Source organism: Chrysemys picta, chromosome 20, assembly GCF_011386835.1.
Source record: "Chrysemys picta bellii isolate R12L10 chromosome 20, ASM1138683v2, whole genome shotgun sequence".
In the NCBI taxonomy this organism is placed as follows: domain Eukaryota; kingdom Metazoa; phylum Chordata; order Testudines; family Emydidae; genus Chrysemys; species Chrysemys picta.
This window is the reverse complement of record NC_088810.1, coordinates 21,313,083-21,374,285: the sequence shown is the minus strand read 5'-3', so window position 1 is coordinate 21,374,285 and position 61,203 is coordinate 21,313,083. Positions and strand designations below refer to the sequence as shown.

The 61,203-nt window shown below is 56.9% G+C and overlaps 2 protein-coding genes across 3 annotated transcripts; one reads left to right on the top strand and one right to left on the bottom strand.

The window, feature by feature from the left end:
- Nucleotides 1-4,231: 4,231 nt before the first annotated feature.
- CRABP2 (cellular retinoic acid binding protein 2) lies at nucleotides 4,232-26,361 on the top strand. Its single transcript, XM_065574306.1, has 5 exons — nucleotides 4,232-4,617; nucleotides 19,486-19,664; nucleotides 21,398-21,514; nucleotides 22,218-23,094; nucleotides 24,378-26,361. Exons 1-4 carry the CDS (start codon nucleotides 4,548-4,550, stop codon nucleotides 22,266-22,268), a joined length of 417 nt encoding a protein of 138 aa, XP_065430378.1. The 5' UTR covers nucleotides 4,232-4,547; the 3' UTR covers nucleotides 22,269-23,094; nucleotides 24,378-26,361.
- A 22,947-nt stretch (nucleotides 26,362-49,308) lies between these two features.
- Nucleotides 49,309-60,861, bottom strand: LOC101947471 (dnaJ homolog subfamily A member 1). Of its 2 annotated transcripts, none has more exons than XM_005310945.4 (8): nucleotides 60,741-60,861; nucleotides 56,172-56,320; nucleotides 55,901-56,090; nucleotides 54,250-54,354; nucleotides 53,250-53,477; nucleotides 52,893-53,123; nucleotides 51,583-51,683; nucleotides 49,309-50,758 (listed from the first exon to the last, which is right to left on the bottom strand). In XM_005310945.4, exons 2-8 carry the CDS (start codon nucleotides 56,301-56,303, stop codon nucleotides 50,531-50,533), a joined length of 1,215 nt encoding a protein of 404 aa, XP_005311002.1. In that variant the 5' UTR covers nucleotides 56,304-56,320; nucleotides 60,741-60,861; the 3' UTR covers nucleotides 49,309-50,530. The 2 variants fall into 2 exon arrangements, with proteins under 2 accessions (XP_005311002.1, XP_065430575.1); XM_065574503.1 differs by having other exon boundaries at nucleotides 60,745-60,806.
- Between the last annotated feature and the right edge of the window lie 342 nt (nucleotides 60,862-61,203).

Genomic DNA, 61,203 nt, shown 5'->3' with positions numbered 1-61,203 from the left:
GGTGGGAGAGGACAGCACCTAAGGTCACACAGCAGTGCATGGGCAGAGGTGGGATTAGGTCTCACCTCTGCTGACACCCAGCCCCGTGCGTGAGCCACTGGGCCCCACTGCTCCTGGCTGTCACGGGTGACGGAAGAGCGGTGGAATATGTTGAAAGCGGTGCTATTTTCCCCTTCGAGCTGCTCCAGCCAGAGGCGCGAGAGCCCATCAAAGCGCTGTCTTTGCAGGTGACACCAAAAGCAGACGGCCCAAAACCCAGCTCCCTGCCGGCTTAAAAGGAGGCTGACGTGGACTCCCCCTCACGCACCTGAGATCCAGCCGGCGGCAAATGCCCTCTGCTTCCCCTAAACCGTGTCCTGGGGCTGGGGCAGGAGATTAAGCTTTTACAAACTTGAGGAGAGCTGCAGAGAGCGGTTGCTGAGAGAACAAGAACTGGAGAAAAAGCGAGAATAACCCGAGTGGATGATCTCACCACCTGAGAGACACTGGATACTCTCGCCAGAGGGAGGAAATCGCCTTTACTTCCATTTTATTTCAGAAACAATCTGAATTCTTGGGACCTGATTCCCATTTACACACCACGGGCCCTTCACGCCGGCCGTGGGTGGGTTTTCCTTTGTGCCAAATGAGACTGCTCGGAAATCAGGCTCTGATCAACTTAATTGTGTGGATTCCCTGCTCCTAGTGTCACTGCTTTCTTATTATTTATAGCACCGATGAGCCCCAGTCACAGGCCTGGACTCCAGGGTGCTAGGCGCTGTACAAACACGGAACAAAACAATGATCCCTGCTTCCAATCTGAGTATAAGATGGAAGTATAAAGTCTGTCTTTTGTTCTGTCTGTACAGCTCCTAGCGCCATGGGGTCGTGGGCCATACAAAAAGCCAATGGCGGGCATGTTAGCTCTGCCCTAGTTTAGAGCAGAGGTTCTCACAACAAATTTTTTGGTAGCCTCTGACAATTTTTTCCTGAAATACTTAATCAACTTTAGGAAAAACAAATAAATAAATATGCGCATATACATGTCCAAATCATTCTCATTTATTTAAGTAGATTTTTTTTTTGGCAGACTCAACAATCAGAAGAATGTACAGTTGGCTCTATTCCGTACTGGATTTAAACAGAAACACAAATAAGGTGTTTTACAGGTTTTGCTCTTTTTTTTTTTTTTTTTTTTTAAGACTTGCTAGCTAGTAAATCTGCTACTGCGAAAAGTGATCTTTGTATATTTGTTAATTATCACTTTTCAGAGCAGATTTACTCAGCCCCTGCAAGCTCGGGGACAAATTAAGCCCTAGAGGGGGAGGTGGGTAGGGAGGTGGAGAGGACCAGCGGTAATGGGGGGTGAGCCCGGGGCTGGAGCCTGAAGCCCTGTGGATGGAGCCCGCTGCCACATGGCCAGAGCCTGCCGCCCACCACCCATGGCTGAAGCCCGAAGCCCAAGCCCCACCACCCCCGGGAAGGTGGGGAATCTACACAGGTTCCTTGCTTCTGTGTTGTTTGTGGCTCCAGAAGGGAGCAGGGACTTGCCACTGCTGGTGGCCCAGGGGGAGGGGCAGCTGCTTCCCCCCCCCCATCACCACCCAGGAGGCTGTGGCCGCAAGAATTGCCCCGGGTGGCCGCATGCGGCCACAGTGGCCGCATTTGAGAAACACTGGTTTCGATTCAGAAGCCCTGCTGTTTCAAAGATGCTCCACTCATGAGATACAGCTGGGGGTAGGCCAGGACGCCGTATTTCGTCTTGCAGTGGCAGCCAGCTAAGCTCAGGGCCCCATTGTGCCGGGCATGGCACGGACACATAGACTTCGCAGCCTCTTGGTCCCCTTTTCCAGATGGGAATACTGAGGCCGAGAGAGACGAGGAAATTAACAGCAGCTCTAGGAACAGGAAGGCGGATCTCCCGAGGCCCCAGGGTCAGCGCTGTCACTCACATGCCTGCCCCTCTCCTTTCAGAGCCCAACTTGTTACAGTGGCTTGGATGGAAAATCAATAACTCAATCCTAGAGACAAGCAAGCCCTGGCCGTTCAATCTGGTGGGGCTTTTCCTTCAGAGGTGGAGTGCGCGGATCTGTTCTGGGGGATGTTATCACCACCTGCCTTGCTCTCAATCCAGCAGAGGGATCTTTTGTTTATTTCAAGATATGCAGCCCCCTGACCCCCTAATCTCGACACTGTCCCTTTAAGAATCCGCCATCCCCAGTCCTCACTCCTTGCTCCTCGGTTTCCACCCCGCCCTGCTCAACATGCTTCTGCCCTAGGACTATTCTGTTCACGGCCACTAGGCGGAGCTATTGTTTCACTAGAGGTCCTAACCTCCCCCCTTTCCCACCCCAAGTCTGGTCTTAAAGAAAAACTCATCTCCCCCCTCAGGGTCTGTCTACACAGCCCAGGGCGCTGACCCCGAAGCCCCGCTTCTGTCTGGTCTAAACCCGGTCATTGTGCAGAGTGGACGCAGCTCAAGCCACGGACCCGAGTCAGACGCAGGTGTGTGCAGGGCAGTCTGGACGCCTGAGCACTGCCATGAGACCTGGCTCCAGCAATTGCAAGCCCGGGTTTACGAGGCAGTGTGGACGCTCAAGCACGGGCTTGGAAATACTTGGAAACACGGTAACTGGAGCTGGGAAGGGCTTATTCCATTGTAGCCTGTCCCCTTACCGGGGGGGGGCGTTGCTTTATATTTGACGGTAGTGCCTACAGGCCCCAGCTGACTCCCACAGTGCAAGGCGCTGTACGTACCTACAGCAGAGATCAGTGCCTGCCCTGGAGAGTCTAAAGTCTCAAAAGGCAGAAGATTACTGTCCCATTTACAGCTGGGGAACAGAGAGAGAGTTTAAGTGACTTGTCCAAGGTCACCCAAGCTGGCTGTAGCAGAGAATTGAACCCCTAATCTGCTGAGTGCCAGATAAGGACCTGCTCACAAAGCCGCCCTCCCCCTCTACCAGAGGAAGCTGAATGCTGGTTTCATTAAAGCCATCCAGTGGTTTCACTGGGGAGAGATGGTTTTGCCCCAGCGCTGCCAGTATGTATCAGCTAGCCCGGGCCAGAACTAGGGTATTGGTTGTGATGGGCCTGAACCAAACCCCAGATCCTCATGTCATGGCATTTGGAATCCAAGCCTGTATCTTTGTAATTGTCAGAGCCCAAACTCCTGGGACACAAACCCCCTGGGACGCTGGGGAGTTTTGGAACCTGGAGCTGGGTGTTGCGACTGGAGTCCAGCTTCCATATTGATTTTTGCGTGGGTGGGGAGGAGATTTGGTTTGGGCCCAAACACTCCCCCAGATCTTTGGGAGGGGGGCTGCGATGTGGCTCTGTCACAACCTCTCCGGGTTCAGAGCCTCGCTAAGATCAGCCGAGGATTTGATCCAATTCAGTAGCTGAGCAGTCAGAGAGTTAAGAAGGAAACGTGTGTTGCTGGGAGTCACGACCCCTACGGTCTAGTCCCAGCTCTGCCACTGATCTGCTGGGTGGCCTTGGGCATGTCACTTCCCAGTCCCCTCCTTGTGCCTCAGTTTCCTTATTGATAAAATGATTCTGTGGATGAGAAGTGCTAGATCAGAGCTAGGTATTGGCATTAACGCATCTAATCCTGCCCCCCTGGTCTGTCCTGATCGGTATGCTTCCTAAGGGCCAGATGCTGCTGTCAATTAGAGCGATGTAAATCTGGACTAGCTCTCGACAACAGTGGAGTTACTGCGGATTTACACCAGTGAGAACGCAAATGCGTTCCCGTCCCACCGTTGCCAGAGGAGCGCCCAGTCACCGGGCCGGCGTCGCCCCATCTTTCCACGGATTTCAATCCAGCCGTCCCCCCTCAGCGGCGTGTGCCGCGGCGACGATCCGAATCTAGGTGGAAATAGCCTCGTACTACTGAAAGGAGCGGCGGGCCCGGAGGAGATGAGATGACCCAGGCTGGGTGGGACGGGGCGCATGGCCCAGGCCAGAGTCAGGCTTTATTATTAGTGTGGGGCTGTGAAAATGGAGTGGACAGAGTGAGTCTGGATTGCTTCCTAACTGGGCAGGCAGGGAGCTCTGCCAATAAGCCAGCTGCCCTGCTGTTTAAAGCGACACCTACCCTGATTTTCCTTTTGCAAGGGGTGTGTGGGGGTGGGGGGGGGATCAGGAGCTCCCCCCCAGACAGGTGAGCCTGGAGACATGTTTCTCTCCTCCCAGAGGCCGGGGGGAGGGACTAGACAGGGAGGCTGAGCAGTAACATGACACATAAAGGGATGGGGGAGAAAGCGCTGGAGAGCAGAGGGAGAAAGGAGGCTCCTGTGTGGGGCAGGGACGCAGGCACCGGAGCTCCCAGGCTTGTGGGAAGCCTCATTAGGAGACAGAGAAAGAAGGGGGGGGGTGTCAATCAGCCAAGGGTGGGGGGAAGGGGCGCGAGCTCCTTTCTAAGGCTAGGGGAGAGCAGAGGGGTTCGGAGGTGACCAGCCAGTGCAAAAGCTTTGCCCCCTCCCATCATCCCCCCCCCCTCCAGCTAGGAGCTGCCCGGTGCATTTCTCTCTTCCCCACCCGGCTGCTTTGCCCCCTCCCGCTTCGAGATGCCCAATTTCTCCGGGAACTGGAAGATGAAGCACTCGGAGAACTTCGAGGAGCTGCTGAAAGCGTTGGGTGAGTCAGTGGGAGCTCTGCCCCCCCCGGATCCCTGAGCACTGAGGCCAGCCCGAGCCGGGGGGGGGGGGAATAGCAGATGACTCAGGGTGAGACAAGCCAGCTGCTCGACATGAACCCGGCATCACCCCGTGGGGCAGGGAGCGCTGGCTCCGTGGAGAGCATCCATCCCCGGGCTCTCGGAGGGGTGCAGGAAACTGACCCTCCGGGGCCGCCTTCTGATCTCACTCACGCGTGCCTAAATCCGGAGTCACTCCACTCCCGGCTGCTTCGGTTGGCCTCAGTGGAGCTGCTCTGGGTGTACCTGAGACCGGGGGTAAATCTCCTGGACGGAATTGCTCTGGGTGGACACCAGGAGTCACGGGGTATTGCTCTGGAGTTACACCAGAGATAGCGGAGTAACTCCGCTGAGTACATGTGCTCTGGGTTTACACGGGCGAACCGGAGATCAGGATCCGGCCCTACGGTGGAAGCGAAGGGAGCCTGGCGCTGGATTAGACCGAACCTCAGGGGTGACTGGGAGCTACAATGGGCCTGATTCTCCTGGCAAACTGGTGTAAGTCAGGAGTAGCCCTTGAAAAACCACTGGGGAGTGAGTGGAGAATTGGCCCAGTGGCTAATGTAGCGGGGACTAAACTGTCTGATGGGGGCAGGGAGTTTTTTTCCTTCTCTTCCCCTCCTTTTTCCTGGTTCTGTTCTTTAGCCTCCCTTGCCAGTGCCCTTCTCAACCCAAGCCCCCTCTCCTGTCGGATCTACCAGGGAGCAGCAGGAGACAGTCAGGTTAGGACTGGCCTTGTTGCAGATCATCCAGCTGAAGCATCTGGGAATCAAACCGCAATTCTCCCCATGGGAGGTAGAGCCTAGTGCTACCTTCTGGCCGTTTGCTGCCACGCATGGGTGCAGGGTGCTCTGCCCAGCGCCCGGGGAAGGGTCTGTCCGGCCTCAGCTCTGATCCCCAGCCGGCTCCCCCTCCCCTGTGCACCCCGCCAGTGCTGGGGGCAGGGCGGGGAGGAAGATGGGACTTTCCAGCCAGCCCCACATATCTGCAGAGGAAGTGAGTAAACGCTGAGCCTGCGAGGGAGTGACGCACTCTCGGATGGGCTCGTGAGGGACTCAGCCTGTGACTTCGGGAGCGTTTGGCTCTGTGCCTCAGTTTCCCCATCTAACAACACTGCTCCCTAGAGGGGGTTGTGAGGCAAAACGAATCGGTGCTTCAATTCTGCAGAAAGGGGTGTGGTAAAAAAAAAAAACTTGGGATGCTGCAGGGAGGGGGTGATTGGGTGGCCTGGTCTGGATCCAGCGTTCAGGGGGGTGCTGGGATCTGGGATCCTGGCACGGCTCATTAGCCCCCTTGTTATATCTGTGAAGTTTCAGTTGGGGTCACAACTGCTTCTCCCCTCTAAAGTCTAGGGGCTCCAAGGGGATGGTGAGGGGGGGGGAGTGGGCTGCTCCCATTGCATGCCCCCTGCCACCATAGACAATACCCTGCCTGCTTGTTGGTTGTTAGAGACTCAGAGACTTTAAGGTCAGAAGGGACCATCATGATCATCTAGTCTGACCTCCTGCCCATCACAGGCCACAGACCCTCACCCGTCCTCTCCTGTAACAGAGGGATTGTAGGGACTGTGTGTGTGATCGGGGACACCGTGCCGTGGGAGACAGGTAGGGAGAGCACCTGTAACAAACAAGCAGGAGCCAATGTGAAAACCCCTTTAGATAACGATCTATAATCCGCCCCCCATGCTGAAAAAGGGTTCCTGATAAATTAGAGACGTGGTCAGACCAGCCTAAATTACTAACAAGGCTCAGCCCTTCTAATCACAGATCTCCCCGGGCTTTACAAAGACACCTTAGTATGGCTATCCCCATTTTACAGATGGGGGAAACTGAGGCACGGATGGGGGGGCTTGCCTAAGAGTCACACAGCTCATCAGCAGCCAAGTTGGGAAGAAAACGCAGACCTCCTGCCGTCTGCTCACTGCACCATGCTTTCCTCACAGAGCCAGGAGCAGAACCTAGGAGTCCTGACACCCAGACCCTTGTTTGAACTGCTGCTCCATGCTATTTTCCCTCCATCCATGCTTAATTTGTGCAGGGGCTGAGCCCGACACCTCTGGGCCTGGCAGTTCACAGCCCTGGCACCTCTGGGCTGGGCAGTTCACAGCCCTGGCACCTCTGGGCTGGGCAGTTCAGAGCCCGGCACCGCTGGGCTTGTTGCATCAGTTATGAATGTAAAAAAATTCCTTGCATCCCGGCCCCCCTTCTATTACAATTAAGCCCTGCCCTGCGCCTCTGACCTTTCCCCAAAGCCCCTGTGTGCTCTTTAGCTCTGGGGCGGCTGGGGCCGGTCACCCCCTGTCGATTGCAGAAAGCTCTGGTCTTTCTCTGACCACCAAACCTGAGCAATGTTCGGGCGGCCCAGGCTGCTCGCTGGGGTGTGTTGAGATACGGGCTGTAGCTCTTGGCACCGGCTCGGGCCTTCGCTGTTGGATGCCGTTTGGGAACCCGCCTGTGTCCCGGCAGAGTTGCTGTGGACTGTGTTATGACTAACCTTTCACAACCAGCACGAGCCTCCCCCGTGGCGATCTCGCCTGCCCCGGTCGAGGCGCTGGCGCTGCACAGAGAGGGCTTGGGGCTCGTCCTCCTCCCTCCCGGCTTTTTCTTGCAAACGACGTGGAAACCACAACAGGGCTGGCCGGGCCTTGGTGGAAGGGCCCCGGTGGGGACGCCTTGTTAGCTCCCCAGGAGCTGTGCGGAGAGCTCCGGGGTGGCTGCTGGGGGCGGTCCCTTTGGGTATGTCTACACAGCGAAGAACAACTCGTGGCTGGCCCAAGCAAACCGTCTCCGCTGGAGCTTGAGTTCTTGGACCCTCCCAGCTCGCAGGGTCCTGGGCCCCGCGCCCCAACCCCAGCCCAGATGTGAAACAGCCCCACCGCCCGAGTCAGCTGGCACGGGCCAGCCGCGGGTGCCTCGTTCCTGTGTAGACAGACCCTCTGTTTGCTTGGCAGTGAAGGGTCTAGGCCAGGGGTGGGCAAACGTTTTGGGCTGAGGGCCACATCTGGGTATGGAAATTGTATGGCGGGCCGTGAATGCTCAGAAAATTGGGGTGCGGGGGGACGGTGAGGGCTCCGGCTGGGGGGGCGGGCTCTGGGGATGAGGGGTTGGGCTGCAGGAGGGTGCTCTGGGCTGGGACCAAGGGGTTCGGAGGGCAGGAGGGGGATCAGGGCTGGGGCAGGGGGTTGGGGCATGGGAGGGGGTTGGGGTGCAGGCTCCGGGCGGTGCAGAAGCAGCGGCATGTTCCCTTTCCGGCTCCTACATGGAGGCATGGCCAGGCAACTCTGCATGCTGCCCTGTCCACAGGCGCCGCCTCTGCAGATCTCATTGGCTGTGGTTCTCGGCCAATGGGAGCTCTGGGCGCGGCACTTGGGGTGGGGGCAGCATGCAGAGTCCCTTGGCTGCCCCTACGTGTAGGAGCCAGAGGGGGGACATGCCACTGCTTTCAGGAGCTGTGCGGAGTCATGGTACGCACGGAGGTGGGCAAGCCCCGGACCCTGCTCCCCGACTGGCGCGCCGGAGCGGGACAAGCCCTGGATCCCGCTCCACGGCAGATGCTCGAGGGCCAGATTAAAACATCTGAAGGGCCGGATGTGGCCCCTGGGCCGTAGTTTGCCAACCCCTGGTCTAAGCAGATTGGCCTAGAAGATAGCACACTGGGCTGGTGTTTAGGAGACCTGATTTCTAGTCATGCCTCCGTAAGTGGCCTGGTGGGTGACCTCGGGCAAATCATGTCTCCTCTCCATGCCTCAGTTTCCCCCTCTATAAAATGGGGCTAATGATGCTTATCTCCTTTGCAAAGTGGTTGGTGAGCTGTGGCTGAAACGTGCGAGTGGATGGTAAGGAGTTCTTACGTGGCTGTGCTAACAGCTTCCCAGTAGATCTTTGCTCTTTGAAAAGCCCCTTCTACGAGGCAACGGCTGGTCACGTGAGAGGGGGCCCCGGTGTCTTCGCTTTGTCGGCCACGCTAAAGGTGCCGCTGCTGCTGGTGGGGTCGGCTGTGGTTGTTGGACCCAGGAGTTCTGGAACTAAAAGGTGTGAGATTCTACTGGTGGCACTAAACGTCTGTTAGCTGAAAACCTGCATCAGAGCGCTAGGCATAAACCTGTCCAGGTGATCCAGCCACTGGTGACCAAGGAGCACGGCACATTAGCATGGGTGATACAACGCATCCCACCCCGGGTACTTACCCGTACGTCTCTTCTCCACTGCACTCAAAGGGTGTGACTCACCTGGGTCAGCTGAGGTGGGCTCATGGCGCTTGGGCTGAGGGCTGTAATACCGCAGTGTAGGCATCCGGGGTCTGGCTGGAGCCTGGGCTCTGAGACCCTGGGCGGGGAAACCGAGCGTCTACACTGCAGTTTTGAGCCCCACAGCCCGAGCCCCGTGGGGGGCACATGCAAGCTAATTGCTTGTGCAAGGTGTGGGGGTGGGAGTAGGTGGGGGGCAGGAAGAGGATTCTTAAAGAGACAGGCCCCCCTTCCTCCAAAAAAATCTGTGCTGGGGGTGGCTGTGATCCAGGGTGCTGCAACCGGGCAGGAGATGCCAAGATGTGCGTGAAGCCAGCCCGGCTTAGGGGGTCCCCCCAGAAGGAAACAATTAGTGAGGAAAGCCTGGGGTGTGGGGGGGATGTTGTAGGGCAGGGGCATCTGGGCTCCTGATGTCACCTGGGAATTTAAAGTTGGGGAAACCCCTTGCTCCAGGGCCAGTGAGGTCTCAAGCGCCTTCCACCGGGATCAGGCCCCTCGAAGGTGAAATGGCCCCGGGGTGTAAGAAAATGCCTTTCGGGTCAGATTTCCTAGCGCTAAGCGTTCAGGAGCTTCTACTGGGGAACAATGGAGAATACTCCCCTTCCCCGCATTGGAGAACAAGGAAAAAATCCCCTCCTCCTCCCTCCCTCCACTACTGGAGAACAATGGAGAGACCCCCTCCCCCCACCGAGGACAAAGGAAAATGCTCTCCCCCCTCACTATTGAGAACAATGGGAGCTGCTGGGTTCTGGGAAGTCAGTGACCAGCTTGGCTCGATTCCTCCCAAACCCTCACCAGGCAGTGGGGCGAAACACCCCCCCTTTGCCAGCGCTCGCTTGCTCTCCCCTCCGCTTGACCCTTTCCGAGTGAAACGAGAAGCGAGTGGAGCAGAATATTTTCCAGGTTAGAGGATATGTAACAAATACTTCAGTATAATTATCACTTACTTATGTTTCACTTGGTTTCCCCCCCCCCCAACCCCCCTTCCCTGTCTCCGAATCAGCGACGCTGGAACTCACAGGCGCTGGAGAAACCTTAGCAGAAATATAAATCTGCCAGCTGATGGAGTAAATCTTGGGCTTTCCCACAAAAGCAACAGGGGTCCCGACTTTTATCAGGCATGGGATTTCACTGGCATCTTAGCAGCATTAAGCTAAGTTGATCTCTCCTGGCACTTACTGGTTTGTGGGGGGAATGGCCGGCTATAAAGGGGAAGGGACACTCAAGATAATGAGCCATGAAATTTAAAGATCGGACTTGCTTCCCCAGGCTCGTGCTGTTTTACCTTTTGCATTTGGCTAAGTTTAGGTAGTTGAACTTGGTTAGTTGGTTTCCTCCTTCCTTTGTTTCTAGTCGCTTTCGCTTCCTAAAGTAGTAAAACACTGTTGTGTGAGGGTCTCTGAGGCAGCCGGGGGAATGTGTAAATGTAGCTAACTGTGGGATTTATTAGGATCGTTACTTGTAATACACGAGGTCAAGATTTTGAAAAGTCACAATTGCTTGGATCTCGGTGCCCAGTTGGGGGGGAAGAGGGGCGCTAAAGCACCCGGGCCAACCCCGAGAGTTTGAAAATCATGAGGCAGGACTCCAAAACTAGTGAGATTGCCAGAAACATTCGTGAGATTTTTAAAACTGATAATCTTTGCTTTCTGGTGTCTGAGCTTTTAGGGTAATGTTCACTTTCCTTTTTCAAGCTTCTTTCTGTACGCATGAGGGCGAGAACCTTTTTAAAAAATGAAAGCTGAGGTCTTCCCATGACTCCAGGAGCTGGGGCTTTAAGCAGAACACCTATGGTTGTGCTGCTCATGATAAAAACCACAAGGGTTGGTCACGCTGCTGAAGAGACCTGATCTCCCTCCCCCACCCCCACACATGCAGAGTGAGCAGTTCTTGCTGCAAATCATTTAACTGGGATCTCACATCTGGCTTTGAATTCACCCAGAAGTGTAGGCAGCTCACCCCCACCGACTTGTAACTTGTTCAGTCCAGCTGCAGAGCAGAATAGAAAACCTCTAATTATTGAGGGAGACCAGTCCCTGGCTGAGCTGAACTGTCTCAGAGAGGCACATAGGAATGACCAGATTGGGCCAAACCAGTGCATCCATCTAGCCCAGCACCGGCAGCTGCAAAGAAAACTCTGCTGGACATCCCTGGGATAACCTACCCACAGAGAAACTTCCCTCCCTGATGCCTGAGGATGGATATCCAAAGGTTCCTCTTTTAAATCCTCCCCATTATAACTCGGGATGTTGTCATTATCCATATACGCACCCAGTCCTCTTCTGAATACTGCTCAGCCATTGGCCTCGGCAGTACGTTGTGGCAATGAGTTCCACAGGCACGAGCGTGGGTCATGTGGCATTGCCGAGAGGCACATGGATTGTCTGGTTTCTGCCCCCTGGAAATGGTGGGGGCGCGGACACAAACCAAACATCTAGGGAGCTACAGCTCAGAAGCCAGCCCTGAATTTCCTTGCTCCAGGGAGAGAGGCTGGCACCCTTACCCCGAGCCCCTAACCCGGTGCCCCAGCACAATAGTGGAATGCAATGGGAACAATGACCTATGCACGAGGTTTGGGCAGCTTCCAGGGCATTGCATTGCTCAGAGACAGGCCCGTATTGTGAGGAGATGGGAATGCCGAAAAATGGGGGGGGGATCTATTCTTCCGGCAGCGCTCACGCCTTGACTCCTGGGGCGTCAGACTAGGAGAAGAAACATCCAAGAATTTGAACTGTGGCCTTGTGCACCCAAAGGTCAGCCCTGCTTCTGCGCCGAGCGCTCTCTGACTAGCCGGGGAACAATGCAGCTGTTCCCGTGAGCCAGGGCTCCTGTTCCGTGCAACCCGGATCTTTGCAGGCCCCCGAGCGGGATTCCGGGCAGCGGTAGCATGACCGTGGTTGGAGCAAACCAGACAATAACGGGGCCAGCAACGGGGCTGGGATTTGCAGCTCCGTTGCGTCCCGGGGCGGCTCAGCGAGGCGCTGCGAAGACGTTGGCTCGGTCTGTAGCTGAGTGCAGACGGAGCAATAACCACTCGGGGTGGATGGAGTCCGGCAGCAGCAGGGAGAATGACGTCCCGCGGCAAGCGAGCGCCAACGAGAAAATGGCGGGGGGCAGATTTTTAGGGGCTGCGCTGTTGCCTCTGCGTCGTGACTTTGGCTTCCTTCTCCAAGACTCAAGCAGGCGGTGCATCGGTCAGCTGGGGGCAAAGCTGCCCACTCCACCCTCCAGCAGCCTCCGTTTGCAAGAATGACCCACGCTCCACGGGCTAGATTTTACATGAGGAGTCCCCCGATGTCTCTGGGCCACAGAATCTCACGCAGGCTGGAGCTGACCAGCTGGGGGCCTGGGGGAAAGCCACTGAATTGCTCACTTCCCCCAGCTGTAACATGCAGCTAATCAACCTCCCCCCGGCCCGGGGCTGTCTTGTCAGAGGGTGAGCTCTCTGGGGCAGGGATCGGCTGTTGCTCTGTTGGTGCAGCCATGGCATAATGGAGCCCTGGTTACGGGCAGATATGTCACCACGATAAACCCATCACCTCCCTGCTTTGGTCCTGCTTTGAGCAGGGGGTTGGACTAGATATCTCCTGAGGTCCCTTCCAACCCTGATCTTCTATGATTCTATGCTTCTCCCCCTCTGCTTCCCGTATCACTGACCGTCTCTTCCCCTGCAAGATCAGAGGGACATTAGGCCCATCTCTCGGGGATGGTCAGCAGACAGCTCAGGCTGACCAGTCAGTATATAGCAGCTCATGTCTTTGCAGTGATAAAGGCTGGTCTTGTGGTGGAAGGCCCTGGCCCGGGGCTCAGGAGACCTGGGTTCTGTTCTCAGCTCTGCCCTAGATTCCCTGTGCGACCCTCAGCAAGTCACTGTATTCTGATGTGCCTCAGTTTCCCTCATCTGTAAAATGAGAATAAGCCTTCTCTTACTCTGGTTTCTCTTCAGAGCGGTGTGGTGTAGTGGAGAGGGCTGGGGCTCAGGAGGGTGGGATTCTGTTCCCTTCTCTGTGACCAGCCTGCTGGGTGATGCTGGGTGGGCCACTTTGGCCCTGTGGGCCTCAGTTTCCCCAGCTGTAAAATGGAGCTAATGACACTGACTTCCCTTGTCAAGCGCTATGAGATCTATGGATGGAAAGCTTTATAGACGAGCTAGGGGGAGTTGTGCGTGTTGTTATTTTGTCTTTGGTGCAGGGGCTGTCTCTTGCAGTGTGTCTGTGCAGCGCCCGGCACCATGGGGCTCGGACCTTGACCGAGGCCTCTTAGGCACGACTCTACTAGCAATAATAAAGAGTTTACCCAGCCCTAGCATGGAGCATCTTGCTGGCTGGATTGCTGGGATCCGTGTCTCCGGGACGCCCCCTCCCTTATTTTTCCTTATTCAGCAAATTTATCCCTTGAACAGCCAAGCCCTGAGAGCAAATAATGGGGAGGAATTTAAACCGCCGGTGCTGCTTTGCAGCTGGGGTTATTCTATCTCCGCAGCACGAGGCTCTGTCATGGAAAGTCAGGGCTCCGATCCTGCCCTAAGAAGCCTCACAACCGGGGAATAATGAGCAGATTGGCAACAGCCTGTCGCTGCCATGTGTACCCAGCGGTCTTATACGGCATACGGCTTCCTTCCCGGGGCGTGTCTACCCCCGACTTGGGCAGTGCAGCGGTGGGTGTACGGGAGTAGCCTGCTTGTGCTGAGAGGGGAACTAAGTACCTAGATTTAGCGTAACCTTTCTGAGAGGCAGGGTGAAGAGTGGGTTCTGTTCCGACCTACCCATTTTCCTGTGGATCTGACCGTTCTGGAGATGATCCAACACCCTCCTTTGCCTGTCTAATGTCTTTGTCACCCAAGAGAAATTCTCTTTCCAGCCATAACAAGCTTTTATCCATGGATCTCACAGCGGTTTCCTAGCATTAAACTTCCCAGCGGCCTGGGGAGGTTCCTAGCATCGTTACTGCTGCTCTACAGCTGGCAGAGGGGAAATCGAGGCACGGAGAGGGAAAAGGGACTCACCCAAGGCCATGCAATGAGTCAGTGGCAGAGATGGGATTAGCACTCAGAGCTCTGGCCCCAGCTGATGGTTTCGCTCCTCATTTGACGCCAACTGTTCCTTGCTCCCCACACCCCCTTAGCCACAGCTAGCAATGCAGGGGTCAAAGTAACACAGAGGATATTCTAGGCTGCTCACAAGACCTTCCGTCTACCGCAGCCCGGGGGTCGGTGGCACTGTTCTGATTTACACCGGCTGGGGTTCTGTCTCTATCTTGCCCACGCTCACCCCTGGCCCAAGAAGCAGGGGGAGGGACAATCGCCCTCTTTAACCCCTCAAGCATCAGCATCATCTGTCTTCTCCAGCAGTGTCACATGGTTCCTGTGTCTCATGCTCCCCCCTCCCTCCCCCAAACTATTCGTGACTCAGCATCCGGAGCAGACTGTCGGATCAGACCCTCTCTCCCCCCACGCCTGGTGACAAAGGACCAGCTGCCAGCCAGCCAGGGGCAAGGGGCAATCTATCCCAAGGCTGGTGCTGCATTCTCCAGCGGGTTGCCCCAGCCCAAAGAGAAAGGCAGCCTCTTGGAGGCGTCTGGAGTGGGGCCAGCTCCCGGAGCAGGGGCGCCGGTGTGGGCGGTGCGCATCTTGCACTCGGAGAAGCTGGATCTAGTCCTGTCATCGGCTGCAGGCTGTGTGTGTACAGGGGGAGATTCTACATTCCCGAGCCCGCCCGCCCCCATCCCATTCTCCATCTGGGGTCAGGAGTCCAGGGGACCAGGGGGAAGTCTAGGGACCTAGCTGGGGTCCTCTTCGGTGCATCTGTTAAGTGGGTTTTGTGCTGGTGGGAGCCCCCATGTTGGCAGCTCTGGAGTCCTCGGTTACTCACTGTAATAAGGGGGGCAAAGGCAGAAACTGCATGGCTTTTCCCCAGCTCCCAGGTCCCAGCTCTGCGGAGCCCCCATCCATCTGCCGAGGCAGCTAACAAGGGGATGGTACCATTCTTAGCAGGCCCAGGGACACTTGAGGAACCGAGCTGAGACCCAGCAAACTTGCTTCATGTAGGTCACTAGTTCTCCATCTCTTCTGTACCTACCCCCCCGCCCCATCTAGCTGGCATCCCCCTTCTCCTTAGCCATGGGGGAAGAGCAGGCGGGTTGTGACCCCCTGACACCATGTGTTCTGCCCCCCAGGGGCTGAGATCCCCTGACCCAGGCTGCAATCCCACACGTTCATGTCACATGGCCCACAGGGCTGAGACCCAGCGAACTCGCTTCATGTAGCCCCCCGGAGGCAGGATGTGAGAGGACGCCCGTGATGTTCTAGGGAGCGCCTTAACTCCTAGCACCGAGACGCGAACCGGAGCGTCTCTGATCCCGTCTGCGCTGCATGGGCATCCCCACGGTGCGGCCCAATGCATGCACTGGGCTCAAGGCAAGATCCGGGACCGATTCTCCAGGGGACAGCCTCTGTCCTGGTGACCCGAAGTCCTGGTCAGGCTAGAGGGGGCTGTTCCCCAGAGGTTACAACAGTGTCCGTCTCTTAGATCTCCAGACGCAGCGAGCCTGGTTCTCAATCAGAATCACACCCCTCTGGCGGCGTCCGGGAGCTGCAAAGCAGGTGATACCTTGAGACTCCCCTCTGCACTGGGGGTCTGCCCCGCTTGTGTGGCGCTTGTGCAAAGGCCTTGCAGCCCCCTGGGTTCAGGGGCTAGTTCTCAGCCTTTGGCATGGTTTCTATGCTCAGGAGAGGCCCCAGGGCTGGAAGAGCAGGGAGGGATGCGGGCCAGAATTGAGGGGCATCGGCAGAGCTGTAGGGGGGGAGCCCAAGACTGGAAGAGCAGGGTGGGGGTTGAGAGTCACAATGGAGGGACACGTAGATGCAGACTACGGTGATGGAAGGGGTTTTCCTGCCTCCCCGAGTGATGGTAGCTAAGTTGACAGAAGCATTCTTCTATTGACCTCGCTGTGTCTACACTAGGGGTTACGTAGGTCGACCTAAGTTTTGAGTGTAGATCAGGCCTGAGTCTCACGTTATCACAGGACTCCAGGGGCTGGGGATTTAAGAAGAGCTACAACTATCCGGAGACTTGGCAATGCCATAACACAGGTCACAGAATCTCAGCCAGTGTCTGCCCCATAGCCCTATCTGCTGCGGGGAATTCAAGTGGATTAACCAAAGGTGTACATTTAAACCAGATTAAGCCCCGCTGTAGACACTCTTATTCAGAATAAAAGCAGCCTTAATTTGGGTTAGTTTAATTCACTTCCAAAGCGCAGAATTATCCTGGACTAAAATCACATTTATTCTGGACTAGGAGGTCTATTCCGGTCCATTTCCCTGTGCAGACAAGCCCTGGACATGCAAAGAGGCTGTTGCGTTGGGGAAGGAGCACTGAGGCCCCTTTGCTGTACTCTGTTGACTTCACTTATACCCATTTTAAGGCCCCTTTAGCTGGTTTAAGAGGCCTTGGTGTAACCAAGAATCAGGCCCTTATTTTTGTAGGGTGCCCAGGGTTAGAGACCTGTTTTATACAAGGTGCTGAGCCCCTTCAGCTCAATGTACATCACAAAATCGGGCCCTGGGTGTCTCGGGCTCAGCCCTCAAGGTAAGAGGATGCTTCTGAAAATCTGGGCCTTGACCGCTCTCTGCCTCAGTTTCCCCCATCTGTAAAATGGGGGTGGTTCTATTTCCCTACCTCGCAGGGCTTAAAGGGTTCATGTAATCATGTCTGGAAAGTGCTTTGAAGATGGAAAAGTGCTCGGGTTTTCGTCCTGGACGTTAGTCTGAGTTCTGGGGCGTGGCTTCATTGTACACGAGCCCAGAGGCGCTAGGGGGCGCTGTGCAGCAGGGAGGCGGGTGGGTGACTCAGTAGGGGGCACTCTTCCCTATGTCTCAGTGCTGACCCCAACTCCCCGCTTGATGCTAGGGGGCGCTGGGCTACTACAGGTTCCATGGTGCAGATGAGATGTAAAACAAGACCCTTAGTGCTTCTGGCTACTCGGTATCCAATAGCCCTTTTCACAAATTCCAGTCGTGGTGGCTGTACCGGCTTCCCTAACATTACCCCTGGAGTTTTGTTGAGGTGGAATATTTTCCTTCACTTCCACTGAATTGCTGTGAAGCATAGCGTTGCTGTGAGCTGCCAGAGTGTTGACATGGCCCACCCCAGAAGTGGCTGCATTTCCGTGCGGGTTGAGTGCATGCTGTTAAATAGCTGCCATGTTCCACCCCAGACATGGCCCCAGCGCACCGGCGAGTGAAGCAATCCAAGTATATCCATTACCCCGAGATCATGCAGGATAAAAGATGAACTGTTACATGCCAGAATTGTTATTTTTATGACCTAACATCATGAAGCAATTTTTACAAGAAGAGTAACCTTACCACGCCCTTAATGAAATCACAGCAATCTCTGTTTGCATCAAGTAATCAATGAGCCCCAAAATAAAATAAAGTAAAAATTGGCAGCCTCTAGAACTTGGAACAACTTCAGGTTTCAAAAGAGCCTTTTCAGAAACAATAAAACATTCCCAGAGGGAGAGATCATTACTTCCCTTCTTCCCCTCTGAGAGTCACTTAACCTCTCTGGGCTGGGTTCACGCTGATGTAGAATCCCAGCTGTTAGAAGGGCTGGGAGGATTTAGGGTCGGATGGCTTGGCTTGACCCAGATGTAACAGCCACACGCCCTAGCTCTTATCATCCAGTAGATTCAAAGCATTTCACAAAGGAGGTCAGTTTCATTATCCCCCTTTTACACCTGGGGAAACTGAGGCATGGAGCGGAGCAGGGACGCACTCAGTGACGGAGCCAGGAACAGAGCCCAAGTCTGCTGTTTCTCAGGCCAGTGCGCTACCCACTAGGCCATGCTGCATCCCCTGTGTGAATTAGCAGTGACTCCATTGATGTGGATGGTGTTTACATGGATGAAGGGTAGGCATGGCCTTAGGTCAGGGGTGGGCAAACTTTTTGGCCCGAGGGCCACATCGGGGTGCGAAACTGTATGGAGGGCCGGGTAGAGAAGGCTGTGCCTCCCCAAACGGCCTGGCCCCCGCCCCCTGACTGCCCCCCTCAGAACCACCGACCCATCCAACCCCCCCGATCCTTGTCCCCTTACCGCCCCCTCCTGGGACCCCATACCCCAAACCGGCCCCCCCCAGGACCTCACCCCCTATCCAACCCTCCTGCTCCCTGTCCCGACTGCCCTGACCCCTATCCACACCCCCGCCCCCTGACAGGCCCCCCGGGACCCCACACCTATCCAACTCCCCCTGTTCCCCATCCCCTGACTGCCCCAACCCCTATCCACACCCCTGCCCCCTGACAGGCCCCCCCGGGACTCCCACATCTATCCAACCGCCCCGTGCTCCTTGTCCCTTGACTGCCCCCCCGGGATCCCCTGTCCCTTATCCAACCCCCTTGCTCCCGACCCCCTGCCCCCTTACCATGCAGCTCAGAGCAGCAGGAGCTCACAGCCCCACTGCCCGGCCGGAGCCAGCCGTGCTGCCCGCACGGTGTGTGGCTGCAGGGGAGGGGGGACAGCAGGGGAGGGGCCGGGGGCTAATCTCCCCGACCAGGAGTTCAAGGGCCGGGCAGGACGGTCCTGCGGGCCAGATGTGGCCCACCTCTGCCTTAGCTTCTGTTTTAGGAATGGCTAATAGAAGTTTGAATCACTGGCTAGTGGATTGTTAGGCAAACAAAGAGAACCCCAGCACCGATCCGTTACTAACCCCTCGATCTGCAGCACAGTCCCGGGCTACCGCACATGTTTCCCCGGCGTCCTGCAAGCTGCAGAGAGGAGCTGCCTGGTTTCCCACTGCCAGCTCTGCCCGGCGGGCTAACAAAGCCCTCATTCTCCCACGGTGCAGGGTGTCCCCAGAGGAAGGTGACATCTCTCTGTCTAGGACTAGATCCCCCTTGTTGTCTTTGTCAGACCGGGAGTCTTCTCACGTTTCCCCCTCTCCAGCTCTTGTGCAGATTAAGTAACATGGCGGCAAGAATTCTGTCTCCCACCACATTTCCACACCCCCCCCCCCCATCCCATGCCACCTTTCCTCAGATTTCTACTGTCACACAACTGCTGTTGTGTATGTTGCCATTGTCCCCTATTGGAGAGAACTGGGACTGATCAACATTGTCTCATAAACCCTCTACTGCTACTGGGGATTCTCCTTTAGTGCAGGTGTCTCAGGAGCATTTGAGTTCTGTCCCCACTTGCTATTTGCATTACAGTTGCTCCTAGAAGCCCCAAGTGAGACCATCATGCCAGGGGCTGCACAGACAAAGACGGCTCCTGCCCCAAGGAGTTCAGTCTTAACAAACAAGGAAGAATTATGAGTCTTATTTTTACAGATGGGGGAAACTGAGGCACGGAGCAAGTTGCTCAGCGTTAGTTGGTGGCAGAGGTGGGAACTGAACACTCATGTCCTGAGTCCCAGTCCAGTGCTTTGACCCCCTAGCCCAACTTATCTCTGCTATGCCTGAAAGATGTGAAGCTGGGAGCCCCCCCTTGGTGGGCCGGCCTGTCCAACTTTCCTGGTAAGGCCCTGGACAAGGGGGGCCTGACGCCGTCTTGTTTGCAGGCGTCAACGTGATGCTGAGGAAGATCGCGGTGGCCGCGGCTTCCAAGCCGGCCGTGGAGATCAAGCAAGACGGCGAGACCTTCTATATCAAGACCTCCACCACGGTGCGCACCACCGAGATCAACTTCAAGATCGGGGAAGAGTTCGAGGAGCAGACCGTGGACGGGCGCCCCTGCAAGGTAGGGGGAGCTGCTCTGGGCAGCAGGGGCTGCATGGCCCCTGCTTTTTGGAGCTAAGTCCCCTTTATTTTATCTGGGGGTGGGGGGAAAGCAGAGAGACCCCTGGACAGCTCAGGCCTTGGCTGAGGGGCTGATCCTACCCCTATGGAAGTCCCTGGCGAGACCCCCATGAGTCCAGTGGGGCGCCCAGCTGCCACTGCTTTGCTCCTGCTAATGGGGAGGGGATAAATAGTCCCTTGGGTGTCCTCTTGGTGGCGTAGGAATACCCGTGGGAAGTGATGAGTCACAAGATGGCGTCCCAGAAGTCAGGGAAGCTCAGGCCTGAGCCTGTAGCATGAGGGTCAAGTTCTTCGCCGGGGCCCAGCTTGTGTTGCTTCTGTTAATGGGGTGCGGTGAAATAGTCCCTCTGGTAACTGTGCTGATGGGGCAGGGATACCTCGTGGGGAGTGCTGAGTCATAAGAGGGCATCCCACCTCCTCAGAAGAGGGCTGAGCCTGTCCCATAAGGGCCATGTCCTCTACAACCGCTCAGCCTTCGCCTCTGCTAACGAGGAGGGGTAAAATAGTCCCTCGGAGAGCCGTGGCGGTGGCGTAGGGATCTCCGGTTAGGAGTGACACGTCACAAGATGGTGTCCCGGCGGAGGATAAAAGCGCCGCCCGGGAGCGTGATGGGTCACGAGCTGGCGCTGTAGAAGCCCCAGCGTAAGCCCCACGAGGCCTCCTTGTGCCACGTCCCGTGATCCTCCTGGCTCCCGTCTCCAGGCGGCGGAGCCGCTAAGATATATCTGAGCAAACTTCCCTCCTTAATCAATATGGGGGAGACCCTTCTGAGCCTGGCCGATTCCTGTTGATATTCACCTCCTCCCGCTTGTCGTACGCAAAGACCCTGCCAGGACAAATACGACAGGGGTTTCCCCATTGTGTCCCAGCTTGGCTTCTTTCTTGGGGACGCTGAGGCTTGCTGGGTGGCTGCCCCGTCTCTGGCTGGGAGGTCCGGGCAGGTTTTCATCACATAACCCCCCACGCAGTCATGGGGGAGCTCTACCTGCTCTTGGTGTATGCCCCTGATCAAAGTGTCTTAAAGGGGCAGCTTACTCAGTGTGACACATACACAACCCTGAACTCCAAGTCATGCTGTGTGACACCCCTCGGGTCCCGGTCTCCAACTCGCTGCGACACACACACACACACACACACACACACACACACACACACACACACACACCAAGGGTCAGACACACACCCATATCTGGACTCTGACTCACAATGTGTGACACACACACATAGACACAATCTGGATTGCAGTCACTTGGTGTGACCCCCCCCACACGGACTAAGTGTCACACAGACAGACACACACATCTGGACTCCGACTCACTAGGTGTGACACACACCCACTGGATTGCAGTCGCTCGCTGTGACACACACACGCACTCCTGCCTCTGCAGCTAGCAGCCTGTTCCCTCCCCCTGAAGGGGCGAGGGCTCCTTTCTTCCTCGCCATCCCATCCCATCCCGCCCCCCAGCGCCCCTCCGGGTGACGGATGAGCCCACACAACTGTCAGGCTGCACTAGAGTGTGGATCAAATTGCCAGCTTCTCTCTTGTCGAGGGCTGGGCCTGCCTAGTGCGTGATGGATGAGCCTTGTCTGCCGCTGGGCTAGTAGGGGCATGGCGGGGGCTTTGTGATTTAAAATGCGGTTGCATTGATCTTCTCCTTCCTTTCTTCCTTCCAGAGCCTGGCCAAATGGGAAAGTGAGAACAAAATGGTCTGCGAACAAAGGTTGCTGAAGGGGGAAGGGCCCAAGACCGGCTGGTCCCGGGAAATGACCAACGATGGAGAACTCATTCTGGTAGGCTGGCCTCTGCAGGCAAAGGGTTAAACGCCCCCCCCCCCACCCGTTGCTGTGAACCCCCTTTGCTTTCTGGCACAGGGTGGTTAAGCGCCAGCTGCGAATGCAAGAGTTGCCCGGGGAGTGAATGCCCCTGTCTACACTACAGCTGCAACAGTGTTTTGTAACCAGCTTGTGACGCTCTCCTCTGAGCGGTGGCCATCTGGGTCACCTGTGTTTGTGGGTCGGCTGCCTGACTGGTGCATTCTGGGACAGCCTGGGCAGCGCTCCCATAGTGCCTCAGGAGAGCATGCCCAGGGCACTTGCATGGCCTGAAGCAATGCATTCTGGGAAGAAGGAGGCCCAACCCCAACTGGTTGTACTGGGCGAGGATCCTGCCTACACTGTGCTGAACTGGCCAGGGCTTTCCAACAACTCCCCGCCCAGAGATTCCATCCCAGGGGGTCACGCTGAGCCCAGTGCATGCTGGGACAGGACTTTGGAAGAGGGGCAGGGCCTGACTCCAGTGCCTTGCACCTTGTGCAGTGGTTTACACCCGCACCCCCCCAGCCGGCACGGGTGCAAATGGCTGCCCGAGGTGCAGGGTGTGTGTGCTGGGGGAAGGGGCTTACATTGCAGTGTAGACGTACCCTCAGTGACCGAGCCCTGAGCAGTCGTCTCTGGGGTCTGCTCCCTTTGTTCATTTCCCCTCTTGCTGTTCCAGACCATGACAGCCGACGACGTGGTCTGCACACGGATCTACGTCAGGGAGTGAGACGCCCCGCTGAGCAGCGGAGGGTACTCCTGGCACCGCCCCCTTCCCGCTTGCCAATTGCAGCCTCTCCGCCGACCTTCAGTAACCACTCCGCCGGACTCCAGAGTATCCCGTTTACATGATGCAGGCCAGCGGCACCGCTCCACTTCATATTCCACTATCAGCCAGTCTCCTCCCCTCTCCGCCCGCTCCTCCCACAGCCTCTCTTTGCCCATGCAGCCCACAGAGCAATGTGAACTCCTCCCAGCCCCTCGTCCAAGTGGGTGACACAGAGGGTCACCATGTATCCACCCCCACCTCGGCTAGAGGTGACGCTAACGAAGCTGTCACTCCCAGCCACAGGGGGTTTGCCTGATTTGCGCCAGGATGGGGAAGGGGCCCTCTCTCAGCCAGTTCACGGTGGGCCCTGGAGAATGCTCACCTTGGAGATGACCCTGAGCCAAACCCCGCTTTCCATCAGCCTCGGTGGGCTTTGGATCAGGCCCATGTCCTGAGCAAACCTGGCGGTGGCTTGAAGTCGCGGGAATCGGGATGTGAATTAGCAGCCCAGGACTTAATGGGCTGAGGGTTCTGCTTTGCCACTTCCGGCCGATTTTTGTGCCCCGGGAGTATGAGCCGGGTTAAGACAATGAGGGCCACTCCGCACTGATTTAGCCACCAGCTGCCGAAATGCTTGGCAGTTCTGAGACACATCTGCATTTCCAGGTGCTGTCTCCCCAAGGCCTGATTCTGGGTTATTCCATTCCTGCACGTGGAGCCAGGATGTGGGGGAATGGGTTAAGGTGGCTTTGCCCTCCGCGTATTCTGGTGCTGTGCCCAGCCCACGGTGTACATAGGGTGACCAGATGTCCCAATTTTATCGGGACTGTCCCGATATTGGCTTGTTTGTCCCGCGTCCCGACCGATGTGCGGTCGGGACACTGGACAAACAAGCAATTTTGTCGTTGTGGAGGGAATCTTGCCCCCCGCGCCCCGGCTCCGTCCCCTCCTTCCCGCATTGGCTCCCTCCCCAAATCCCCGCCCTGGCCCCACCTCTTCCCCAACCACGGGGAATTCCTCCTCCCTCCCAGGCTTGCAGCATGGCGGCGCAAGCCTGGGAGGGAGGGTGGCGCTTCCTGGAGCTGGTGAGTCAGCTCCGGCACCGGGCGGGCAAGGGGGCTGCTCCCCCAGGAGGGAAACGAGGGGGCTCCTGCCCAGGCCGCTGCACAGTCGAGGAGAGCGGCTGGTGCTGGGGGAACACGGAGCAGAGACCAAGCAGCGGTTACAGGATGGTTTGGCTGCTGCCGCCATCCAGGGGATTGAGCGAGCTCTGGAAAAGTGCTGGGGCTGGGCAGGAAAGTGCCTCTGCCGGCCCAGGGCCCTCGGATCTCGCAGCCCCGGGAACCCGCTCCCCTGGTGTAGTGATGCTGCAGGAGGGAACCGCATTAACATTGTGATTAGCCCTGTGCTCTCTGCTCCAGCCTGGACCTGCTCCGGGGGCAGAGCTCGGAGTCAGGTAGCAAATGGGAGGGAAACTGCTCAGACCGGCTTCACCGGGACCATGAAGCAGCCCTTTTCCGCACCCACACGTTCGTGCTCTGGACCAGTCCCTGGGAGGACCCCTTCGGTGTGCCAGGCTCACTTAGGGTCACCAGGGCAAGCCCCTTGGCTTCACCGCCGCCTTCAGGGCCCGGGGCTGGGAGCGCAATGCGGAGGCTGCTCCAGCCCTGCAGCCCGCGGGGCAGTGTGGTGGGTCGGAGGCGGACACGCTCCTGCCGGGAGGGGCCGGGCCCGGCTACCTGGTTCGCCCCCTGCCCGGGTCCCCGAGCTCCCCGCGGCTGGAGAGGGGCTGTCCGGGGCTGCGGGGCCGAGTGTCCCAGCCCTGGCGGGGTGGAGCGGAGCAGCCCCTGCTGCGGGGCCAGGGCAACGGAGCCCGGGAACGGCTGGGCAGGGAGCTGCAGGAGGGGCCCGGAGCGCGGCTCGGCTGGGGGGTGCTCCGGGCGTTTTTGTTTTTTTTCCCCTCTCTGCCGCCGGCTTTTTTCTTCTCTGCCCCCCTCCCCCGCGGCCTTTTTTTTCTCCCCCCCCCCCCCCGCGTCCCGATATTTAATCTGTGGCATCTGGTCACCCTAGGTGTACATTAGTCTTCATTGTCCTCTGCCCCCATGGCCTCCCGAACGTAGGGAGTACCTGTAGTGCACTGCACGCTGGCAACGCCCCCAATTTCCTCTTTTCTGGGAGCAGGGCTGGTGGAGAGCCCCAGCTCCACATCGGCCAGGGAGGCCCACTGACAGTTGTACTGGTTTAACTAGAGGCGTGAATTTAAACCGGCACAAACCCATTAGTGCATGCTTTTAAACCGGAATAAGAGCATCCACACGCAGGGGTTTGCCCTGGTTAAAGTGAACTGGTTTTAAAACCGATTTCAGTTCAACTGGTGCAACTTTCGTGGGACAAACAGCTTAGCAGCAGTGCACTGAGGAGATCAGATTCCCTTCTAGAGTGGGGCTGAAGCTACTTATAGGGCAGAACCCAAAGGCACCTGGGTTGTACTTGAACTGTGGGCAGATGGAGCGCTGATTCTCATCCCCACCCCTTTATTTGCCCTCTCTCTGGATGGAATTTACCCCTGTGCGCAAAGCCTATGTGTAACCACCCTGATGCCGCACAATGCTTTGTCCTCCCGTAATAGGAAAAGCCCACCCCAAAGGCTCAGGTATCCCAGTCCCGGGTTCAGTTCCCACACTTGACCAGATTAGGGTGATCAATACCAGGAGCTGCATGGGACGTTTTTTTTTTCCATGTGAAAAATATCAACAGACACAACATTTCAGGTTTTCATTAAAAAAAAGAATCATTTTTTCAATAAAACCTCAAATGTTTGAACCATTTTTTTTCACAAACATTTCCATTGCATTGAAAAGCCCTTACCCACGGCGGATGGGGAATGGCCCGATGGGCACATTTCAGGGATCTCTTGTGGTTTATATGCATCACCAAAACACCATTCAAAACGGAGCGTCAGGGAGTGAATTGGTGCATTGCCTTTGAGCTGGCCTTGTCTTCAGAGGTACATTAAACCGGGGGGCAGTGATTTTAGCTTGCCTCTGCTTTGGGCACAAGAAGGGTTGGGTTTTTTTTTTTTTTGGTTGTGGTCAAGAAATGGCCTTTTTTCATGGGCAATTTGAGTGAAAAATCATTCATTTAAATTCCCCCCCCCGTGTTACAGTGGAATCCCTAATTGATGAACTAATTTGAGACAGAGGAGTCCATAAAATTGAAAAGTTCATAAAATCGAGCCTCTCCAAATGACGTCCTGTCCGTACGACGTGTAAATTACAGGGTGGTACAATGCACCAGGAGCTTAAGGAGGCCTGAAAAAAGTGTATGTGGGCCGGGGGGTCTATCACAACCTGAGAGCAGCAGCTTTGGTAAGACAGTGCTTAAAGTGCACTCCTTCCGTGACCCTGCTCCATTACAAAACGAATTTGGGCCGGGTTTACGCCCCCTGGAGACCCCCTCCGCTTCAAGCGCCGCCGTTGTTGCTTTCTTCTTGTCCTGCAGACCAACTGCAAAGTGATTCCCGGTGCATTGAAGGTATCGGAATGGGAAGGGACTTGTTCTTCATTGACTTGGTTCATATAAGTGGTCCCTTGGAGGGCTGGGCTTCGTAAAGTCAACATTTTGCCACCTTGCATGTGACTTACTGCATAGGCTTGCGCACAGGGGTAATTCACCCCCCTCCGAGACACCTTCCCCCTCCCCCATCGCATCCCTCTGGACAACAAGAGTTTCAAGGTGAAAAGTGGAAAGTGCTTTTTAAAAACAAACAAACAACCACCTGGGATTTTTATTTTATACAGAATATTTTTTCATATTCCCGTAGGAAGAAGCTGTAACCTAGTTGAGCTGCGTTCCTCTTCCCGTGTAGGGCCCTGTGCTTTCTCTCCCCTCTCTCAGTAGTTGCAACTTTTTCTGAGTATTTATTTGTTAATATTTTATTAAAAAGGAAACCGTGAACAAGCCCGTCTCCTGCGGGTCTGCGCAGCATTGCAGCTTGCCTGGAACACAATGTCCTTCCGACCCAACTCTCTCTAATAAACGGTTGATGAACGTATGCCTTGTCCTGGTCGTTCCTGGAAATCGCTGGGGGTGAAAATCACCAGCTCCGCGAGAGCCTTGATTCCTCTTTCCACAGTCCTGGCAGCATCACGTATGGGGATAAGTTGCTGCTAGTGGGGTGGTGTAAAAGGTGCCAAGTGGGGGAGGAATAGCTCAGTGGTTTGAGCATTGGCCTGCTAAACCTAAGGTTGTGAGTTCAATCCTTGAGGGGGCCATTTAGGGATCTGGGGCAAAAATCAGTACTTGGTCCTGCTAGTGAAGGCAGGGGGCTGGACTCGATGACCTTTCAGGGTCCCTTCCAGTTCTATGAGATAGGTATATCTCCGTATATTAAGCTGAACAAAGCCTGGAGTCTTGTGGAAGTAGATAGCCCAGAATGGGCTGGCCACTCCCAAGGGCTCAGAGGTTCCATCCCCTGCCGAAGCCTGAGCGAGTTTGGATCCCCTGCTCTGGATTCAGGCCCAACTCAGGTGTGAACTGGAATGGTTGCTCCTGTGATGATGCAGAGTTTGATGCTACTGCAGGGCCAGCGGCTCCTGCTCGAAATAATGGGGTGGCATTAAAGGAAGGGAAAGTGTGGGGTGGAGGAGAGCAAGACGCGATGACAGCACTGAAGCTTGGGCACTTTAGATCTAGATGGGACGATGCACCTGCGAACATGTTGCAGCAGGCAGTCCTGTGCTCAGTTGTGTGGGACAAGCAATGTGGGGTGGGGGGGTTCCTCTTCCCCCTCCCATCTCCATTTGCCATCCTCTTCTGAGAGGAAGGGGGGGCCTTGTGACCTAGGGCCACACGCTGCCCATGTGAGTCACTTAATCAGTTCCGCATGTGAGAGATGGGGATAATATAATCCTTTCTTTGTGGTTTTCCTGCTTGAGCCCATGAGTTATTTGGGGACTGGACTTTGTACAGCCCCTAGCACGCCGGGGTCCTGCTCTCAGGAGGGGCACTGGTGGAACCCCAGTAATAACAATCCCTTTGCCCAGTGCCCTGTTCTAGAGCCGTTTCCCAGCCTGGTTTGAAATGTCCTGAGGGGGCGGTGGGGTAGGAGGCTCCTTCAATCTCGTTCTTTCCCCTTCCCCCGGCCCCATTTACTCCCCGATTCCTGGAACGGGCACGGCCAGGACCCCCGGCTGTAAAATCGCTTCCTTTGATTCTAATTACAACATGAGCTCTTCCAGCCCGGCCGACGCAAAGTGTAACAACAATCAAAGACCACGCAGGGGCCCAGAGGGTGCCGAAAAGCCCCAGCTAATACCAGCCCTGCCAACCGCCCGGGGAAAAGACACAAATGCGGCATTGTTAGCCCGAGACCAACTAGATTCCTGCTCGCTTCCCATCCAGGCTGCATGTCCGTGGAGGATCTGATTCGATCCTCCCTGGTTGTTCCTCTTCTTTTATTAGCTTGCTGGACTCAGCTTGGCCTCTCGAATCGGACTACGGCATCCGGCTGGAGAATCGCCTCACCCCGCCACGGTCCGCGTCTGAAGGAGGCTGCGGCGCCAGCCCTGACCCCCTAGCAGATCGGGCTCCCTGGAATGCTGCCAGTCTTTCTTTGCCCCATTGGCTGGCAGTGGGCCAGATCCTCCGCTGCTGTGGATGGAGCAAGGCCGATTTACACCCGGGGAGGATCCAGGCCTTTCTTCTGCCCTTCTGCATGTTGGATCAGTGTATTCTAAGGCAGAATTTGGCAGGTGTGAGTACCCCTTTAAGAGCAGGGCATGATGGGAGCCCCTGCAGGGGTATAAAACAGAGCACTGAGGCCTCGCGCTCACTCTGGTGGTGCCTGTGATGAAGGGGAATGTAACGCCCGTATCTTGGATATTGAACCAGGTCCTTCAAAGCCTCAGTATCTTGAGGCAAAGAGCTAAGTGATGGCAAATCCTATGGATTGAGGAGGGGGGGATTCTAAATTTGGGGATACTCTCTGCTTTTTGGACAGAGATCCTCCGTCTGGCTGTGAATTCTGTAAAGTTTGTGCCATGTGTCTAGAGTGCCTGACGTATCTTAGTGAATCAGCTGGGTGCAGAGAATTTGGGGACAGCCCCCATAGCTGCCCTGAGCAGCGGTTTGAGTTTAAGGGGGATTTTTCCAAGCCCATGTCACACAGGAGCTGAGACTTCTTGGAAACCGGAGTGCCTCCAAATGGGGCCATCAGTGTAGAGACTGGGGCAGGATTCTCCTGTCCTCTCCCCAGTGCTGCTGGGGTGCTCAGCGCTGGGCTTTTGCTTTGTCCTGTTCAGAGGCCAGCTGCAGCGGCCACAGCTGGGTCTGGGTTTGGATTCCAAAGCGCCGAGGCCCTGCTGCGGTGGCCAACCCTCCAGGATTGCCCGGGAGGCTCCAAGAATTAAAAATTAATCTTTAATGAAAGATGATGTCATGTGATGAAACCTCCAGGAATATGTCCAACCAAACTTGGCAACTCTCTCCCTCCCTTCTTCCCCGAAGCCTTCCAGGTCTTCAGGCTTGTGGGTTTCAGGCCCAATCAGGTGAAACCATAATGCGACCTCCCTCTCCAGATCAGCGTGGGGAGTGGGGGGAGGGGTGTACCCCCCCCTTCAAAGCTCCCAAGGCATCATCTTCCTGACCCTCCAGTCTCTCTCCCGCGACGGCTTTGTCAGGGGGTTGCCCTTTGCTCTCGCAGGGGCCCGTTCCACATTTACGCTCTTCCATTCGGGAGCGGCCCCTGAAATAATTAAACCATTTGTCACGGTGGGAATCGCTTTCCTTTTTGAAAGGCCGGTGGCCTGCCTGTGCCTCCTCCCCACCTCCACCCGCCCTGCCAGGGCCGGTGCACAGCCTGTAAAACCTCCGGCGTGGGCTTTCGTTGCCCCAGTGCCCTAGGGGATTGCATTCCATTTTTCCTTGCTGTGGGAATTCCCGGCACACTGAGGCACTGAAAGGTTGCAGAATCCAAGCTCTGGAGGGCTGACTCTGAATAACATCTGCAGAGCCGAGCGGGGAAGCACAGGTCTCTGCCAGACACAGGAGATCAAGCCCGGTGCGGGCGAGGTCATGCCGCAAGGAGGACGCCATTTTGAAGAGCGCCTCACCCCCCTCCAGCAACTGGGCATGCATCGTGCGAGGCCAGGTCATGTTGCTGGTGGGGACGGAGCAGCACGCTCTTCAAAATGGCACCCTCCAGGCGTGATGCCGGACACGGGCCGAACCATAGAAAAACCGGATGAGCGGCCGGCCTGCTCAAGAATTCCTGTTGGACTGTCGTCCCCTCTGCCAAGCAGCAGCCGGTCTATGGGGCGGGCGGCCTTGCATCTTCGTTTCTTGTTGGAGAAGTTAATGAGGCAAAATTTGGGGATCTGCTTAGTGAAACTTGCTTGTTCAGACTTTATAGCCTAGCCCTGGAAGAGAGGTGGTTGCAAACGGCACTCGGGCAATCCCTTCTTTGAGAAAACTCACCCCAGGGAGCAACTCTGCACCCCAAAACTGACTCTAATTAGAGCGATTAAGGCAGAGCGCAAACTCCCTTGCTACATGGAAGAACTGCCCCTAGAAGAAACAGCATCACAGAATTAACCCCAATGCAGCGTTTCTCCGAAGACTAAAAACTTGCTCGCACACCTGCCAAGAAAATGAACTTATAAGACGACGTGAAACAGCGCCATCTGGTGACCCCCCCCCATAACAAATACTTATCACAGCTCTGCCCTGGGGTTCTCTGTTTCCAGGGCTAATAGAACCAAAATAGTGGATCCAGTCACCCTCTTCCTCCACATGCTGCGGAAGCTTTCTTGATAGAAACAGTGCGATTTCAGGCCCATTTCAAGTAAAGGCTTTGTAGGTTTATGTTGGGGGATATGGGGAGGCGAGGGCTCTGTGTGTTCTGTGGCTTGGTGATTCTGCCTTAATAAAATGTCCTTAGCTCAGAGCAGGGCGGGAATGGCCATGCATAATTGCATCAGTCTTCATGTTGTCTTTGCACAGAGGCATGTTTAGTTAGATCAAAGCCAGATTATGCCGGAGAAACTGGATGAGAACAAAGAACCAGCCCTTTAAAGATTACATCAGGGAGGTTCTCCGGGCTCCCAGGGTGTGTGCCAGATGCACTTTCCCTGAAAATAAAGCCTACAGATGATTTCCTGACTGCCATTGTCCTGACATGAGGAGGGAATAGGTGCAAGGACTGGAAGCCAGAACACCTGGGTTCTTTCCCCAGGTCTGGGAGGGTAGAGTTGTCTAGTAGTTAGAGCAGTGGGGACTGGGAGTCAGGATATCTGGTTTTTATTTTGTCCCCCCCCCGATCTGGGTCAGGAGCATGATCTAAATATTTGTTAGACCGGGCAGCCTGAGGAATCAGGAGGATGGACGTGGTCTATTCCCAGGTCTGGAAGGGGAGTATGGTCTACTGGTTGGCGAGTAGGTACTATTTCTATTTGAAGGCTGGACAGCTGGACGCAAACAAGACTCCCCTCCTGTTTCTTCTGGGGGCTTCTGGGCAAGGGTGCTGGAACCTTTGTAGACGTGTGGGGGGCCAAGGCCAAAGCATCTTCTCCCTCTCCGCGGTTGGCTGCTCTGGCGATGAGACTGCTGCCCTCTCTTCTGGCACCACACCAGCCCCTGGCGGGCGGAAGGTGTAATTGCAACGCCTCCCCGACAGAATCTATTATTCTGTGGGGGAACAAAAATCTCTGGGGACATGAATTCTGCGCTTATGTTTCTTTTGTTAAAAAGGGGAGGGGGGCATCGCCCCCTGGTTCCGGCGCTGGTGCTTCTGGGTAACGGAGAATGCACTGAGCAGGGGCCCCAAAGGCTTATGAGTAACAGACAATGTGGCACTGGGTCTGGGCAGGAGCAGGTGGGTTTCTGTTGCAAGGAACACAGTGCATGTGCACAGGGCGTAAATTAGCGGCCATATGCATCTCTGAGGGATGGCCAGACCTCGGACGCCTATGTTTGCAGGGCCCATGCAATGCAGAAAAGCACCGCCAACCCCTGCCCAAGTCGGGTTTCTCTGCTAACGCGGGTGCGTCGCTGCACCGTGCACTGTAATTTTGCCGTCAGCCTTGGCACTGAGATCACTGCAGTCTGGTACACAAAAGAGAATTCCTCCTCCTGGGTCGTTGATTGTGTTAATACCGGCTGGGAGCTGAACCATTTGCAAGCCTCCTTGGGAAGGGACGGTTGTCAGAATGCATTTCTCTGACACACAGCGCGGGGACAGCCTGTGACGCACGCGCTGCCCGGATCAGAAACTTTTTGCAAGCCCGTCTGTCTTTGTCGCGCCGGTTGGGGCCGTTGGGAATAGACTCAAGACCAAGGGTATCGAAAGCAGCTAGAAGAGATGGTCTTGTTGTGGTTAAGGCATGGAGAGCTACCTTCAGATCAGGGGCCGTTATAAAGAAGACCGTGATCAGTTCTCCATGCCCACTAAAGGGAGAACAAGAAGCAATGGTGTTCGTCTGCAGCAGGGGCGATTTCAGTTAGTTGTTCAAGGAAAAACTTTCTAACTGTAGCTCTGGAAGAGGCATCCAGGGAGGTGTGTGGAATCCCAATCAGTGGAGGTTTTTAAGAACAGAGTTGGACAAACACCCCTCGGTTCACTTGGCCCTGCCTCCGTTTCTGTGATTCTAAGCAACAGCTTCCCATGCTCCCACCCGGCCCGGGCCTCTCGTCCCTCTGGGTGGGGCAGCACCTCCCTTTATGGCGACAAAGGATTTTTCACATGGGGTGAACTGGGCCTTTCGGTGAATCTGAATCTAATCTCCCTCCGGTGACCTTCGAGCCGCAGCAGCCTGGGGAGACAGTCCTGCTCTCCCGGCCCTAAGAGAAGGAGGGAGAAAGGGGCAACAGGGCCCCTCCACGCCCCCTTGCATCCCTCCCAGACAAAGCCGGGCCGCGTTCTCTCCCGCCTTGATGGGAATGGTTTTCAGCAGCCCCCTTTCTCCCAGGCGCCTGTGTCAGAGGACCTGCCCCCTTTTGCCCCCGGCCTGGTCCATCATGGCTTTGTGTGACGCCGTTTTAATTAACTTTCTCTCTGAAATGGATTGATTGCTGTGTCCCATGTGGCAGGAGGGAGGCTGTAATGTGGATCCACCATCAGGCAGTTCTCCCGCCTGTATATTCTCTGCGGGAAGTTGCTGGATGCAACCCCTCTCTCTCTCTAACCCCTAGCGCCTTCCCCATCTTCCTCTAGGCTCTCCCTCGCCTGAGGCATGGGGAGGGACGGACACCATTTAAAGGGGGGCCCAGTCGTTTTGGACCCACATGGCTCCGCTTTCAACACATATAGTCTGTGGGTCCCCGTCCCAGTCCCTGCTGGAAGTGATTCAATCCAGAGCGTCTCTCTCAGCCCGGCTCCTCGCCCGCTCAGGAACTAGCTAACATCCTAGGGCTCTGAATCTCTCCCCTGTCTCCTCTCTCGTCATTAACCTGGGGAAAGCGCTGCCCTCCTGCAGGAAGCGCAAATCGGCTTTAAATAAGCCCCGTCTGGAATGGCGCTTGCGAGGGCAGGGGGAATGACTCTGTAAACATCCATCCCCAAATCGCAACCCACTCCTCCTTCATGAGCTGTTCACCTCTCTGCTTAAAGAGATGGAGTCCCTGGTGGGTGCTGTTTGGCCAATAAGGTTGGCCTAAGAACTAAAGCCACCCCTTGGTACCTAGGAGACGGCACCTGCTGAGCAACGGCTGACACCTCTGTTTGCTCCTGGGAAAGGAAACTAGTTGCACCACTTAGCAGGGAGTTAACTAATGTAGCCCTGCAGTCACCCCCCTCCCCGCATGGTATAGCTGGGGACTATCCTCATTTTACAGAGGGGGGAAACTGAGGCACAGAGCGATGCTACAATTTGCGCCCATGGGCACCCAGCAAGGCCGAGCCAGGAATAGACCACAGGAGTCCTGACGCCCAGCCCCTTGCTCTAAACATGTAGGCTACATTTCTTCCCAAACTTGAGATTGGAACCCAGGTGTCCTGACTGGCTAACCGCTGTTCTAACCACTAGCCCCAGCTATCTGATAGAGTCAACGTTAAGGACGGGCAAACCAGTTGGGGTGAAATAAGGATTCCACCCTCCCTCCCCCGGACCCTCCAATCAAACTCACCCCGAACTAGTTCTGAGTTATCAGGAGCACGAATGGTTAATTCGTGAAATGTCTCCCCTTCGCTTTCAGAGGAGAAGGCCCTGGCGTTGTGGATGCCTGGCCCGACTCTGCCAATTGCTAGAGGGATTTGATGCTATGGGGGGCACCCAGTGAGTGCGGAGTTTGTTGGATCTGAACCTAAATGCTTTGAAGGGTGAGGAAGGGTTTGTGAGTCAGACGCAGCGCTAGAAATCAGGACTCCTGGGTTCCCTTCGCAGCTCTGCGCCGTGTCACGATGAAAATTTCACTCCGAGAACGCCTGCAACTCCTCTGTCAAGGTGCTTGCTGGAACGGAGCCCCGGCGGATCACTGAGAGCCTGTGTTTAGGATGCAGGATGCCTGGGTCCCTTCTCCAACTCTGCATTGCGACGTTAACGACATGCCCCCAAACCTGCCTTTGTTAGAACCAGATCACTACGGTCACAGGGCTATGGGTGAGCACCTGTGACCTGGACGCCTGGGTTCGCTGTGGAGTCCTTCCCTGGCTCTGTTCTGCTTTGCTGTCTTTGGGCTCGTGAAAAGGGGCAGACGGTGTCCAGGAGAATAATGCCCCTAGTATGTGTCCATTGCGAAGCTGGGCTTTGCCCCAGTTCGGCAGCGTGGCAAAACACCTGGGCGCGGAACTTGGGCGCAAGTCGCTCGCGCCCTCAGGTCGGCACGCCGAGGTGGGTTAATGACAGGCTAACGTAGCCGGGCGGTGGGTGGACGGGGAAGAAGGGGGCCTCGTCAGGCAGGCTCCGAGAGGGTTGCTGGGGAATTTGATCTGCAAAGGGCCCCCCGGTCTTGTGGCTTGTGCGCTCGCTCTGGGAATGTTCACGCATGGCAGGACCCAGGGAATTTCCAACCTGTGAGCGGGGGATGAGCCGGGCTGGCGACAGGGGTGGGCGAGCTGTAGCCAGAGCAAGCCCAGGGTTGCAAAAAACTGTGGATGCATCGGTCCCCAGCCTGACAAGGGGCACAATACACAGAATGTGTGCAACACACACGCTGCACCCAGGCACAGTACACACCACCCAGTGAGAGAGACGCAACCACACATGTAGACAATAAGGCTGGACAGACCGATTGCACAAAAATAAAGACACACACGTGTATATATATATATATATATATATATATACACAGCCACAACATGCACACCCAGACTCATACAACGAAATACACAGCACGTCTCACACACATACTCATGCTGTCCCGTTCCCTTCCAACATTCCCCCGATTAAAGCCGCACACACAGTCGAATGCACAAGGGGGGTTACACCGTGCAGCCACACACATCCCAACATACACCCGGGTACAAAACTCCCACCCAAATAACTATGCACCAGACACAAGCCCTCCACGTGGGCAATCCGTCCCACCTGCAGCTGTGACACCCACCCGCGCAGCAAACAGCAAGGAAAGATGCGCACGTAGGCACCGTCCTAGACGCCACCGGGCCTGATTCTGCTCCCACTCACCCGGCCTTTTGCCCTGGCCTGGCTCCATTGCCTCCAATGGACCCGTTCCCTCTTGACCTCCGGGTGACTGAGATCAGAGTCAAGGCCCCATTCCCGTGCGTAGCTGGGCGGTGGTGCTGGCTGCAGGAAAAACAGATTGGCAGCCAGGCAGGTCAGCCAAGGGTCTGTGGCGGCTCCCAGCGCCCACGGCCAGTCAACGCGAGGTTGGGGGTGGGAGATCTGTGAGGAGACGGCATGGACCAGATCCTCAGCTGGTGTGAATCCACCTAGCTCAGAGCCAGACCCGCAGCCGGTGTCAATCTACGTCACTCCGTTGACCCGATCCCCAGCAGGGGTTGCTCCACTGAAGTTGGGAGAGCCCTGTCGCTATACACACCTGACCCAATGTCCCTATCTGTTTGACAGGGAAGCCCAAACCCACCCGCCTCAGGACCAGAACTTGGGTTTGGAGCTGGTTCTCGTGTGGTCCTTGGTCCCGGTGCACGGCGCGTGGAAAACCCCACCGGGTTGGGGTTCCTTTGCACTGGGGTAGGGGACAGCATGAGGGGCAGGGTGACACGACGTGGGTCCAGGCTCTCCCCCCAGGGTGTGTGAGCTCTTCTCTCCTTGGGTCCAGACTAGCTTGTTTCTCCCTCCGAGCAGCTCTGCCCAGATTTGCTCTGCAAAGGGCCGTTGTGATCGACGCTCAGGACACAGTCAAATGTGAGCATGGCCCTTCGTGCCGCTTTAGCTGGGCTCATGCTGGCTGTTCCGCTCCCCTCTACCCCCGTGTAGTGTGATCCTGGCTGGGATTTCCCTGCAGAGACGGGAATGTGTATTTTATCCCCAGGAGCTGTTAGCCCGTCTCTAGCCGTCCCCCCAGCTGGCACAACGGAAGGCGAATGACTCAAGGTTCTGTAACTGGGCAGACCGGCACGAGGAACAGAAGGGATCTGGGTTCCTAGCACCTTCATGCCATGGTGCCTTCTACCCACGTTCACTCATTAGCTGGTTGCTGCTGGACTCGTTTGCCTGCTTGTGCCTTGACCTCGAGTGGAGCAACCAAGAGCCGGTAACGCCAGCTAGGAGTGGCAGGGAAAGGGGTGCCGGGAATGTGTGGTGCAATACTAGATCCGGGAAGCATCGGGCTTGGTGTTGTGAAACAGCACCGTGAAAAAACAAGTCCAGTCCTTTAGCAAGGCCAGCGAGGCGGCAGGTTGGCACCCACTGGTTGTTGTGGGGCTCCTGTTGCAGTGGGAGCTGGGCTGAGACCCGCTGCACTCATTTAATTTCGGTCACCCAAGATCATGCCGTGTTCTGGTCACACAGGGGCTGAACTGGATTTGAACCCAGGGAAAGGCTCTGACACCCACTCCCACCTCCTCCCGGCCCAGCCCCTCGCCAGATCAGGGTGTCAAGTCAAGGCCGGGCCATGCTGGTACAGGACGTTCCCTTGCTTCTGTGGGATAAAGAGGGCCTATCTGTGTGGAGACCCCACATCCCCGTCCTCTGCATGCCAGTTGCTCTGCAGAGCCTGTGTGTACACACACACACACACACACACACACACACACACACACACACACACACACACACACACACACACACACACACACACACACACACACACACACACAGAGGGAGCTGCCTGTCTGACAGCATCCGCCCGGGCCGGCTCGCTGGGCAGTTAAATGGGGAAAGTGTCTCATGGCTTGTGACCTGACAGGCTGTGGAGAGAGGCATTTGTGACATTCGCTCCATTTAGAGAAGGAGACATTTCCCCGCAACGCAGCTTTCCCCTTCCAGAGACACCAGCCTGTGTTGCTAAACGACACGAGAGAGAGAGAGAGATGGCAAACCGAAAATTCTAGCCTAGGCTTCCTAGGAGTGTGGTAGGAGGGCTAGGTTGGTGTGAATTGTGTCTTTCTCGCTCTCCTTTCCACCCACAGTCTCATCTCTCTCCCGCTCTGGAGAAATTTTTCGTTCAAAACACTTTTTCAATGAAAAATGTTTTTTTCATCAGCATGGACATTTGTGGGGACATGTTCCTTTTTGGCCAAAGTCCTTGGGTTTTTGGGGAGATTGGAAAAATGTCTTGTTTTGATTCCTGCCAAGAATACAGAGCCCAGACAAATTGCTGCCCCAATCTGAAAATGTTCTGGGTTTGGAAGACGCCTTTCATTTCCCATGCGCCGAAACCCAACAATGTCTGGAGCTTTGGTTTCGCACCAGAAACCTGGAAACTTTGGAAGAACGTTTTTAATGGAAATTAACAGATGTATTGGAGCATAAGCTTTCGTGGGTCTGATGAAGTGGGTATTCACCCATGAAAGCTTTTGCTCCAATACGTCTGTTAGTCTCTAAGGTGCCACAGGACCCTCTGTTGCTTTTTACAGATCCAGACTAACACGGCTACCCTTCTGATACTTGATGGAAATGAAATCTTTGCTGTGGGAACAAAAAAACGTTACCAAGCTCTGCTCTGCTCCCCATCCCTTTAATCTGTGGTAATCTAGCCAGCCGCCCATCCTGTGGGGGCATCTCTCTGTCTAGCTAGGTTGGTTTTACACAATCATCCACTACTGTAGCATCTCAACATCTTCCATGTCAAATTAATGGCAATAGCGAAGTCCTGAACCTAGTGGACTTCTGTCCTTTCTCCCTTTTGGGGTCAAAACTTTGGGAGCATTTGGCTACAGCTTCCCGCTGGTTGCAAAACACTACCACTCCAGCCAACTGTACCAGTGGGTATCTAGCTCCCCGTCTGTGAACCGTAGAAATGGTTTGGGGCGGGTTAGCTTTGGAGTTATGGGTTCAGGTCCTCAAAGATATTTAGGTGCATAACTCCTATAGATTTCAACGGGAGTTAGGTGCCTAAATATGGTTTAGGACCTGGGCCCCTAGAGACTGGAATCTGAACCAGAAGTCGTGGTGGTATCATCAGCCCCGCTTCACGGCTGGGGCTGTGGAAAGGGGAAATCACACACCCGAGGGCACAAATGGAGTCAGGAGCGGGGCTGGGACATTCACCCAGGTCTCCTGTTGCCCAGCTCAGGGCTTTGACCCCAAGACCAGCCTTGCCCCTCCCTTGTGGGCTCCGGCCTATGGCTCCAAGCCCCAGGCTGGCTCTGCCAAAGCTTGCCCCAGCTCCAGCCCTGCCTCCCTGGTGACCTGTCGCTGCCGAGCGTCGGGGCGGCTCCGATTCCAGGCCAAGATTCTTGGGAGAGGCCTTGGAAGCCCCCAGGAAAATGGCGCCCCCGAGAGCCGGGACAGCTGCCAAATTGCACAGCCAGTTTTCAGTCCCTCCCCTCTGCCTAATTATAGGGGTTGGCTGACAAGCCTGGAGGGGGACTCGACGGGAGGTGTAGGAGGTGTCAGCAGGTTCGCAGCATGGTGGGGGGGGGGGGGGAGGAGCTTGTTCCCTGGCATCTCAGAACCAGACAACTGGGGAGGGGTCACTGGTTGGGCTGAGGGCTTCTTTCTTTGGGGGACTCTCACCCCCATCCCCATGGCTGCCAGGCTGACCCCCCTGAAGGCTCTGCTGTGTCAGCTGGGGGGAGGGCTTAGGTCTGGGCCTAGGGGAGTAGGGCGCCCAAGTCAATGGGAACTGGGTGCCTCACTCCCTTAGGCAAAAATGCCCAGCCTTGGTCTCCAGGGGAAGGCTCCAAATGCAGGGTGGCATCTGCACAGACCACAGGCCTTTGCGCCCCGAGTCGCTGTTGCCTGAGACGCACTGCTTGGGTAGGCCTTTCCCAGCAGGCCCTTCTGCTAGCCGGCCCTGTAAATCTGGGGCTGGCCCTATGGCGGCCAGGTTGCACTTGGCTCCGGGGGGGGGGGGGGGGGAGCCTGCTGGCTCCCCTTCGGCTCCTCCCTTCCCCGTGATCTCAGGGCGGTGGCACGGCTACCCCAAGGGGCTTCTGGACCCCCTCCCTGCGTGCCGGGGTAGTCGCTCAGCCGGGCCGAGTGTGGCGAGAGGCTCGGGGTGGCGGCGGGGGAGGCGTGCAGGCGGCGTCCCAAGCCACGCTGTTGCGACACCTCGTAATCTCAGCCCCGGGGCCGGGCCGGGCTGGCGTGACTCAAGGTGCCGCCCTGACAAAGGGCGTTCTGGGGAGAGCTTGCTGATGACAAAGCCCCTGGCCGGAGGAGCCTGCAGCCTGGCACGGCCGAGGATGGGCCAGGCAGGTCAATAGTTCAGCTGGGGAACGCGTGAATAGAACCCAGGAGTTCAGCGCGGCCGCGTTCCCATTAGCGGGGGCCTCTCTCTGATGTCTCCCTCTCTCGGCCCCTCTCCCTTTGTCCTGCCAGTCACGCTGCCTGCCCAGGAATGGGGCCGGCATTCCTGGAAGGGGCTGCGAGCGACTCACGACCCCGCCGAAAGGCCCACGGTTCTTTTTCCCAGGCAGCCGGAGAATCCAAACGCAGCCATTCGCCCCGCAATCTGGATCAGGATCAAAGGCAGAGAGAACCACTCTAATAAGCAACCCAGAGGGTGGCCAGGGAAACCCATCAAGCAAATGAGTGGTCAATCCCTGGAAGGAAAAGGCAGCAAGTTCAAAACTGACCAAAGGAACGACCTCTTCACCCAGTGGGGCCTGGGGAACGCATTGCCACTGGATGGCATTGAGGCAAAGAACGTAATCAGATTTTAAAAAGGAACTGGGCATTTACATGGCGAGCAAAGCTAGCTAGATTTATAATTCATGAGGACGCAGTTGTAGACGGGATATTGAATTTCTTGTGTCAGGGCTTAAACTGAGCTCTATTGGAGATCAGAATGAGAGGGAGGGGGGTTGGGGGGAGATTGAAACTGTGGGGTTCTCACACCTTCCGCGGGCGTTGGCCGCCCAGAGACAGGATACCGGATTAGCTGGACCGCCGGTCTGATCCACGCTGGCGATTCACTTACCAGAATTTCACTCACGCCACCACAAATTTGCCCAGTGCCAGCTGCACCCCTCCTTCCTGCCGGCCAAGATCCAAACCTCCCCCTTCCAGCAGCACGCCAGTGACCAGTGACCCCGTCGCATCTGGCATAGACACGCCCTTGACATGTCTGTGTGTGTGTGTGCTTGGTTTTGAGTGAGCTGGTCATGTGTGTTTTACAGGCCGGGGGACTGGGGGGTGTTTCTGAGCATCTGGGGCTGGGGTGAATTAAAAGAAGGCACAGGACAGGTGACATCTCTGTGTAGCCACGTCCTACGCAAGCTGCCCCCTCACCATGGGGGCTTAGTAAGTATCCACACCTCTACTGGTTTCTGGCCTGGTGTCTGCTAGGATCTGGACAGAACCCGGATCCTGGTCTCCCTTCCCTTCCCCAAATTCCTAGATTGTGACCTCAGCCGAATCCCAGGGGTGCCCAGCTCCGGGGGGTGGGGGTGGGGTGGGACCCATATTGGGGTTTAGGCTCTGAACCCTCATTCGTTTCTGATCTCAGAGCCACCTCTGAGAACAACGTTGATCCTGGGACCAGCTCCAATCCCCCCCCCCCCCAGCTGAGAACGACAGACTCGTTACACGCCTGCATTGCGCCTTCCCAGCCTCCTGGAGCCAGCTGGGTTTCCCCACCAGAGCTGAGAATTCGAGATTTGCTACACCTGTGGCATTCCTGGCTGTAGCAGCCCCCAAGGGGGGAAAGGCCACCCTGACTCCAGCCCCTCTTCTCATGATCACTTGGCTCATAACCCCTTATGTCTTGCAAGAGAAGTTGCCCCCACCCCCAAAGAGACATGATGGGCAGAGGTAGCCCCCCCGCTCACGATTCCCCTTCTCCCCCGCCTATGCTGTGCGGTGTTTGGCCAGTGGCATGATCAGTTCCAGCGCGCAGGGGGCTGAGCCGGCGAGGAAGGGTGCGCCTGTGGGTCGCCCGGGGTCTGAGCCCGCTTGCTGGGAGAAAGCGAACCGGGGTCCCCGGGGTGCAGCGGCAGCAGGAGGGGCAGGCGCCCGGCCCCAGCTCTGGGCTCGCAATGCCAGGGAGCCAGGACTCCTGGGTTCCATTCTCAGCTCTGGGTGAGGCTCGTGGATTGGGGGTGGGCTGGGAGCCAGGACTCCTGGGTTCCATTCCTGACTCTGGACAGGTCGTGGGAGGGGGGAGCGTCTCATGGATTAGAGCTGGAAGGAGGCTGGGAGTCAGGACTCCTGGGTTCCATGCCCAGCGCTCACAACTTGGCCCGACTCCCCTCCCAGAATGGAGACAGGAACGCAGGAATCCTGTTTCTGAGTCCTCTGCTGTAATCATCAGACACCAGCTCCCGCCCCGTGGAGAACTAGGAATAGAACCCAGGAGTCCTGCCCCGCCCCCTCCTCCGTCTCAGTGCTACCCCCCAACCAGCCCCAACTGGTCTTGCTCCCTTTCTTCCCTGCGGGCCCTGGCACCTGGCCAGCATTGTTCTCCTGGCTGCAAGGAGGGAGACCCTGGGTCTTTTCTCACCCATCCGCCTTCTTCCCCTCGCCCCCTCACTCCCCCAGCAGTGTCTGGTGTCAATCACTGTCCCTGGCAGCCCGCCGAGTGCTGCCTCCCACTCCCTGGGTCCTGCTCTTGAGGGAGGGAATCGCTGCAGCTTGTTTGACCCACAGCTGCTGTTCCAGTCCTGCCGGCCCCCCCCTTCAATCCCAGCCCCGCTATTCCAGGCCTGCCCCCCTGCCCCTAAACCCAATCTACAGCTGCCCCCCGCTATTCCAGCCCTGAGGCTCACCCCCACAGCTCTGCCAATGCCTCTCAATTCTGATCCTCTGCCCCCAGCTATTCCAGGCCTGACCTCCCTGCACCCGCGTCGCCTCCCCCAATGCCCTTTAACCTCACCCCATAGCGCCCTCGGCCCTGGCCTGTCTCTTCCGCTGCCCCTCAATCCCGCCCCTGCGGCCCCTTCCTCTGCTACGCCAGTCCTCGCCTCCCACTCCCCACAGCGCTGCCTCTGCCCCACACCCCAGCTGCCGCTGCAGCTGCAGGCCCCGGTGCAGTATATATAGCACGGCTCTCAGCCAGCCCCGCGCGCCCGGCCATCAGTCAGCGCCGGGGCTGTCAGCACCCGCTGGGCGGGGTCGGCGGGCGAGTTGCTGTGTGACCTTCTATTCCAGGCCTGGTATGCGGCCGTGGGGGGCAGCCCCTGTTATTTATACCCCCCCACACACACACACACATGCCCCCGGGGTGCTCGGCCTGCATGGAAAGCCAAGCAGAATTCCCCGGGGGGTAGCGAGGCAAAGAAACGAACTCCTGGCGCGGCGTGGTTCTGCGGGTAGGGAACGGGCTGGCAAATGAGCCCAGTTCCCTTTGTGGGCCCGGCTCGCGTCTCCGCTTCACCTCGCTAGCTAACGTCCCGGCAGTCGTGCGTGCCCATCACCGGGCGTGTGGGGCGTTGCACGGGTCGCTGGCATACTGCAGAGCACGGCGGTCAGGCTCTTTGCTTGTGGTGCCTGGGGCACAGCTCAGCTCTGCCAGCGCCACTCAAACCCCTAAGTCCCAACCTGCTCGGCTAGTCCGGGGCGCCCATCACTGCCCCTCAAGCTGGACCCACAGCCCCTCCCCGGTGTCCCCCCACAGCGCTGCACCGCCCCTTCGCGATGCCAAGCCAATAGCCCTGCTAACTAGAGAGCGCTGGACCGCTGGCCCACGCCAGCCAGCAACCTTCTGTCATCCCCCCTTGTTGACTAGGCCAGATCTGAATTTAGGGGCAAAATGGGGACGGGCCAGGGAGGAATGGGGGCAAGCCACAGCACAGGCGCGTTAAGACACTCTTGCTCACCCTAAGGGTCGGTATGCGCCGGACTCGGCGGCCAAGGGCAGGTATGGTCTGCCCGACACTGAGAGTTTATTTATTTATTTTTTTAAAGACCAGTTTGGGCAAACCCCTGCCAGGGTCAGGGCTGGTTTGGGTTCACCAAGCATCACCCCGCATCGGGGACTATCAGCCGGCAAAAACACCCCACACATGGGGGCATTAGCCCAACGCCTGCCTCTGAAGAAGTGGGGTTTTTTTTACCCACGCACGCTTTGCCCCAAATAAATCTGTTAGTCGTTACGGTGCCACCGGACGCCTCGTTGTTTTTAATCCCAATGCAGGTGTGCCACACATTGTTCTCCGCACAGGGGCTTAGCGGGTGCACGGCTGCAAAACGCCACCCTGCCGAGGCCACTCTTGGGGTGCATGCATGCCCATGCCCCCCCCCCCCCAAAGAATGAGTGGGTGCAGCATGATGCTGCATGAAAGATTTTCAGGATGCCCCCCCCAGCCAAGGCCCTCTCTACCCCCCACCCCACCTGATCTGTGCATTGTAGTCAGGGGCCCCAGCTCCCTGCTAAACCCCCTCAATCCCCCATTGCTGAGGTAATGCTGCCCTCTGGTGGCTGTGGCTGGCAAGCACCGGCTGCTGGAAGGTACAGCACCCACCAAGCAGGCAGTGGCGAAATCCATGCACCCATGGGCGGCTTGGTAGCTGTTGCAGCTTTTCTGTATGGACAGAAGGTGACTAATGGTAAGACCAGGGGCCTGGGAATCAGGACTCCTGGGTTCCATGCCTGCCTCTGCCACCGATTTACTGGGCGGCCTTAGGGTGGGTGGTGTGCCTCAGTTTCCCCATCTGTGAAACGAGGCGAATGCCGCTGACTCATTTCCAAGAGGGGTGTAGACATCACTGACTCATATTCCTCCAGCTCTCTGCCATCCCGAGCAGGGAGGTGGGCGTGCCGCATCATTTAATTAGCTGCAATTAATGAAGATGCCGACGAAGAAGAAAACCCTATTGTGACAGCTGTGGGGCTGCTCTGTGATGGCTCAACATACAGTTTAATTGGGTCACTCGACGGGGTTCAATCAACAAGGCTGTTGGGCACCAAAGAGGAAGGGGACACAGGGGCTGTAGACAAGACACGCTACAGCAAACCCCGGCGGGTTGCTACAGGACAATGGGCCACTGTGGAGGGGTCGGGGAAGGCGGCTTGACCACCTGTTGAGCTCCCTGAACTGGGGTTTTGAGTCGCAGGGCCCTGGTCTGCAAACTGAGAGAACAAAGAACTTGGGCTGGGTAAAAAGTGGGACGCCCTCTCTAAGGTAGGCGGCCATTTCTGGGGAGCGGTGACTGACCCATGCCCCGTTGTTAGGGGGCTGAAGGAGTTAGGTGAGTTTACCGGGGTCAGCATCAGGGGGGCGGGGAAGCTTATAGGTCAGCTGGACTGTTTGTGGCTTTAAAATCCTTTCCCTCTGCGGCTTTGCTCCTCGTGTGAAGCTGAAACACCACTCTAATTCCAGCCGGCTGTTTGTTCAGTCCGTTCACCGCTGTCCCCGACTTGCAGAGAGCAGAACCCGCTGGGACCTGCCCAGTAAGCACGGCTAATGCCTGAGAGAGACCAGAGGCGCAGCCAGTCCTGGAATGGTGTCTCCTCTATCACCAGTTTTGGACCGGGCAGGAGTCAATGGAACTGGGAGAGGAGCTGGATTCTACTCGGGTGGAAGGAATCCTGCCACGTTTTCATATCCCTTGGCTCCACGTGCCCGGCCCGCTGGGTCTGGCCATCACAGAGGAGAATCGAAGCTCTGGTTACAGCCATGCTCATGCTAAAGATGGAGGAGATGGTACAATGTACTAGCTCCCCGCTGGACCTGAATGTAATTTCAGATCCTCATCTGACCCAGAACTAGAAATGAGGCCCCAACTCCCATCCCAGGCAGGCTGTGCCCTGTGATTGTACTGTTCTCTGCCGTCTGGTTTTAAATACCCCAAGCAGTGGGGTTCTTCCCTTTAGGAAAAACTGAATAATAATCTTACCTAGCTCCTTTAGCCCCATTTTACAGATGGGGAAACCAAGGCACAGGGCTGGGAAGTGACTGCCCAAGCTCCCCCAGCAGCGACAGGAATTGGACCAAGGGATGACGCTTTTCCGGGGAGAGCCCCAGATCACACAGCGCGGCAGTGGCAGAAGGGGTGACAGAACCCAGATCTCCTGTGCAGGGCCGGTGCAGGGCCGTACCACGCTCGGTGGAGAACAATAGCTCACCCTCCTCCATAACAACCTTTCATCCATGTGAAGACTTCTCCTGTCCCTCGCCGCAGCCTTCCCTGCTCTAGAAACACGACCAGACCTTTCAACCCAGCCTCCCAGGTCACGCTTTCTAAACCACTCGTGGTTGTCGCTCTCCTCTGGCCTCTCCAGTTTGACCACATCTTTCTTGGTGCCCAGAACTGGCCAGTTTTCCAGCAGAACCCTCGCTGGCGCTGAGCAGAGCCGGACAATTACCTCCCGGCTCTTACATACGACACTCCTCTTAATCCACCCCAGAATTAATAGCACAAAGTCATTTTCTCTTTCCTTGCCTTGGTCTTGCACACTAACTAAACCCTCTCTCCCGCCCCCCGGCTTTCAGACACTTGATCCATTGCACCGTGACACTTCGCTGTGGGTGATTAGACCAGCCAGATGGATTTACTACCCGGGGTGTAAACCTTCACAGTTGAGAGGCAGTAGCACAGAGTACAAGACGGCAGGAGGTTTAGGATGTAAGTACGACTATGGTGTGTCTTACGGTAGCGCCTAGGCTCCCCCAGTTTGCTAGGGGCTGTACATCCATATAGCCAGAGACCGGCCCTGTGCCGAAGCGCTCACCGTCCAATCAGACAAGCCAGGCCCAGGGGGCTTTATGGGACATTCAGATCTGGCCTCACATTAGAAGTGATCAGGGAAACTCAAACGACTACGGCTGCCTGGTTTGACATCAGAGAAAAGAATCAAGTGAAACCCGGCAGGGATTTGGCCCGTTCTTGGCTTAAAAACTCTTGTTACTAATGCTTAACTCAAATGCCCAGGGGACACTACGGAGAAACAGTCTTTGGGGCCAACCTCCACCCCTTGCCTTTCCCAGAGTAATTCCACGAGCCACGTCTGCAACCTCCAAAGCCGCGGTGAAGCAAACAGGGCAGAGCAGACTTGAGAGGTTTCCAAGGTTAATTAACAGCACTTCAAAGCCTACCAGCCTGGCATCAACAACCCACTGTCTGACCTAGAGACCTCAGAAGGCCAATCCCGAGCTCTTACGTACCGCTGAGCAGTACATCTCAAAGGGCTTTGCAAAGGAGGGCGGTGTTGTCCTCCCCGTTTTACAGATGGGGAAACTGAGGCACGGTGTTTTACTCAGGATCACCCAGCAGGCAAATGGCAGAGCGGGGAATACGAGGCCCGTGCCCTGCCCGCTAGGCCATGCTCCTTCCTTAGGGAAGAAAATGCCGGAGCTGGCGAAGGAAGGATGGATGTCCTCCCCCATCGCCCTGCCTCTCTGACTCAGCTCTCAACAGGCAGCCCATGAATTTACTCCTGGGTCAGCCCTTCATGCCTCTATACAAATATAATAAAGGGCAGATACAGCCCAAGCCAAGGCAGGGCAGGCTGTGTCCTCCCCACCCCCCGTGGACCCTCTGGCTCAATTTCAGGCTCCAGAGACAGAATGAAGCCCCGGGGTCCAGCCGCTGTAGAACCAGGAACAGATCCCCAGCAGCGGGGCTCCCCCGTCCTGGATCTTAACCCGCAAGGCCTGTTCCCGACTGAGTTGAAATAAAGCAGCAGACACTGCCTCTGGTCAGACTCGGGTTTGCTTTTAATGCCATGTACAAAGTTTCCCAAAAGAAAAAAAAAATAGACAGACAGACAGACAGACACCAATTTAAAATACTTTCAAAAATAAATTAGTTTTTTTAAAAACTCCCTTCTGTGCAAAAAGGAAAGAAACCCCCCCTGCCCCCGCTACTTCCTGGAGCCCAATTTAGGCTTTGAGTGAAGAAAGAAACGGACTAAAGAAAGTTAAGCAGACGGGCCCGAGTCTCATTGTCCAGGTCCCTTTTCCCCCCCACTGCTCTGCCAGCCCAGGGGCCTCACAGCAAGTGTGAATCGCCCTGGCCCTTTTACGCTGCCAGAGCTGGTGCAAAGGGTCCCGGGGGGAGGGAACAGCCCTGAGATAATTAGCAAGGTTTGTACCCTGTATCCTCTGCCTGAGCATAAACCTGGCCTGGACACGAGTGGCCACAGCGGGGCTGTCATCTGTGTGCACCGAGGACACAGACCCTCCCCAAACGCGCTGGGGGCAGCTGACATCTGGATAAAGGTGCCTATGCCCCCAGCCCAGCCTCTCCCTTGAGCTTTGATCCCCTGACACCTCTCGTGACCCCCCAAGCTGAGAACCCTGGGGCTAAGGCCTTGCCCCCCCCCCATCTAATTACAGGGTGTGACAGCAGCCTGAACTTGTCAGCTGCACCCTGGCGAGCCTGTTTCAGAATCTCACTTGCCAATGAGGTGGGTTTGCCATTGCCCGAGGGCACCCTGGGGCGGGGTGGGAGGCGCACTGGTTCCTAGGTGAAGAGGGATCTGTCTAGGTGTAGGGAGGGATCAAAGCCAGGGCTGGCTCCGCCCTATCAGGACAGGCTCCGCCCTATCAGGACAGGAGTCCAATCTCCTGCTCTAACCACTAACACCCACCCAGCCCTTTCCAGAGCTTGGGATAGGACCCAGGCCTCCTGACTCTCAGCCCCTGGTGTAACCACTAGGCAGCGCTCCCTCCCTGGAGGAAACATGCAATCCCGAGCCAGGGGCGTCACACCCTGTGGGGAGGTAGTTTAGCAAAGATAAGCTTCCCCCGTTCCAAGCCGGTTTGGGAGTTTCTGCCCCTGCAGTGGAGACTGGCTCCATGGAGTGCAGGATGGGGGGTGGGTGCCACAGCAGGTGTCACTGCCCAGGGGGAGCGGCGGGGGATTGTTCATCTTGAAAGGGCAGATGAAGCGACTGGACTGGCCTGAAGGGAGTGTGCAACAGCCTGGTCTCTACTCATCGGCTCTGCTCCTGGCATGCCACAAGGCCTGCAGACAGCAGACAGTTCAGAGCAGCCCTTTGAACTCTCATTAACCCCAGAGCCCAGCAGGGGAGCTAGACGCGAGTCTTGTTCACCCAGCTGCACAGGCGCCCCCGAAGGGCCTGGAAGAACTTTCACCAGAGACGATGCACAAGACAAAGATGCACCAGCTTGACTCTCAGATCCCCCCTGGGCTGCACAGGCGCCCCCGAAGGGCCTGGAAGAACTTTCACCAGAGACGATGCACAAGACAAAGAATCACCAGCTTGACTCTCAGATCCCCCCTGGGCTGACTGGAAGTGTCGGATTCAGAGAGAGAGCTCCAGGCCCCGGCAGCAGAATCAAGTCAGCACCACTGCATGCGGCGCTTTTCCTAACCACTATGGTTCGGGATGTACCATAGTCTACATAAAAGAGGAGCCACATACCTGACTTAACCATGGTGGGAGCTCTCCGTATGTCCCAAGTGCCCTCACCCTAGGCCAATACTTTTGTGTGTTTAATCCCCTGGTCCAGAACACAGTCGCTGCTCGAGCAAAACTCCCCTGTGGCCCCTCCTGGCTGACGGTTTAAATCCTCAACCCAGATGTTGCTTTCACTTAACATTCAGCTTGCCCCGTGGCACACAAGAACTGCCAGGCTGGCGCAGACCCAGAATCCATCTATCCGGTAGCCTGTCTCTCACAGTGGCCAGTGCTGGCTGCTTCACAGGAAGTTGCAAGAAATGGTGCCGCAGGACTGCTGTCTTCCTTCCGTCTGCTGCGGGGACAGTACTCTGTGCTCTGGGTCGTGGCTTCCCGTGGTGACTGCAGGAAGAAGAGTGCCACAAACAGATCTCTCTGCTGATCAGTTGTGGCAGCAAGAGGAAGTGCTTGGGGCCAGTTTCAGGGGAGTTGAGAGCGCAGGGTTTGTACCGTGAGCTGGGCAGGGAGGTTTCCTGAGAAGACTCCACACTTTGCTCCTGCCGTCCAAGGAGGGAGACAAGTCTCTCAGCTCACCCCTGCGATGTAGGCATGATCTCCACTTTACAGCTGGGGAAACTGAGGCAGGGCCTTGCTGAAGTCACAGCGGCAGAGCTGGAAACAGAAGCCACATTTTCTGCCTCCCAACTGCCTGCTCTAACCACTCAACCATACTCTCTTGCATTCTGCTACCAGGTACTGATGGACTATCAAACATCAGGTCTACTGCTTAGGTCCTCTCCCAGCCCATGAACCTCAGTGGGGGACCTTCAGGACCCACTCCTTAACCACCTCTAACATTTCAGCGAGAAGGTGGCAGCACAAATCAGCCTTCAGCATTAATGAGCGGCAGCCTCTGCTCCTGTGAACGGCGTGGCAGATTCCAGTGGGGCGGACGCATTAACCTGGGAGTGATGGCAGAAGCGGAGTGCCTGGCACAGGGGTGAGAAGTAAACGCAACGGTATTTTGCATTGTAAAAAGTTCAGCTAACTGGACAGACCCAAGGTGAACCAGCAGAACGCACCACGACCCGGACAGACGAGAAAGGAAGGCGATTAAAACCAAGAAGCATTAAGAGCCCTCTCCGTCCAATGAAAAGAAAAAGCAACTGTATGACCTTGAAAGGAACAGCTGAGCCATGTTTTATTCTGGGATAGCGCATAGCTCAGGACTACCAGTAGATGGCGCTACAATCCCCAAACGCCTGCGGGCAGGACTGATTCATTGCCCTACGCCTGGTGCGTTTACACTGGTTCTGATCCAGATTCTGCGCCGACTATGCGCTGGCGTAAACCACAACAGGGCAGGGCACTTGGGAATCAAGGCCTGGGATTTCAGTGCTACCGACCAGATCGGCGGTAGAGATCCACGAAGCAGACCCAGGCTCCTCGGACTAGATCTTGGCCCCTAGACCTCCTCCCGGGCGGATCTGATTCCAGGTTGGGGATGATTTGTAGTTAAGTGCCACTGACTCCTCAGAATTCTTTCCACATCCTGTTACGTGCTAAGGGAACGCGAGTCAATGGAAAACCCAAGCGGACAGACGTGTCTTTGCGAAGCTGCTGGCGTTTTCCAAGCGGAGGAAAACCGGCTTTGTTTAAAAAGTCCCTGACATTCCCTCCCCGGGAAAACAGCCCCTTTCGCTTAAATGTGCAAAAGAAGATCTCTAGAGCGAGCGAGCGCGTCTTTGCAGCCCAAGCGGGGAAGCCGCACAGTCCACCCAAGGCAGAGGAGGAAGCAAAACGCCCGGGGCAGGTCGCGTAACGGCACGAGGCTTTCCTGCAAAAACGGCACGTTAACTAAAGCTGGTCAAATTCCCACGGGGCTGAGTGGAGAATCTGGAAGGGGTTTAAACCCAAGGACCCGATTCTCGAGGACAACTAAGGTTCTTTGACGCCGCTCAGGCAGCACAAAAGGGGCCCGCCTGTGGGCGCGGGGTACGGTTACCCCCACTTTAAGGCCTCCTTATTGGGGCCTAAAGGGGCTTCGGTGTGAATGAGAATCAGGCCCCCAGAGCGACAGTGGTGAATGATCCCTGTAGACATTGATCCTGAGGCACTGTGCCCAGGGACCCTTTCACACCACTACGCTCCTCGGAGGCAGCGACTACTGTTAGCTGGAGCCTAAGCCCTTGAGTGCGTGCTGGCAGGATGAGGGGCTCAGTGGCGCCCCCCGGGGACCGACCGAGCCAGGCCGGAGCTACGCTAGTTCTGCCGAACTGGACCGGTGTCAGCGTTAACTATTTACATCCCTGAACCGCACGACCTTCTGAACCGCCCCCCTCGCCCCGCCCTGCTCCAGGGAGGGGGCGGCCGCCTGGGGGGGAGGAGGGGGGCTACGACGTGTGGCACTGGACGTGCGGGCGCGAGGCCTCCTCGAAGTCGTCTTCGTGGTAGGCCTCGCCGGCGTGGGGTTGCCACCAGTGTCCCGGCTGGGAGAAGTAGTCGTTCAGTTCCACCTCCTGCATGTCCTCCGTCGCCATGACCTCTTCTTGGGGGGGGAAGAAAGTGCGGAGCTGGCGGAGACGGTCCGGGGAGAGCCAGCCTGGCTCTGGGAATCTCACCTGGGGGACGCAAAGCGAGATGTGGAAGGACGTCCAGGACAGAGGGCCCACGGTGCAGGGAGGGTGGGAAAGTCCCTGACAGCAAGAGCTGTCATCAACATCACCCCAACAGCCCCGGCTCCGTTCTCGTCCTCCCTCCTGATGGAAACGACCCCCGAATGAGTCAATGAACCCACGATGTGTCCACCTAAAAGCTACGTCCACAACCAAAGCACTGAAGTCTAGTAGCTGGAGGCAGCAGGTGACTCATAAGCCTCTTATGTGAACCGGGCACTAGAGGGAGACAAAGAGTCACCAGGGGCTATAGCCCACCGTCCTCACCGGTCACGGATCTAAGCCAGAGACGCTGCTGCTCCGCCCAGCCCTGATTGCTTCTCTGATCTTCCCATTAACTTGGCTCCGCCCTGCTTCTCCCCAGATGCTCGGAACGGACGGCCCCTTCCAGGCGTGGCTCTGGGTCCCAGATCCACATAGGGAGGGGCTAATCATGGTTACAGAGCCCCGTGCAAGGCTGGTGGGTGCTTTGTGAGAGGTATCAGAGCTGGGAATAGATCCCCGCTCCCCAGTCTCTGCATCTCAGCCCCCAGACGGTGGCTGCCGCTTGGTGTAGGGCGGATCGAGACAGGAGGCAAAACCCTCTCAAGCCTGGATGGGGTTGGCTGGGCGTCTCTTTGGGGGCAGCCGGTCGTTCCATTGCTGCGGAGCTCAGGGTCCTCAGCTGGTGTGAACCGGCATGGGGCCATCAACGGGGCTCGGGCCACTGACACCCCCGCTGGGGATCAGCCCCGTGGGCTCCCTTGGAAGGTACCTGCCCCGCCCCTCACCTGGAAGTGTATGATGAGCCGGCCCTTCTGGGCGGGGTTTCTGTAGACGGGCATGCCCTCGTTAGGGACGCACTTCACGGATCCCGGCCGGATGACGTCACCTGCGCGGGCGGGGGTTAAAGAAAGCCAGGTGGTTTCAGCCCCTGTGCGGGACGCTGGTTTGGAAACCCACATGCCTGTAGCCTCGTAGGGTTGGGACAGCTCCCTGCACGGCCCCTGGCTTGCTGGGCTCCAGCCGGCGTCCCCCTAACGGCAGTGAGCCCAAGGGACCGCATCAGGGTCCCACCTTGGCAGGCTGTGCTCAAGAGGTGCTAGGGAGATGCCCAGAACGGGACATTCAAGGGGCTGGGGAGTTTGGGGAGGTCCCTAGATGAGCCCCCCACCATGGTCTGTGTGGTGGGGGGCTCCCCGCTGCAGGGCTTTGCTTGACTGACCTTCAAAGGAGGCATCTTTTGGGTCCAACACGTGTTGGGGTCTGGGCCATCCCTGGGCTACCTAGGGGCTGTCTACAGGGTATATTATTGATTCCCTGTGGTTGCATTTAATCTGAGTCACGTGACCAGATGTCATGGTGATGGGCACACAAACAAATAAAGGTCAGGTCTGTCCAGAGGGGGCGGATATCACCCTCACGCTACAGGTAGGGAAACAGACACCGTGAGGGGAAGTGGCTTACCCAAAGTCACAAAGCAGGTCAGTGGCAGAGGTGGGAATAGAACCCAGGAGTCCTGGTGTCCAGTCCCCCCTGGTCTAACCCACTAGACCCCTCCCAGACTTGGGAATAGAACCCAGGAGTCCTGGTGTCCAGTCCCCCCTGCTCTAACCCACTAGACCCCACATCCTTCCCAGACTTGGGAACAGAACCCAGGAGTCCTGGTGACCAGTCCCCCCTGGTCTAACCCACTAGACCCCTCCCAGACTTGGGAATAGAACCCAGGAGTCCTGGTGTCCAGTCCCCCCTGCTCTAACCCACTAGACCCCACATCCCTCCCAGACTTGGGAACAGAACCCAGGAGTCCTGGTGACCAGTCCCCCCTGCTCTAACCCATGAGGCCCCTCCCAGACTTGGGAACAGAACCCAGGAGTCCTGGTGTCCAGTCTCCCCTGCTCTAACCCACTAGACCCCTCCCAGACTTGGGAATAGAACCCAGGAATCCTTGTGTCCAGTCCCCCCTGCTCTAACCCATGAGGCCCCTCCCAGACTTGGGAACAGAACCCAGGAGTCCTGGTGTCCAGTCTCCCCTGCTCTAAGTACTCCCCTCCCAGGAACAGAACCCAGGAGTCCTGACTGCTCTGGGTTGCCGACTCACCAAGCTGCGAGGAGACGAGCAGGGGCCTGTTGTCCAGAGTGCGGACAACTTGCCTGAAGCCGCACAGAGCATCCACCAGGCTGATTTCCTTTCGGAGGACCAGGTTGTTGCCAATGCGCTGGAAGACGGGGTGCTCCTTCTGATCCAGGACGATGACCACGTCCCCGGGCTCTAGGCCGGGCACCTGGTCCCCTTCCTCGTGGAACGTGATCCTCTGCCCGTCCTGCATGCCTGCAAAATCAACACTGATAACTCGGCGCCCCGGATCACCCCCCAGGCTAGTTCTCCAAGTGCCTGTCCTGGCTCCCCAGGGCCGGACTCAACCCTCTCTCGATCCAGACAGCGCCCTGGCCTCACCTCTGTCCAGGTGGACGTTCAAGATCTTCTTCTCTCGCACCACCCGCCTGCCGTTGCAGGTGAGGCAGCGATCGAGGGGCCGGACCCACTCGCCCTGGCCCTGGCATTGCGAGCACATGGTCTGTATCTGCTGGATCATGCTGGGCCCCAACTGGTGGACGTGAAACTCCATGCCGGTGCCGTGGCACTTGGGGCACCTGCTGTCGACGCCCTCCCGGACCCCGCAGCCTGCGGACAAGGGAGGAGAGACAAGGCCGAGGGCGTCAGTGCAGGCCTGGGGGCTCGTCTCTGAGCCAGGAGATGTGAGGCGGAGCTACACAGCAGCAGCTTCGGGGCGAAGCTCTCGCATCGTCTCCAGCTTACATCCCCTCATGGGGGACGGGAGGTACCAGCCAGGGATCTCTTGGCGGAGGAGAGAAGGGGTGGAGCAAAATCCTCATCCCCAGTGCCCGGCGATGCCCATCTGGTGCAGTGATTTTGGCAGAGCTGGGGATAGAACCCAGGAGTCCTGACTCCCAGTCCCCTGCTCTATCCACTAGCCCCCACTTCTCTGACCCAGGAACAGAACCCAGGAGTCCTGACTCCCCTCCACTAGGTCACACTCCCCTCCTGGAGCCAAGAACAGAACCTGAGTCTTGACTCCCAGCCCCTTGCTCCGGCCCCTGGACCAAGCTTCCTCTCCATACCCCCACAGCGGAGTCTCCATAATCTGAGGGTGAAACTCAGCGGGAAGCAGCCGCGGCAGGGCTGCGCTTGAGAGAGTGTGGGATCAGGCCCCCCGAGCCCCGCCTCCCATTACAGCCCCACCCCCAAATCAAGGTCACATGGCTGCCAGAGGGAACTTTGAAATGCACATGGGAAAGAGGAAGTCCCAATAGGCTCCGCCCTTCCTGTTCCTCATTGGCTGGAGATTGGAGGGGGCGGAGCTAGGTGTCCCACCTGACTTTTCACATTGAAATAAGATGCGGGGCCCCAGACCCAGAGCCCGTGGCTCACGCACCGTTGCACTTGCTGCAGATGACGTTCTTCTGCAGGGACAGCTTTCGGGTGGTGCCGTTGTACAGATCCTCCAGGGTCACCGAGAGCGGATGCACCACTGTCTTTCCTGACCACAGGACAGAGAGAGATCAGACTCCGATCAAGGACATGGCTCCCCTCCCGATGCCCCACAGGGACAGCAGTCTCCCCTCACCTAAAGCCATCTCCAGAGTGCCTTAGAAGAGCTTTACAAGCTAAGTACATACCGGGAACGCTTTGCCCAACCCAGAAAGGCAGCCACCTCTGAGGTGGAAAGTAGCAACTGTTCAACAGCGAAGAGCAATGCTGCGCAGGGATCACTCACCCAGCACTGAAATGCAGCCACCTCTGGGGATGGAAGGAGGCAACTGTTGAACAGCTATATAATGTCACGCAAGAGCTTAGTATCAAAACCGTCCTGTCACAGTTACAGGACCCTCTCCAGTCTGAGTTCACCCCTACAGGTGACAGACCTCTTCCACTCTTGGCCCGGGTACCTGGGCTACCCTGATAGCAGGCCTGGCTGGGTTTGGCCCATGCAATTCTTCCCTTCGGGAGCCAGTCAATACAGAGACCAGACAACTTTCGTAAAACAAAGAATTGTTCAATCGTAACAGCAAAGCAGGAGAGGGAGGGAGGATTTTAACCCAATAAAGAGTCAATCTGCACATCCGTCTTCCTCCAAGGCTTATCAGCCCCTGGAAACTGAGGAAGGCCCAGTTGCTTTGCAGGACCCATGTCTCCATCTTGGCCTCTTCTCCAAACAACTCACTGGCAACTGCCCTCCCCCACCCCCCACTCTCTAGACCATAGTGATTTGTCAGTTCCCAGCCCTAGCGAGATAGCTGGATAACTTCAGCATCTTCATGACTACTAGCGCGGGGTTTGTTTCTTCACTTCCTGTTCACTGGGTGGGGTTTGATCTGGAACCCCTGTTCCCTACCATGGTTCCCAACAACCCTGCTGTTAAACAGACCCACCTATGCAGCCAGTAAACATATGGGTGTCGTCACACAGTAATCATTTCCCATGATCAGGTCACACGGTCTTTATACATTAATACAGAGCGGCCCCTTCTCCTTCACACCCTGTAGTTAACTGAAAGCCCCGGGGCAATGTAGAGAGTCAGGATGTAATTATCTGAGTGGGAATGGCTATGGGGCTGTAATGAAGATGAAGGGCTAGGGCCTCGTTTGTAAAGGGGTCACTCCCGGCAACACAGCGCCCCCTAGAGCTACACGGAGGGACCGGTTCCGTGAGAATTCCAGGGGAAGAGAGCCCTCCACTGACTTGCCAACGCCTCTCTCTGCAGCACCCCAGTTTAACGCAGGACCAGATCACAACCCAAAGTGGCTGTGGGGAGACCTCACTGCCTAAGACACTCCCCCCCACCTCAGTAGAATAAATCTGGACTCACTTATCCTTTCTTAGCTTGCCTTCAGCAGGGACAATACACAACATCAATGCAGCCTCTTGCTGCAGGACCTGAGCCGCCGGGGGGCTCCCAGAGCCAGACCCCCACCGTCTCCCTTGAACAGGAAGACCTGAAAGCTTAACCCTGATCTCTAGCATGGATGAGCCCATCCCCTGCAATCAGCATGAAGCCCTGTGTCCCAGCAACCCATCCCAGGTACCTCTCCTCTCTGGCCGGCCAGGCATCCGCACCCCGCCTCCGAAGAACATGTTGAATATGTCCATCGGGGACCCAAATCCTCCTCGGCCTCCAGTGCCGCCTTCTTTCATGGCCCGCTCCCCGCCCCGGTCATACAGCGCCCTCTTTTGGGTGTCCGACAGCACCTCGTAGGCTTGCGAGATCTGCTTGAACTGGGGAAGGGGAGAGGGTTAGAGACGCTGCCTGTCCCAGCGGGTGAGCGGCGCAAAGGGGTCGCTGCCCTCTTTACCTACCCGCTCTCCTTCGCTGGGGTTCTTGTCGGGATGGTATTTCAGCGCCAGCCGCCGGTACGCTCGCTTGATCTCGTCCAAGGTGGCGCCCGGCTTGACGCCCAAGAGGTCGTAGTAGCCCGTTTCTTTCACCATCTTTCCCCTCTGATGTGCTGGTGGAGGAGGAGAAAGTGGGTTCAAAGAGGGACCCCGCCAGTCCAAGGCCACCGTGCCAGTGCCGCGCGTAGCCGCTGGCTCCCCCGAACTGCTGCACCCATTCGAATAGGCCTGACAGACTATATACCAGCCTAGGAAACCCATATGGCCCCCAACGCTGCAGTATCTGAGCACCTCAAAATCTTTAACCCCCGTGAGGCAGGGCTGTGCTATTATCCCCATGGTACCAATGGGGAAACCGAGGCACGGAGCGGCTAAGGGACTCGCTCAAGGTGGCAAAGCTGGGAATCGAACCCAGGACTCCCAAGTCCTAGGTTACTGCCCCAGGCAGGGAACATACCCACAAATAGGACTCTAGTGCTAGTGGCAGGATTAAGAGCCCTGGAGGCTGGAATCCTCTGTTTATCCAGACAGCAGAACATGCCCCCTGCCCCGTGGATCTGCGGTCACGGCTGGGCCAAACCCGAGTGGCACTGCGACCCCACATGGAACGACCCCGGAGCGGGAAGCTGGGTCCAGCCCTACAGAACAGGAACCAAGCCACCACTGCGGGTTCACTCTGGCCCCGAGCCTCCGTTTCAGATTTTGCCCCCGAAAACCTCTGCGCAGCCCCTACTTCTGGCTTGGAAATCTCCCAGTTAATGCCGGTGGCGACGGTGGTTTTGACAGCACGGATATCTGCCCGCTGGGAACTACAATAAGTCCCTCTCCGAATTTACTGCCGACACGAGCCGCCAGGCAGGAATCACTAGGGACCAGGGCTAACGGAGGACGTTATCTAGCGGCGAAAGGCTCCAGACCCTCTTATCAACCCAACTCGTCCCCATCCTTGGCAATATGCTGGAAACAGACAGCATCTGGATTACCGTGGCCTGTGCCTTTAAGCACCGGGGTATGGCGTGTTGAGTGTGAAGAAGGCTCAGAATGGGGACACCCCTCCCTTCCGTGTTCCCCTATTTAATCCCTCCCCACGCTTCTTGCCCAGCTCCCCTCCCCTCCAAACCAGGGCAGCTAAGCCTGTTTAGCGTTGGCCAGTGGAAAAGGTTCTTGGCTCAGGTCATTAAAAAAGCGGACCACCTTGACTGCTAGCAGCAGACTGGCCTAAGTCAGCTCCGCTGACAGCACCGAGGAGCAATGCAGCTGACCCTGGGCGCTGGAAACTCCATTGCGATTAGGTTACCAAAGAGGGTTGAATAACGCAGCACCGGCACACTTTGTTGCCTGATTCTGTAAGGAGCTGAACGCCTGCCGAGGGGGGACGAGCACCCTCAGCTGCTCCGGAAGTCCACAGGCGCTGAGGGTGCTCACTAGTTCCCAGGAGATGCTCAGCTGCTGGCAGGCTCAGACCCTGCAGTGCTTCTGGACCCGCTCCCAGATCAGACAAAACCCAACTTTGACCGAGTTCGTGGGATTCCCAGATCTGTGCCCTTGTTCCAGATCCCCGGCCCAGGATGCCTGAGGAGGTGAAGGGCATGGTGTAAGTTACACGCCCAGTAGCTTGGACAGGGTAAGTCTGAAGCCAGCGTGATCTGTTCCCTTGACCCCCACCCATCCAATGCACACAGCGCATTCCTGAGCTCATGCTCTTATCCTAAAGGCTGCAGCTGGAACCTTGGTTTGGACCAATTGAAACCGGCTTGGCACCAGTGCAATCTTCCAAGTCCATGTGAAGCCCCCTCCCTAGCAGGGTTAGACCCGTGCCAACTTCAGCCATTTTGAAACACAGTTTAAAGGGCAAAGAGACGGCAGCGCGGGCTACCAGCTTCCTTCCACAACAACTGGGGCCAGATGTTGGAAGATTCACCACGGACAGGTTAAACTGGCTTGCCCAGGGCTAGGTACGAATGATGGTGAGGCTGCAGGATCAACGCCCTGGTGACGGGCCTGGCAATTCTCAGTTGTCGGCAGTTTCAGCAGGGTGCTGTCCCTGGACCCTGCTGGGGTGTAACAGCCTCGGGCTAGCAGACGACTAATAAGATCAAAGCTCCACCGTCCTCCACTTGCTGGAAGGAGTTTGCTCTCTTCTCCTCACGCCAGAGCCTCTTGTCTACTGCAAGTGGGGAGGGTCTTCACTACTGTCCCCCCCACCCCCTGCCTCTGTTTCTAGGGTTCCCTTCCTCCATAAATAGTTACTGCACTTCTGCTGGTCCTCAGCGCTCTTCTGGGCAGTAGCACATCCAGATCACCCACACAGGGCTCTGAACAGCAGTTGTGAAACTGACCGGAATTTTGTTAATTACAGGGTCAGCAAAGCTCCCAGCCCCAGCGAGGAGCGGTCTGTCTGCAGACTCAGGCACACGGGGCTGCTTTGTTCATACTTGGGTGTTTTTCCTTTGTAGCTTTAATGGCTGGAAAAGTCTGTCCAAATGAAAGCAGAGGGTGTTGCAGATGCTGCTGGGAAAAGCACCTTCGACTCAGGGGGTTGGGGTTTTTTCAAGGTAACACTGGGAGTATCTTAGGACAGCTCTGCCAACAGGTGCTCGGAGACGATGGTGCTGAGGGCCAGATAAGAACCTAAATAGAATAGAACATCCTTCTCTCTCCACAACAGAGACCCCGAATACCTGCAGCACAGCTAGCCCTGTAGAAAGCACAGCGGGTCCGGCAGCACACAAGAGCTCAATCAGGCCAGGCCAGAATTTGGGGCTGGGCCTTTTCCTCCGATACCACTGTAGTGGAGTCTATGGGCTTGACTTCACTGCGGCATTAGCTGAAGCATCACCCCCAACCTGACGCCCATCCACACACAAAGATCTTTCGCTCGAGTTAAGTGGTGCTTTAACCCCACGCTGGGTGGGTAGCTGAAGCTGGAGTGGTGCTGATGTAGTGGGGACTCTGTTCTGCTCGCGTTATTTCACAGCTCTCACTTGAGCTAGGCTCACTCACGGTGGTGCAAATCCCTCTATGGACCCACTTATATTGGTTTAAAATTGGCTATGTCAGTTTAACTCATGCATGTAAACCTACCAAAGCGAAACCAATATAAGAGAGTTCGCACGCAGTTACACCGGTTTAACTAAAACTGCTTAAAAATGCACCTTTAATTAAACAGGGGCAACTGTGTGCCTAGCCCAGGCCTTATTCTAGTTTCAAATGGGAAGCGACACCACAGTACAAAAGCATTTCTTAATTGGCGGTCTCAGCAGAGAGAGCAAGGGCAAGACAGGGCAGGGGTCATGGGGGAGATGCTAACAGGACAGCATGGGGAAGCACGGACTGGCGCCAGCCGTCCTGTATCGTTTCTGAAGATGAACGAAAGATCTCCGTTTCCAGGGCTGTCAACTTAGAGGGAAGTTAACTAACTCGAGGTAACTCTGCAGTGAAGACGAGCCCTATGAAGAACCCGCTGTGGGTACTTCAGAGACGGGGCTGGAGCACCAGTGGATTTAGGGTCAGGGGGAGGGGAGGCACTGGTGAAGAATGAATCTTCTAGGCAAACGGAGCAGGGGTAGCACCAACCAGCCCCATCCCTGACCCTGGAAGGGCGCTCAGTCCCCCTGGCCCATTTGGACATTGGCCTCTCTGCTCAGGGTGCCAACAGGGAGGGTGATGGCGTTCCACCCTGCAGCACCTGGGGAAGGGTGGGGCTGCCCTACTTCTCCCAGCCGCCCTTAGCGTGGGGTGCTGATCTCTGGGGTGACACAGCCCTGACCCTACCTCGCGGGGTGTGGGGGGGACGCATGGACCCTGAGATGGGGGAGGGACTCAGGCATCTAGGGACTGGCCAATCAATCCCTGGGCTGGGGGAGTAACCCAGGCAACCAGGGGGCTGTCTAGGATTTCTCCCAACAGGGTATCAGTCTCTAAGGTGGGGAAAGAACCCAGGCGTCCGGGAAAGGAGGGGTGGGAGGGCTGGTCTCTGGGTCTCCCAGCGGGGAGAAGCACATCAGTCCCTGGGGTGGGTGTAAATCCACGGGGTGGGAGAATGTTTGGGGGTGGGGGTGAACCCCGCGGCTCCCACGGGAGAAGGACCCAGGCGTCCGGGGAGGGCTACTCGGGGATCGCAGACCCGGGAGTGGGGAGGGGGGGGTGAGGGGAGGGACCCAGGCGTCCGGGGAGGGCTACTCGGGGATCGCAGACCCGGGAGGGGGGAGGGGAGGAACCCAGGCGTCCGGGGGGGGGGGGGGGGAAGGAGGGACCCAGGCGTCCGGGGAGGGCTACTCGGGGATCGCAGACCCGGGAGGGGGGAGGGGAGGGACCCAGGCGTCCGGGGAGGGCTACTCGGGGATCGCAGACCCGGGAGGGGGGAGAGGGACCCAGGCATCCGGGGGGGGGAAGGAGGGACCCAGGCGTCCGGGGGGTACCGACGATGGGGGGAAGGGACCCAGGCGTCCGAGGAGGGCTACCCGGGAGCCGCCGTCCATGACGGGGTGGGGGGAAGGGACCCAGGCATCCGGGAATCCCCCCGTAACTCACCCACCGACAGTCTTCAGCTTCTTCCACCCTTCTCCGTCCGAACTCTCTGGAAGCCCGGACACGCCCCCTCCCCACCCATTGGCTGCAGCCCAGCCCCGGGACACGCCCCTCACGCGCCCGCATCGCCCATTGGCCCGCGTTCCACCCGAGCCCCGCCCCCAGGAAGGGGCCGGCCCCGCCCCCTCCCCTCCAGCCACCCATTGGCTGGCGTTCCGACTGGGCTCCCGCCTCCCACCCTGCCCCCGCGGGGAGCGCGGGACCCCGCCTCCTCCCTTCCCTGATTGGCTGCCGGGCTGGCCTCTCTCCCTGCCGCATGCGCCCCAGCCCTTGGATGCAGTCCCGCCCCGCCAGGGGCATGCGCTGCTCTGATTGGTGAGACGGCTGGATAGTGTCCGCCAATCGCATGGAAGGGTGGCAATTTCAAACTCTGCCCGGAGCAGGGGACGTGGGAGGGAGAAGGGGG

What these genes read in the sequence shown, in the direction of transcription:
- CRABP2 (XM_065574306.1), top strand. Translation starts at nt 4,548, where the DNA reads ATGCCCAATTTCTCCGGGAACTGGAAGATGAAGCACTCGGAGAACTTC. An exon ending in GGAGCTGCTGAAAGCGTTGG is followed by an intron (nt 4,618 to 19,485) that starts GTGAGTCAGTGG and finishes TCTTGTTTGCAG; the next exon opens with GCGTCAACGTGATGCTGAGG. An exon ending in ACGATGGAGAACTCATTCTG is followed by an intron (nt 21,515 to 22,217) that starts GTAGGCTGGCCT and finishes TTGCTGTTCCAG; the next exon opens with ACCATGACAGCCGACGACGT.
- LOC101947471 (XM_005310945.4), bottom strand. Translation starts at nt 56,303, where the DNA reads ATGGTGAAAGAAACGGGCTACTACGACCTCTTGGGCGTCAAGCCGGGC. An exon ending in CATCTGCAGCAAGTGCAACG is followed by an intron (nt 53,478 to 54,249) that starts GTGCGTGAGCCA and finishes CCTTGTCCGCAG; the next exon opens with GCTGCGGGGTCCGGGAGGGC. An exon ending in GCTCGTCTCCTCGCAGCTTG is followed by an intron (nt 51,684 to 52,892) that starts GTGAGTCGGCAA and finishes CCGCCCGCGCAG; the next exon opens with GTGACGTCATCCGGCCGGGA.